Source organism: Nannobrachium achirus, assembly GCF_963921795.1.
Source record: "Nannobrachium achirus genome assembly, chromosome: 6".
In the NCBI taxonomy this organism is placed as follows: Eukaryota; Metazoa; Chordata; class Actinopteri; order Myctophiformes; family Myctophidae; genus Nannobrachium; species Nannobrachium achirus.
Window position 1 is genome coordinate 20,402,603 of NC_137815.1, and position 70,897 is coordinate 20,473,499.

General features: G+C 42.0%; 5 protein-coding genes and 1 pseudogene across 8 annotated transcripts; all 6 read right to left on the minus strand.

Annotated features, from left to right (window-relative positions):
- Positions 1-1,083: 1,083 nt before the first annotated feature.
- On the minus strand, positions 1,084-15,038 carry LOC308287541 (MAP kinase-activated protein kinase 2-like). 2 transcript variants are annotated; one of them, XM_080728756.1, is made up of 10 exons: positions 14,365-15,038; positions 11,383-11,522; positions 9,546-9,610; positions 7,812-7,891; positions 6,457-6,583; positions 5,493-5,568; positions 4,666-4,790; positions 3,475-3,560; positions 3,284-3,361; positions 1,084-1,504 (listed from the first exon to the last, which is right to left on the minus strand). In XM_080728756.1, the coding sequence occupies exons 1-10, from the start codon at positions 14,629-14,631 to the stop codon at positions 1,322-1,324; spliced, it is 1,227 nt and encodes a 408-aa protein (XP_080584882.1). In that variant the 5' UTR covers positions 14,632-15,038; the 3' UTR covers positions 1,084-1,321. The 2 variants fall into 2 exon arrangements, with proteins under 2 accessions (XP_080584882.1, XP_080584881.1); XM_080728755.1 differs by having other exon boundaries at positions 3,284-3,364.
- A 1,675-nt stretch (positions 15,039-16,713) lies between these two features.
- uroc1 (urocanate hydratase 1) lies at positions 16,714-41,788 on the minus strand. 2 transcript variants are annotated; one of them, XM_080728744.1, is made up of 19 exons: positions 41,513-41,787; positions 40,534-40,664; positions 39,938-40,031; positions 38,472-38,531; positions 37,480-37,608; positions 36,662-36,723; positions 36,096-36,162; positions 34,691-34,834; positions 33,503-33,591; positions 31,801-31,863; positions 30,116-30,295; positions 29,384-29,481; positions 29,109-29,181; positions 28,589-28,778; positions 27,493-27,591; positions 26,802-26,901; positions 19,798-19,879; positions 19,521-19,620; positions 16,714-18,752 (listed from the first exon to the last, which is right to left on the minus strand). In XM_080728744.1, the coding sequence occupies exons 1-19, from the start codon at positions 41,636-41,638 to the stop codon at positions 18,612-18,614; spliced, it is 2,028 nt and encodes a 675-aa protein (XP_080584870.1). In that variant the 5' UTR covers positions 41,639-41,787; the 3' UTR covers positions 16,714-18,611. The 2 variants fall into 2 exon arrangements, 1 of the variants encoding a protein (XP_080584870.1); XR_013962140.1 differs by having other exon boundaries at positions 18,730-18,752; positions 19,754-19,879; positions 41,513-41,788.
- A 2,371-nt stretch (positions 41,789-44,159) lies between these two features.
- On the minus strand, positions 44,160-48,185 carry chchd4b (coiled-coil-helix-coiled-coil-helix domain containing 4b). Its single transcript, XM_080728760.1, has 3 exons — positions 48,070-48,185; positions 46,619-46,717; positions 44,160-45,283 (listed from the first exon to the last, which is right to left on the minus strand). The coding sequence occupies exons 1-3, from the start codon at positions 48,089-48,091 to the stop codon at positions 44,892-44,894; spliced, it is 513 nt and encodes a 170-aa protein (XP_080584886.1). The 5' UTR covers positions 48,092-48,185; the 3' UTR covers positions 44,160-44,891.
- Positions 48,186-51,483: 3,298 nt separating this feature from the next.
- On the minus strand, positions 51,484-59,432 carry sec61a1a (SEC61 translocon subunit alpha 1a). The gene is made up of 11 exons (XM_080728750.1): positions 59,292-59,432; positions 58,510-58,577; positions 58,334-58,399; positions 57,006-57,216; positions 56,803-56,912; positions 56,378-56,531; positions 55,980-56,140; positions 54,823-55,020; positions 53,957-54,148; positions 53,287-53,363; positions 51,484-51,682 (listed from the first exon to the last, which is right to left on the minus strand). Exons 1-11 carry the CDS (start codon positions 59,296-59,298, stop codon positions 51,496-51,498), a joined length of 1,431 nt encoding a protein of 476 aa, XP_080584876.1. The 5' UTR covers positions 59,299-59,432; the 3' UTR covers positions 51,484-51,495.
- A 2,928-nt stretch (positions 59,433-62,360) lies between these two features.
- On the minus strand, positions 62,361-64,471 carry LOC308286317 (glycoprotein-N-acetylgalactosamine 3-beta-galactosyltransferase 1-B-like; annotated as a pseudogene). The gene is made up of 2 exons: positions 64,233-64,471; positions 62,361-62,993 (listed from the first exon to the last, which is right to left on the minus strand). The product of its transcript is annotated as a glycoprotein-N-acetylgalactosamine 3-beta-galactosyltransferase 1-B-like (transcript).
- Positions 64,472-66,827: 2,356 nt separating this feature from the next.
- On the minus strand, positions 66,828-67,633 carry LOC308287544 (general transcription factor IIF subunit 2-like; the record flags this gene model as incomplete). Its single annotated transcript, XM_080728759.1, is given in 2 exon segments — positions 66,828-67,178; positions 67,180-67,633. Coding segments are annotated over 2 exon segments (759 nt in total). The 5' UTR covers positions 67,588-67,633.
- Between the last annotated feature and the right edge of the window lie 3,264 nt (positions 67,634-70,897).

Consider the following 70,897-nt stretch of genomic DNA (forward strand, 5'->3'; position numbering starts at 1 on the left):
ACTGGCTGTGCAATAATGTGCTGGTGATGGAAAGAATGAGAATAAAGAGTGAAGAAGGTAACGGGCATGCCAAGGACACACAGAGGGCCAACTATCGCAGCAACCTCTGGTAGTCTCATTGCACTATTTATTTTCTCTTCTCTTAGTCCAGGGGTCTTCAATGTTTTCACCCCTTAGTTGAGAGAGAGATGAAGTGGGGAGTTGGGGACCCCCACAACATTTTCATAGATTCCATATCGTCACTGTCGGGCAGAAACCTCGCGGTGCGAGGCGTTGTGTGCTTGTAGATCAGCTGTTTTCACTAGTTTAGATCGTGATAAATACAAAATGAACGGTTTTTGGAGATGCAAGGTTTTCACCCGACAACGATGATATAGTTTCATCGTTTGACAGCGCAATCATCAGTGTATTCTGTATTCACGTCAATGTGTGTTTTCAGATATTTCACCACTTGAACCGTCAATACTTAATAAACTTGACCTTTCACTCTGTACTTTGGTCTGCTCTTTTCCCCCTCTACAGCAAACCTAGTTATGGACACTAGGGTTCAAGTGCATGCATATAAAAAAGGATATTTTTCTTTCCTATCACACAAAAAATTTGGAGGACCCCCTGTAGTAACTCTGAGGACCCCCTAGAGCAGGGGTTTTCAAAGTGGGTGACGGGGCACCCCGGGGTGCCGCGACGGCAGTCCAGGGGTGCCATGAGATAATTTGATAATATTTGGAATCTATTTTGACACTTGAACAAATATTTAGTATCATTTTAAACTTGAAGTACTACGTTATTTTCAGAAAATGGCTATTATCTCAAAGTTTTCCTCGCAACATAATCACTAAAATATCGTCACTGTCGGGCAGAAACCTCGTATCTCGTAGTTTCAAATGTGTACAGTACATATTTTGGTAAAGCAAAGCCCTGCTTCATCATACAAGACTGTCGCACAAAACTAGTGAAAACAGCCGATCTACAAGCACACAACGCCTCGCATCTCGCGATGCGAGGCGTTGTGTGCTTGTAGATCTGCTGTTTTCACTAGTTTAGTTAATTTTATAGATGATGATATATTTTATAGATGATAAATACAAAACGAACGGTTTTGGAGATACAAGGTTTCCACCCTACAACGACGATATGCTATAAATATAAGGTGCTGGGAGTGAAACTTATAATGTAAGGGTGCCTCGGATTAAAACAAATATTCATGGGGTGCCCTGAGACATAAAAGTTTGGGAACCCCTGCCCTAGAGGTCCCGGACCAACGTTGAAGACCCTTCTCTTAGTCCCAATAATCATTCCCTCGCCCAGGGAACCTAGCGTCTCAGTGACTGTTAGAGACCAGGCCTCCTTCGTCTCCGTCTCCCTCGGACCCGCCCTCGGCCCCCTCGGGCGCAGGCCTCTTGCGGCGCTTGTTGAGCAGCGGGTTGTTGGACGTGTCCAGGTCTTTGATCTTCACCTGGTCGTAGTCCACCCTCATGGTAGCCAGAGCACTGGTCATCTCCTCCTGTTGTCATGAGGTCCAGATTAGGGCTGTCACGATTATGTCATTTTACATGACGATTATTTGTCACTCAAATAAATGCGATTAACGATTTAATTGTGTTTTTGTTTTTGTCGTTGACAATTACATTTCTGTTTGGCTTTCAGGCTTTGAAGTTGCACATGATAGATATGACACATAACCCAAATATATAAAGAAATGACTGACATATTTGACAACTTTACACTTACACAAAGAACATTGATAGTGGAAATATGCTATTTCCACTATTTTTGACTTTTTTTAAAATATAGGAACATTTTTCAACATGGAAACGATTATGACGATTATGAAAAATAATCGCGATTATGTCAAATAGTCACGATTAGACGATTACGTAATAATTGTGACACCCTAGTCCAGATATTTGTCTGTGTTAAGTGCAGTGGTGTAAAGTAACTAAGTACAATTACTCTAGTACTGTAGGCTGTAAGTACTGTAGGCCTGTCTAAGTATTTCCACTTGTCAGTACTTTTACTTCCACCACATCTCAGAGGCAAATATTGTACTTTTACTCCACTAACGTTATTAGAAAACTTTAGTTACTAGTAACTTACTTTGTCCATGAATGTCTCTTTGTCTATCTGTGCTGGTTATTATGTTGTTAAATTACAGTAAAATAACTACAAATGCAAAATTTTACATAAAGGTCACTTTAACAAGATATTATAATTATTTATTACTCAGCTTGTTTGAATGCTTGATTCTGATTGGTCAGTTGCTGGAATCAGCGGTCTGTTATTTCTGGATAACAGACCGCTCCGCTCTATAACAGACCGCTGCCTAATCAAAGACTCAGAGCACCTGCTGCAGTCAAGCTGCGCTGCATGGATTTAGTGCCGTATCCAACATGTCAGCCATGTAAACAACCACACAGCGACATTTAGAACTAAACGTTGATCTCAAGAATGTTTTAAAAAATATTTTAAGCGAGAAATAGACAACGTAGTATCAGAAAATGGATTCTATCTAATCAGTACTTCCTTGTTTTCCAAGGCGACCGTGTCGCGCTGGGAGGACACCCAGCGCAACACTTGTGGAACACTTCCAGCTGTCTGTTTGTTTTTAGTTTTGAGTCAAATTATTAATTTTATTTAGTAGCTGGGTAATAAGCGTGATAAATACTGGCTCCTCGAACTGAACTGATAACTCCCCTCGGCTTGCGCCTCGGGGAGTTATCAGTCCGTCGGAATGTTATATATGGACAACCCCCGCGGAGCCAGTATTTATCCCTTAGATTCTCCACACTTGTATTCTCCCCATTTGACAAAATGGTATATTCCCAGGTTCCGCAGGTCAGCTGCACAGGTGCAATGCATTATTGTTAATTGTGGCACATTTACTAACATGCACCTGCACTTGAACAACCATTCCAGGCTGCCATATCCAGCCCAAGAAACCGTAGAAACCTGTGTAAAAAACTGACAAAAGTCTTTTTTTTTTCAGACATTGTGAAAATAGCCGATCTACATGCTCACATGCTTGTGAGCATGTAGATCTGCTATTTTCACAATAGAACCGTGTTATCCAAAATGTAATGCCTATTTTCCATGAGGACTCCCATCTTTGCCATACCCTAGCTTTTGCTGAACTGGTGTCTCCACTTACTTAACTGCAGTATTGATACTTTTACTGTGTGAGTAGTACTTTTTCAACCACTGGTGTTAAGTGTGGTGTGGTGCGGTACAGCCATCTACTGGTCAACCTCAGAACATGAGTACATCAACAGTTCTCTGGTCTCACCTTCACATCATCCCACAGCTCCTTGTCTTCTGTCAAGACGCGAGAGGTGTGAAGAGGTGTCGGGGGGACCACCATTGACTGCTACAGTTGATAAACACAGATGCATTAAAACGCAGCGAGAGTGAATTACAAATTGCATGAATCAAGGAGACAGTTCTCATAGTCATCAGACTAATAGAGTGTGTACATACACTGATCCAGGGATGGTTCATAAACTGTCCAATGGTCATCCGCTCATTGGGGTCCGTCTTCAGTAACTGGACAATAAGCTGTTTGGCTGCATGCATAAAGCAAGAACAGAAACTCCATTAGAATTTTGTGACCCACCAGAAAATGTATTTTATTTTTATTTTCATCTGTTACCGAGAAAACTCTCCATAGTAGTGTTTCTCAACAAGTGGAGGTATGTACAGAGAGGTTTGGGGGGGCGCTGGAAGCACTATTTTTTAAAGGGTGTCACTGAGGTGCTTTAAATCTGACCTAAAGACTAAAGCTGGTTGCACACTGCACTGCGTTTTTTCGTTGCGTTTTGGAAATCCGAAATCCTTGAAAGCATTTTTCAGGCCAAGGAGAGAGAGAGAAGAGAGAGAGAGAGACCCAGTGGCGACAGTTGAAAATAAATACGAAACGGGCGGCAGTGTGCAAACGTGACATAACGTGAGGTTGATTTTTTTTATTTACTCGCTCCGAAATTCACTCCGATATTCGGCCGGTAAAACGCAGCAGTATGCAACGACCTTAAGAACTGAGAGGATGGTGCATGACGATAGATTGTACAACATTGAAACCCACTATTTGTTAGGAACATTATTCAGCAAAGTTACATTTATTGATAATAAGAAATTGTCACATCATCAGGGCAGGAATTTCATGAAGGCCATGGCCGCTGTTGCCCCTCAATTTGGCCTTGTGCCCCTCAAACCAATGGCATGACCTGAGGCTACAGTGGCCTTAATGCCCCAGCTGACTGTACCACTTTCTCCTCTGTCTCTGTCTTGTCAATATGTAGACAGTAGACACCGGTGTCTCTTTCTTGTTGTGTAGACACCAGTGTCTTTTGTTCTTAACTCCCCCAAGTCCCCATCTTTAAAACAATCCAGTGACTTTGATTGGTGCAGGGCTGAGCATGGATTAGATTGTAAATACCATAATTTATCTATTTCACTGCAGATTAGGTTATCATCCCTAACCCTTAAATTCAACAAATTATTTCAATGGACTCAAATCTTGTTTTATTTGATGGCCTTCCTGCCCTGGCATTTAGCCGTGTGCCTTCCGAAAATGGACAACACCAAAGGCCAAGTGGCCTTGCCCATAAAATGACGAAATTCCAGGCCTGCACACCATTATCAAAAGGATAAAAACGTATGTTGACTTCTGACCTTCCTCGGACACCTCGGCCCACTCTGGGTTGGGAAACTCATACTGGCCCATCCTGATTCTCTGCTTCATGCCTGGAGATATGGCCTGGCCCGTGTTGGAGTAGAACGGCGGAAACCCACACAGCCTAGAGGACAGGACGGGATGATAGGACATGGTTCAGTTCTGTTGTAGTATGTGTTAACCCGTTTAGAACGGGTACACTGTATTGTGTATCATTATTTTATGTTTTAACTATTGAAAAATAGCAGATGTACAAGCTCACAGCGCGGCACCGAGTGCCGCGCTGCGAGCTTGTAGATCTGCTATTTTTGAAAAATCGTGAAAATTTGAATTTTGACCCGATTCTATAAGTGTCTTTTAAATCCTTCTAAGACTTTTTGAAAAACCTATGTTTCTATGTCAGCAATCTGGCCAGCCATCGTCAAAGAAAAGGTCCTTTTCACTTAACTGGAGCTCAGTTAGTCTGTTCTTGAGAGACTACTATGACAGTGGTTCTCGAACCTTTTCATGACCTCCAAAGTGATATGTATTTGGCCACGGACCCCCATCTCAAAATATTTAGTTCCAGGGACCACCCAGAAGCAACATTTGAGTTACAAACGTTGAAAATACATATATTCAAAGATTTGCACACATTTTCACGACTTTTTCAAAAATAGCAGATCTACAAGCTCGCAGCGCTGTGAGCTTGTATATCTGCTATTTTTCACTGGTTAAAGCATTCAATAATTCTAGGCCTAAATTAATCGAAGAGAGTTCAAATGAACAATATGGTGGAAATAAGACAGAATTGGACTGAGCTGTGGAGACACAGTGGGACACTCACAGAATGTACATGATCACACCCAGAGACCACATGTCACATGACTTGTCATATTTCTCTGGCCCAAGCACTTCTGGGGCTGAAGAGACAGAAACATTTAATGTAAACCGCAGTATTAAGGATGCACGACTACATACACACGCACACGCACGCGCACGCGCACACGCACGCACGCACGCACGCACGCACGCACGCACGCACGCACGCACGCACGCACGCACGCACGCACGCACGCACGCACGCACGCACGCACGCACGCACGCACACACACACACACACACACACACACACACACACACACACACACACACACACACACACACACACACACACACACACACAGGTAAATAATACAGAAAAGATGAACATGAGTGGATTTGATTACCACAAACATAGACACATTATTCACCTTATACGCATAACACTTTCCTACACACCAATATCTGTATACAACTCTGAGAGTGGAGTGATACGCAACCATACTCAGAGAGCAAAATCAACCAATTAAACCCCTCTACTGTTAGTGAAATTGACCTGAGTTGTGACCAGTAGCGCTTTGGAGGCCGGACGCGACCGGACGCCGTGTGGTCGAAAAATTCCCACACGGACGCACGGACAGCACCGAACGGTGCACGACCGTGTAAACGCGTGTTTTTCCCACCATTAGATCTGCTGACATCCTTTCTATCTAAATAGCTTCTAGAGGCGCGTGCACGTGACGTCAATAAATGACCGTCCGCCCGGAAAAGAAAATCCCAAAGCACCACTGGTTGTGACTGTACTGATTTTTCCCATCTACGACAAATCCCTTTGTTACCCCCCCCCCCCCCCCCCCTGATGTTACCCCCAGAATATGGATGCTGGGGTTCTAATGGGTAAAAAACTCCATGGGTCTTTGCTGTGCAGGTCACAGGTTACGAAGGGTCCATGCGGAAAGCACTGTATAAGACACACACTAAACATTCACCAACGTAATACGGAGTGTAACATGGAGTTTGGAGTGAGTTGTATAACGTTGTCTCCTTGGCAAAGCCGAAGTCAGTTAGTTTCAGCGTGGCATTGCTCTCCTTGGTTGTGTAGAGTAAATTCTCGGGCTGTAGTGTGAGAGAGAGGGGGGGAGGGGGGGTTAAAGTGGTGTAAAGTAACTAAGGATATTTACTCGAGTACTGTACTTAACCCATTTAGAACGGGTACACATTATTGAGTATCATTATTTTATGCTTTAACTATTGAAAAATAGCAGATGTGAGCTTGTAGATCTGCTATTTTTGAAAAATCGTGAAATTCGAATTTTGACCCGATTCTATCCACGAGTTTGATTTACAAGCTCACAACAGGCTGCATCTGCGACGCGACGTGAGCTTGTATGTCTGCTGTTAAACCGGAAGTGTGGTGCAAACAGGTCCAAATAATCTCCAGTAAACTCCCGCGGAAACAGGTGGATAAGTGTCTTTTGAATCCTTCTAAGATTTTTCAGCAATCTGGCTGGCCATCATCAAAGAAAAGGTCCTTTTCACTTAACTGGAGCTCAGTTAGTCTGTTCTTGAGAGACTACTATGTCAGTGGTTCTCAAACTTTTTCATGTGAAGAACCCCAAAAATGATATGTATTTGGCCACGGACCCCCATCTCAAAATATTTCGTTCCAGGGACCCCCCAGAAGCAAAATTTGAGTTACAAACGTTCGCTTTGAATATACATATATTCTACAAGCTCGCAGCGCAGCCGCGCTTTGAGCTTGTATATCTGCTATTTTTCACTGGTTAAAGCATTCCATAATTCTAGGCCTAAATGGGTTTTAAGGACACTTTTGAGGAATTCTTACTTTACCTAGAGTATTTCCAATCCTCTATATCTCAGAGGAAAATATTGTACTTTACTCCACTACTACAATTATTTGACATGTCTGCAGATTTACATTTCTATCATAAAACATACATTAACCACTTCAGTCCTATATACATTTCGGCCATTTGAAAATAGACGATCTACAAGCTCACAATGAGTCGCGGTGTGATGCATTGTGAGCTAGTATTGAGTTTGCATTAAAAAAAGGGAAAACAAATTTATATACATTTTGAGCTTGTGAAATGTTACATTCTGAACAATGAGTACTTTTACTTTTGGTACTTGAAGTATATTTTTATGCCAATACTTTTGTAATCTTTCTCAAGTAAATTTTGATTACTGGACTTTTACTTAACAGTATTTATTGAGTACTGAGTACTTTTTCCACCACTGGTTATACCGGTAGGTTCAATACCAGTTACTTAGAGATTGAAAGTGTGTTACAGAGTGTGTGTTGTGGTGTTCTGTGTCCTACCTTTACATCTCTATGAGCGATGTCCATGAGGTGAAGGTACTCAATAGCAGTGCCAATGTCCCGCATGATCTCTGAAGCCTCTGTATGTGACATCACAGGACGTTACATAAAATCCATGAACCATTTAATTTAACATTAACATGTAATACTTATTGCGACCGTAGGGAGCAGTTAGTAATAAAACATCCGCCTCATGTCAGTCAGTCAGTCAGTACGTCTCGCTCTCACATGGGTCTGTATTAGCTCTGGTCCATCGCGTCACCTCCCGGTGACGCTCTGACAGACCCGTCGGCAAATGGCTAGACCCCAGTATCTCAGCCCCTCCGAGCGCCCAACTTCAGTCAAAATAAACAAAACTGTTTCACTACTCACCAAACCAAAGGTAGTTTTGCGCTGTTGAAAGTCTATTCTCCGCGGTGGTGAACCCCTCAGCACCCCACCCACTCTGCAAAATACACTATTTTTGGCATGAAATAAAGTGCATCCAAGTCGACCGCCGCTTATTTCCGGGTTGTGAACCATTGTATCTGCGGTGGCCGCTAGGTGGCTCGAGGTGGGTGCGTTTTATTTCATGACAAAAATAATGTATTTTACAGAGTAGGTGGGGTGCTGAGGGGCTCACCACCGCGGAGAATAGACTTTCAACAGCGCAAAACTACCTTTGGTTTGGTGAGTAGTGAAACAGTTTTGTTTATTTTGACTGAAGTTGAGCGCTCGGAGGGGCTGCGATACTGGCGTCTAGCCATTTGCCGATGGGTCTGTCAGAGCGTCACCGGGAGGTGACACGATGGACCAGAGCTAGGTCTGTATGTGAGCGTGTCAGTCTCATGTAGTCCTTAGGGCGTCTTACTAGTTATATATGTCACAGTGTTTTTGAGACCCAGTGAGATGAGACCAGAAGCGCTCGTTTTCTATTGACCATGACGGAGGCGCGCCGTCTCAGGCGACCTTGAGCCACGTGAGACACCACCGAGCGAGCGGTAGCGAGCGAGTCACCGTGTCGAGCATTGCGAAGGTCGCATGAGCCATTAGAATGTGCAAACCAGGGGGACAGAATAGTAAATATTGTTGTGGCGACTGCTTCTGTGACCAACTCAAATGGACTAGCTGCACTAGAGAACGAGCGCTCCTGGTCTTTTAATCTCACTGGGTCTCAAAAACACTTTGTGGTATGGCTGTGTCGCATGGGGAAAATAGCCAACCTATAAGCTCACAGAGCTTGTAAATCGGCTATTTAAGAAAAACGAGAAAAAGGTGACACTTTCAAACATGGCCAAAAATGTAACGTATTTACACGGCAGCCATTTTGCTCTCCCTTTATAGTCCATACTCCCTCTGAGTATGAGGGGACTGCCCATATGTCCGAAGGTTCATTAGTCCGAAGGTTCATTAGTCCGAATTTAGTTAGGGTTACTGAGGTTAAGGTTAGGGTTAGGGTTAGAGTTAGGTATAGTATTCTTTTTTTTTTTTGTCATTCAAATATTTTAATTTTTTATTTTAAACCGTATATAAACAACATCAACAAATATATATAAGTATAAATAAAATACCAATACAAGGTATAGTATTCTTAACAAATTCGGACTAATGAACCTTCGGACTAATGAACCTTCGGACTAATGAACCTTCAGACCAATGCCATGGCACCGAGTATGAAGTAAGAGCAAAATGGTGGCTGTGTCAGTATGGCCTCGTGAATATGTGGTCAGTACAGCAGCCCTGACCCTGACCCACCTCTCTCTGTGAAAGCCTGGTCTCCTCTGGCCTGTATGCGATTGAACAGCTCGCCTCCCTCCATACTGAGACAAGAATAACAAAGAGATCAGAGCCCGGGACGGCCATGGGATTCTTGGCAAGCAACCAGTGCCCTCCATCGCAATTATGGGTTGACCACCAAATAAGGCGCTGAGGTCTCAGTAATTAATTTCCACAGGTCCGGGATTCTGAACCAGTGCAAAGTAACCGCAATAGAGAGAGTGCCGATATCAGTGCGCCGGAACTCATTAGTAAATTAGATAAAGAATGGAATTACTGTCAGGAAATGGCAAGACCTTGGTTTAAAAAATAATGGGCTTCAATATCAGTAATACAATTGAACCCTTGTATCTTGGACGATTTCCGGATGGACTGTGTCAGGACGATTCTTATTTGTTCAACATACTACTCGTGGCAAGTAAAAAAGCTATAACTAAGAACCGGTTACAGGAAAAAAAATCCTACTATAGACCTATATGTTAATATTGTGAAACAATTGCATCTTCTGGAACAAATGACCTACTCTCTGAGACTACAAAAGGAGGTAGGAGAAAGGAAATGGGAGAAATGGCTAAGACTACAGGGCCCTATTATGATCCAGGTCTTATGCCTTATGCCTTAACTTCTTTACCTTTTTTTCACTATTTTGAAAAACATTTTTAAATACTTCAAATGCTGATCTACATCTGCACGTTGTGAACTTGCAGATCAGCTATTTGAAATATTTAAAAAACAAAAACAAAATAGTGGAAAAAAAGCAAAGAAGTTAAGGCATAAGGCATAAGACCTGGATCATAATAGGGCCTAGCGTGGTGCCTCTGATGCTTTATGAAGGTTGATGATATCCTACATGTTATATATTAATCCTGTGTAAACATAACTGTCTGACAACTGTGCTGGGCATCCCATGACCTCTTTTATTTATTTATTTTTTCTGCACCTTATTTTCGTTCTACTTATTGTTTTGTCTTTCTTACACTTCTTCTTGTTTTGTATTGTTGAAAAATATTTGAAAATCTTTGAGAAATAAAGAGTTAAAAAAATGGCAAGACCTCAAATAGGCAGAGCTCAGATAAGCTAATAGTCAGGGAAAGTTAGCAGAATATCTGTCAAATGTGGGAATAAATTCCTTACCAAACAATTTCTTCACCAATGTGTTGGTAAAGGTGTCTAGTAACATATCTAACAAAGATTGAAATTCAACATCCCTAGCAAAATGTTTGACAGCTAGGGTAATTCTGGGTCTCATTCACTTACTATACACTATACTGTAAGGGAAAAAATCACTCCCAAAAATAAGCTTTAATTGGGATGTGAGGGGTCTAACTAGGTGTTTTTAATTATTCTGAATCCATTGCAAACATTTGTTTTGCACGAAAAACATCCCTTGGGCCAATAATGGGCCCATACACCTTGTGAAAAGTGATGACTCATCACTAAACCATAGTTTTTTTGCGTCTGTTTTTGGCCCAATGAATGTTTTTCGTGCAAAACAAATGCTTGCAATGGATTCAGAATAATTAAAAACACCAGTTAGACCCCTAACATGCTACTTAAAGCATATTTTTGGGAGTGATTTTTTTTCCCTTATAGTACAGTGTATAGTAAGTGAATGAGACCCATAATTACCCTAGCTGTCAAACATTTTGCTAGGGATGTTGAATTTCAATCTTTGTTAGATATGTTACTAGACACCTTTACGAACACATTGGTGAAGAAATTGTTTGGTAAGGAATTTATTCCCAGGGTTTTATTAAAATTCCCTGACTATAAGGATGAAGAGTAGAGGAGATAGCATGGTTTCCGTGATCCTCACCACTCCATTATGATAAGCAGACATTTCTTCCCCTGGTGCATGTTCTCATACAGGCTGATGATCTGCACAATGTATGGACCCCCAGACACAAGCCAATGCAGGTCCACTTCCCGTCTGGCCTTTGGGGTGTCGTACAGAATCTGTTCAAGAGAAAATACATCATTAAAAAAGACTGTTGTGATTGTGTGTGTGTGTGTGTGTGTGTGTGTGTGTGTGTGTGTGTGTGTGTGTGTGTGTGTGTGTGTGTGTGTGTGTGTGTGTGTGTGTGATTTCCATGTACCGTTTAGCCTACTCTTATGCCTATTCATGTTAAAATGCCTTCTTGTATGACATATGATACCAAGAAGCCAACAAACTATCTTCCTTGAGGGATTTAAAGAATGAATGCTGTGCTTCATGAATGTATTACAGTAGAGCGTGTGCTGTGCCTTTAAATAGTTTAAATAGTTCTTTCCACCCCAGAGGGTGGAAAGAATACTGTTTCCCAGGACAAACTCATCCCCCAATGTACAACCCTCCTCAACATGCGACAGCAATGCATTCTGGGATTTGGAGTAGGAGACGGTCTAAAGATGGGAGTGTTCATAATGAGCTCATCTCATGCCAAAGATTGCAGGACTAGCACGATGCACATGCTTTCACTCAAAACACAGGATTATAGTTACGTTCATGTTGATCTAACTCTCAAACATTCCAAAGAAAACATGTAGCAAGGGGTGTCCCTTACTGTTTTTGTCTTTACAAAAGAAGTACTCTGCCCATCACCGTTCAGTGACTTCACAAGCTCTGGACTTATAACATGTATATAACCAGAGGAGGGGTCTTCAACGTTTTCAGGCCAAGCACCCCTTAGTTGAGAGAGATGAAGCAGGGACCCCCACACCTTTTCAAAGATTCCACATACAGTAGTTTCATCGTTTGACAGCACAATCATCAGTGTATTTTGGATTCATGTCAATTTGTGTTTTCAGATATTTAACCACTTGAGCCGTCATTACCTAATAAACTTTACCTTTTACTCTGTACTTAGTCTGCTCTTTTTCCCCTCTACACCAAAACTCTTTGCCGAAAATAGCCAATCTACTAGCTCACACGAGGCGTTGTGAGCTTGTAGATCTGCTATGGCTACTGTTCTCAGAATATGGACACTGGGGTTCAAGTTGTTAATATAAAAAGGATTGGAATTTGGAAGATTTGGAGGACCTCCTGTAGTAACTCTGAGGACCCCCTAGGGTCCCGGATCCCCTGTTGAAGACCCCTGGTCTGGGGTTCTTTGTCTACACTGGACAGAGAGAGTCCAGGCACTTCCACTGCATGTCTTAAATTAAGTTTTAAGAAGATCACTGCCAGCGGACAGTCTCTGTTTATATTTCTGCTCTCAGTGATTTGGTTTGCAATTAAGTGATTTCTATTAAACCCAAAATATTGTATTTTTCAGAGCTTTACTCTGCAGTCAACATCATTCCAGCAATTGGCCCAGAAAGAGGATGCACTTGGAACAAAAAGAAAGGGAAGTGTAGGCACTAGGCAGGGGTGTCGCACCAGATTCTGGGTCCTGGGTACAAGGATTCACTGCGGGCCCCCCATGAATGTTCTTCATATAGGCGGAGGGGGTTTAACCCATTTAGACTGGGAAAGCATTATTATTACACATTATTATATATTATTATTTTGTGCTTTAACTATTGAAAAATAGCAGATATACAAGCTCACAGCGCCGCGCTGCAAACTTGTAGATCTGCTATTTTTGAAAAATCGTGAAGATTTGTGCAAGTCTTTGAATATTTCAAATCCTTCTAAGGTTTTTCAAATGTCAGTGGTGCTCAAACTTTTTCATGTGAAGGACCCCCAAAATTATATGTATTTGGCCACAGACCCCCATCTCAGAATATTTAGTTCCAGGGACCCCACAGAAGCAAAATTTGAGTTACAAATGTTCGCTTATATTATTTATTGAACATATATTCAAAGATTTGCACACATTTTCACGACTTCAGATCTACAGGCTCGCAGCACGGCGTGAGCTTGTATATCTGCTATTTTTCAATAGCTAAAGCATAAAATAAGTAAGGCCCCTCCACCTTCCTTGGGCCCTAGTTACTCAGTCCCACTTTCCCCCCCTTGTGACGCCCCTGAGTGTAGGATTTCAATAGTATGTTCTACTACCAATGAAACATGGGCCGCGACCGATGAGGAGAGGAAGGATGAATAATTAATGCATGCTCTCCTCCATCCATCATCTGTAAAAGATATCCTCAACAGCATCATTTATAGATCAGTGCTTTTCAACCCTTTTCATATCAAGGCAAGGTCCGTTATATTCTTTCGGCATTTGAGCCACAGACCACCATTTGATGAGATTTAGCCTCTCAGACCCAAATCTAGTTTGTTGTTGTTGGATAGGATTTTGTCCACAATTCCATGCTGTATATGTAGGCCTATCGATGTTGGTGCCTAGTAGGAGAGATAACAGGCCAACGTTGATCAAAATAACAATTCTTCTACATTCTCTAACTGGGTAACTTTTCTTATAAATTAAGTAATGCAGATGTTTAATAAAGAATGTAACTCTGAGAGAGTAAAATGAAACCAAATGGACCTGTAAGGATCCATTTTGGTTTCATTTTACGCTCTCAAGAGTTAAAGATCTATAAAGGGTCCATAATTTGGTTATACCAACCCTTCATCATTTAGCTGGGGACCACCTGGAAGTTGGAACCCCCTCAAGGACCACTGGTTGAAAACAACTGATTTAGATCAATGGTTCTCAAAGTGGATTCCAGGCAGGGACTCTGTGGGTTCCTTTAGAGGGGTCTAAATTGACCCTTACAAGTCTGTAACTCTGACAGTGTACAAAAGGAACCAAATGAACCCTAACGGGTCCATTTGGTTCCATTTGTCACTGTCAGAGTTATGGGAAGACTTTAAAGTTTAAAGATCAAACTGGGGCGGAAAAACATGCATGGTACACACTGTCCACACCTTCAGAGCACATTTATCTCCTGTCTTCTTGCAATAACATTCCAACACTTTTCCATTGATGCCCAGACCCAGGACTCCGGCGGTTATTTTGTAGTCATCCGTGACAGCGTTTCGTCTGAAGTCCAGTTTGAGATGATGAGGTGCTGGATGCTGGCTGCTGCTGCTGCACAAACTGTTCTCCAAGGCATGATGGGAGCCACTGTCCAGAGCTGTGCCCTGGTGCTCAGGGCTGAGATTTGCAGACTGCTCCCCGTTATTATGATGCATGTCCCCCCCCTCAGATAAGCGCTAGTGGTGCCTCACCGTGCCTGGTCGGCAAAAAAGCAAAGAATAACGGGCCAGTGCCTCAGCCAAATCCAGTGTGATAATTCCAGTGTCATTCCATGATCCGTGCACTTCCCAAGGACTGTTCGTGTTGATCATGAAATTTGCAGTTTACAAATGTACAGTAAAGATTGCTATAGATGTGCACACAAAAGGGCGGAGAGATTGATGTTCCCCTTCGCTTATTTCAGTAATAATCCCAAAGCAGCGGCAGCTGTACTGCTGTATAAACGCAGATCCTCACAAGTTTTCTTCAGACACTGTGTAGCCTCAGCAGGTCGAAAGAGCCAACAGTTGAAAAGAGATCTGACAGCCCACCCTCCGGCAGCCTGGTGCTCCTCACTACACCGTTATGTGCGTCTGCTTTGGCTCACCCAACTCCCCAGTGCCCTGACGTCAGTGCGCAGCGGATCAAATAGAGCCTACGGTATTTAGCGACGTTACTTTCTCTTAAAGGAGACAGACCAGTGCTTGCAGCTGCTTGACCCCTTGACGAAGAGGACACAAAACACTGGAATCGGATGGGATGCAAAGTTGCAAACAGATAAATCCAGGAAAGCTCCTCGGAGCGCACGTCTCCACCAGGGCGGGTTGTCCATCCTGGGGAGTTGGCACAAATGGCTGGGGCCCATATGAGGAGTTTGGTCATGATCCAAGGAATGTAAAATACAGTGGCGTCAGTTCAGAAAAAGCTAAGGTATGGCAACATGACTGGTGTCAGTCATGTTGCCATACCTTAGCAACAGGTATATACATTTATTTTAAGAAGTACATTCTATTTTTTTCCCCTGTTTCTACGGCTTCTTGGGAAGGCAGCCTGGAACGGTTGTTCAAGTGTAGCTAAACTTGGCATGTTAGTAAACGTGCCACAATTAACAATAATGCATTGCACCTTTGCAGCTGACCTGCGGAACCATACCATTTTGTCAAGTTGGGGAGAATACAAGTGTGGAGAATATAATTATGATACCTTGTTAAAGTGACTATTTTGTTAAATTTTGCATTTGTAGTTATTTTAATGTAATTTAACAACATAACCAGCACAGATAGACAAAGAGACATTCATGGATTTATATTGTAAAGTAACTTGTATTCTCCCCCCCTGGACCCAGGGTATGGCAGCTGCATACCCCTGCCATACCCAATTGACGCCCCTGTGTAAAATATATGTTTAGACTATATGACTGTGTGGATCATGAGATCCAAGTTTCCATTGTTAAAGGTGGGCCTGTAAAGCCCTTTGAGACTGTTTAGATCTACAGTAGGCTACACTTACAATTGAGTAAGAACACAGTGGCTTTAGTTCACATATAATTCTGCCTTTTGTGAATGTATTCCCCCCTACAGGTGGGGAATAAATAATCAAGTAATAATATCATCAAACAGCTGTGTGACTGTGACTTGACAAAGTTAAAGGATATTTTGTCCCATTTTGTTCAAATATGAACAGTGAACACAATTGTGTGTGTGATGTTCACACACAAAACCCACCTCCTCAGGATAGCCTATCCCAGCTGAGGTCTGGCAATGATGCCTCCCTAGTCCTTGATTGACTTTTATTTTTTTAATTGTTGTATTTACTTTTGTTTTTATCTTAATAAAGTAGTTTTTTGTTCCTTTCTATGTGAAGCGCTTTGGGTACCTAGAAAGGCGCTATATAAATCCAAGCTATTACTATTATTATTACTTTATCAGTGGGCAAAAAATAAATACTGAGTAGGCCTACAGCCTTAAAAACAACCATGACCAATGTACCTTTGTCAGTGCATCTTGGATAGGGTTATGCATATTTGACAGTGAACATGTTGCTTCTGCTTGTTGTAACGCTTTAATTTAGTTGCAACTAAATGTTTGTCAAACATAGGCCAGGCTACCACTGACTCATATTGGCTCTGTAAGTGATGTAAACCATTGTCCAGGTGCAGTATAGGTGTAACAATATTAGTCTAACCATAATAGGTTATGTCTTTTGGAATTCCTATTCCACTAGAATTAATGTTCTCCATGTGCAGGCAGGGCTATAAACATACGCAAGGTTGTATTTATTGTACAGCTTCCAAATGGAACTGCTTCACATGCAATTTTCACAGTTATACTTGCCACAACAACTGTCAGCACAACAGAACAATCTCTATGCTTTTGTGGCAGCACAGCCTATTTCTTGTAGTCTGTGGCATTCATTTATTTCACGATCATGATCACAATTAAATCATTAACTTCTCCAAAGATCTTACAGGTTTTCATTGAATGGACATGCCTGGACATGGTATAATCTATTAGATTTATGCAATGTATGGTAACCTCCACTTTAATAATGGAAAAGGGCTTGGATCTAGAAGTAGTCAAGATAGGTCTATATTACATTCCAGGTCTAACTTCTGACTGGTCTGACTGCAGTTACACATTTCTACTGTTGTGTTTCTATGTTGCCTAAAGGACAACTTCACCCATTTTCAACCCCTATCTTCATGTAATTGGATATAATGCAGATTATAAGATGCCACCATTTTCTGTCTATTCAATCTGTGTCTCAGAGGAGGGATATGGACAGTTCAGAAACCAGAGTCGGTATAGAGCGAAATTATGGCATCTTATTATGAGCATTAGTGAGGACCAATTATACCAGTAAGACTCCCTAATCGGGAGATAAGCGACCGTAGGTGGCTTATCTCCACAAATAGGGCAGAAATTTGTTTTTCCAAAATCTTCCTGATCCATGTTGATGACATGAGTGTAGACATGCTGTGTAGTGATATTCGTGATTTTAGGGCAAAAACTGTAGGAGCAGTGTCCAAAAATGTGTTTTAAAAATCGGCCTGAAGGTGGCGCTAGAATAGGGCCATGTGAGAAATGAGGGGTGGGGTCCCCGCGTTGCCTTGGCGGACGAATAGGTACCGGCCCCGGCTCTCCCGGACGCTCCTAGCCCGAGTTACGGCATTTTATGTGCGCTGCAGTGGCAGGGGGTCCTCCACTGGGGGCGCCACCACTTTTGCATCCGTTCTGGAGCACCAGGAGTCGGTGGTCCCCGGGAATTCCCCGTGAGCAGCCCTGTTGGGGTCCTTGGAGGTTGTAGTTTGGCAGGCAAGGAGTGTGTGTGTAAAATCTGGCATCGGGTCAACGGGTGCGGAGATATAAGCAGGGAAAAAGTGTGACGTGTGACGTGTGAGCACATTTGGTCATTTTTTACATCTGGGGGTCCCAGGTCCCTGGGGCTCCGGGGGTCCTTGGAGGTTGTAGTTTGGCAGTCAAGGAGTGTGTGTGCAAAATTTGGCATGGATGGGGGCAACGGTTGTGGAGATATGAGCAGGGCAAAAGTGTGACGGACTCACTGACTCACTGACGTACAGACAGCCGGTGGAGGTTTTGGTAGTAAATGCGACCTACGGTCGCAATGAAGAAAAAAAAACTTTCCTCAAGACTTATTTCTTCTCTCTAGCTTTTAATGTAGTTTGAGTCTTCTAACTTTTTTTTTTTATTCTTGCATGTCCTGTGACTATGTTGTTGCACAGGCACGTTCTGTTGAAGCCTTCTATGTACAGCACTTTGATACATTTCCGATTGTTGTAAATGTGCTCCCTATAAATAAAGCTTGATTTGATTTGATATGAAGGTTGAAATGGGGTGAAGTGCTCCTTTAATTCATGCTCCATAACATGATGAAGCATAACGTCACTGTCGGGCAGAAACCATCGTATCTCTGTTTCAAATGTGTACGTTTCTTCGTAAAGTAAAGCCCTGCTTCATCATACAAGACTGTTGCACAAAACTAGTGAAAATAGCCAATCTACGAGCACCCGTTGTGTGCTTGTAGATCGGCTATTTTCACTATTTCAAATAATTCTTTAAATGATAAATGCTAAACGAACGGTTTTGGACAAACAAGGTTTCCACCCGACAACAAGACTGATGCTGTGCGTTGGGGCCTAGCCCTGCAGAGCTCTGTCCAACACGTGTTCATCCTGCACAGGGAAGGGCATGGTGACCCGCAGTCCACTCTGCTCCTCCATGGTCCGCTGGATGGTCTCATAGGCGTTAGTGTTCCCAGACCAGCAGCGACGAGCCACCTGCAGCACATTAGATTAGATAGATTATCAGACCATAGACCGCCATTTGATATCATCTCTGGGCCCCTCAGTCTACAGTGTAAAAACCTCAGTGTTAATATAATGGGTCAATCGTTTTCTATTTATACGCGCTCTAAGTTACAGACATTTACAGTAACTAACCGTCCAACTATCAGTCATGTAGTTGGGGACCCCATGGAACACCCTTCAAGAACCCCATGTTCTGCACGTAGTCCTACGGGCAACTGTCAGCAGGGAGTGTTGGGCGGAAGCAGGGGTCATCGCCATGCTGGCTTGTGGTGGACATTTTGATAAAGATTACATTTTTTCCACGGAATATGAGTGGACCAGAAACACTTCAAGAGCTAGCCCTGAATGACCATAACAGGTCTGTAACTCTGAATGTTCAAATTTGTACACTCTCAAAGAGTTATAGGGGTCCTTGCGAATAAAACATTCGAGAACCACTCATACTAGTTGGACTCCTAATATGTACTCCATAGTGTTCTAGTTAATAAGTGTTTGAAGAAAAACTGGAGACTTGACCTTCAGTAATTGGGTCTTAATATTCAAAATAAAAATTATAATGGTGTCTAAATCTAAAATTTGCCTCGGACAAGACCAAGTCTTTGCCATGGACACATTTGTCACAGAAATGTGTGTGGGGAGGAATCCATTGGCATAATCCTAACCCTAAACCCCCCCAACAAAAGGATCCCATGTCTTTAGGTTGAACTCCGAAAAGTACCCCCTTCCCCCTGCTCTCACCCCATTAGAGACATCCCAGTTGAGCATCAGCCGGGCGCGCTTCGCAGCCTCCTCCGAGCCGTCGAGAAGCAGACCAAAGCCTCCATTCATCACCTCCCCCCTGGTCAGAGATCCAATAGGGAAAGCAAACATGCCGACTTAACCAAACGGACGGAAAAAGAATGAGATCTTATAAAGCCGCAAGCATAAACACATCCCAAATAAAATCGCTGGAGGCAGTTAGAACAGCTGACCTTTTATGAGTGGCTAGTTTATTTGGAGGGCGGGGTCACCTTACCAGCCAACACCTCCGCCGTTGTGCAGGGACACCCACGTGGCACCCCTGAACGCATCGCCAACAAAGTTTTGGACGGCCATGTCTGTAAAAGGGGGAGGCATATGGAGAGATTTCCGTTAGAAGTTAAGGCGCATTTCCACTGCAGGGCCAAGCCAGAACCAGAACCAGAACTTTCCAGAACCAAGAACTTTCAAGAACCTGTGAAGTTCCAGAAGTTCTGCTTTTGTTTCCATATAACCAGACCCAACCGGGAAGCTCCACTGGTAGCCTGATTTGGCTGAGACAAAACAGCTGGTCATTTGAACAGCAGCACATTCGGGAATCTAAAATCTAAAATAACAGCTCAGCTGTAGTAAGAAATACGTCTGGATAAAAACATATATAACAATAGAACGTTCAAACAACCTGCTATTATAACTGTACTGAGCGTTTGCTCGGTACGCTGCCTGTGCTCTAGGGAGAAGCACCTCCTTGCTCCCGTGTGTGTGCGTGTGCGTGCGTGTGTGTCCACAGTGTGTGTACACGACAGCGCGAGCCGCTGTTTCCACCGCGTGGTCCACGTTGAGCTTTGCAATCCCTTTATTTTAGTCCTATTTTCATTGAACGGAGTGAGCGCATATCACACTCGTAAAGATTATTAAATAATTAATGCAATGCGATGCAATGCAAACAGCGTCTCTCTCTCGCACGCGCGCGCACACACACACTGTGTAGTGACACAAGGAAACAGGCATGTCCTGAGCCTTGCCAAGGAAGGTTAGGCAGGAACAGACAACACCCGAAAGTTGGCACACCATGGGACGCCGCCATGACACTTTTGGGTGGCGGAAGTGACGAAGTGCTCATAGACGCTAATGTTATTTTGGGTGTGAGCCTAGATGACGTTGGTGACTGTTCTTGCTGAGACCTTCTTTGAGCCTTGCGAGTCGTGCGAATGAATGTAGAAGTGTAGACTGGCGTCGCGTCCATACTGTTTGTGTGTTTCTGTCTGTCGGACTCGGAATAGGATTTTAAAAATGACGGTGTTGTGTTGTGAGAGATTTGGGATTTCTCCCAGTTCTCCTCTGTGTTGTGTAGTCTCCGCTCGAGCGGCCCGGCTCAACCAATCAAGAGCAGGAGCGCTGCTAGCCCCGCCCATAGGTTCCCAGAACTCAAGTTTAGTTCTACATCAGGAGCAGGACCGAAAAAAGGTTCCAGGAGGTTCCAGGAACCTCGTCTGGAACCGGGCCGTTCGCAATGGAAACAAAACCAGAACCAAAAAAATAGGTTCTGGTTCCTGAAAGTTCTGGTTCCACCTTGCAGTGGAAAAGCGCCTCTAGAAGCCCCCCAATTTTCACAAAATTCATGTTTTATTTTCAATCAATCATTTTATTTTTGCAGCAAAAACAAACTGATTCGGCTACTTCTCGACCTGGGGCCCATGACCCTTGTTTCTCCCACACATTTTGCTAGCTTAAGTTGGCTCAGCGTTGAAGACAGGGTTAAACAACTAGAAATGGGATTGACTTTCAAAATAGTCAACGCAAATCTGCCCTCCATCCCCTCAGTACCCGCATATCTGACCAAACATCTCCAAAAAGTTAGCGACACCCACAGCCACAAGTTAACACCAGAGGGAACACACACAATGATCTGATAACACAAACCCATAAGACAAATATGGGTAAATTCTCCTTCTACCGCACTGCCACCCAGGTGTGGAATTCCTTGACTACCTCCCTTAAAACATGTAGCTCGCTGGCATCCTTCAAAACTGCCCTGAAAACTCACCTTTCAGGAGGCCAGAGAAAGTTATCACTTCTCCCATAGACAGGTGAGAAGTGAGCACCCCCACCCACTTGTTTCCCCTATCCTGTACATAGTTTTTTATAACTGCGATATTATTGTATGTTTTCTTTGCTTGCTATTTATTATGTCATGAATTAAATACAGAGGGCTTCCAAAGTAAAAAAGAACGTAAAAAGTCTTATTGGGATGTTCCTTTTAGGCAGGGTGTTTAACTGTACTTGTACTGTATTACATTTCAATTGTATTGACTATACTTGTACTGTTCTCCATTTTTGTCTAATAAAAATAATCAATCAAAGGTTGTGTGGATACAAAGCCTCAGTATTGCACGTGGTACACAGAAAAGTCCTCATCGTTCATTAAAACATTCGTAACTCTGAGTGTAAAATGTAACCAAAGGGTCCATCATTTGGTTACATTTGTCAGAGTTGAATGAACATTCAGGATTTTACTGTGTATATTAGAATATACCTGACCTGTGGAGCCATTAGGCATTCTTTTCCACATGCAATTTTAGAGTTGATGATTGGCACTTTCATTAATTTCATTTAGTTATTGATGATGTGACATTTGAGGGATATATAAAACAGTATATACCAGTAAGACGCCCTAAGGGCGAGAGGCTTAGGGTGAGGTCGCGCTGAAACAACAGAGACTGGCACAATATGTCCATATATGGGCATTCCCAGATATGGGCTTAATATTGATGACATCAGGGATCTCCATATATAGTCCATGGGCCATACGAGATGTGGATGTCGGTATCTGAAAGGTGGCAAAGGTTACCATGCATTTTTGAAAAGCTCTATATCTGTAGATTATATTTTGGTATGATAACCCTTTCTGAGACACAGCTAAGTTGGTGTTATCAGCCGCTAGAGTTGGTCTCCCATTAACTTTACTATACAGGGGGAAAAAAAGCAAAAAAAATGATCTGCTTTAAAGGGGCCTGTCACCTAAAGGGTTACTGTCACTTTAAGAATCATCTTAAAAAACAAGTTAATATTTTTATGATGTAATTTTGGGGATGCGCAATTATAAGCCAATCAAATTAATTGTCTGTATAGCCTGTCTGTATGACTACTTACTGTACTGGTCAGCTGTTGTTGGGGGGCGAGGGGCAGATTACACTGTGACATGAGCTTCAGACTGTTTCAGACCGTTTTCAGAGAAGCTCATGTAACAGTGTAATCTGCCCCTCAACCCCTTTAGGTCACACTACCCCTTTAAGTAGCATATGAGGGGTCAAACTAGGTTTTTTTTCATGATCCTGAATCCATTGAAAGCATTTGTCTTTAATAAAAAAAACATTCCTTGGGCTAAAACGGCCCCCTCAAAAGTGTGGAAAGTGATGACTCATCACTTTTCAACACTAAACCATAGTCTTGTGGGGCCGTTTTTAGCATGGTAACCTTTGCCACCTTTAGGATACCGACATCTCGTTTGGCCCATGGACTGCTAGAGTGGAAACGGCATCATCGAAAGCCAAGGAGCACAACTGGGCGGCAGCGGTCAGGGGTAGAGTGGCCACTTGGCAACCGGAATCAGTTAGATCAGTTCGATCCCGGGCTCCCAAAGAGTTTGTGTCGAAGAGTCCTTGATCAAGACGCTGAACCCCAGGTTGCTCCCGATGAGCAGGTTGGTGCCTTGCATGGTTTCCTCTGCCATCAGTGTGTGAGTGTGAATGTGTGAATGTAATGCACAATCATTGTAAGGATCATAAAAAAAATCAAACCTCGGTTCGAAGTGAAGCGGTGAATCTTAGTATAGAATTGTCTGGAGAGCCGGTATGACAGCCGGTATAATAGGTTTTTAAAAAATATATAAAAAGTCCCGCTTGCTGGTCTCTTAGTTGTTTGTCAACTGCATCCCTCTATAATTATTTCAGTTTCTGTTATCTTTGTGGCCTACTAAATTTTTCAACTTCTGCTAGATTTTCAATGTATTTACTCTTGTCTGCCTTAATGCTCCTTTTTACCATTCTGTTAGCATCTGTATATTCTTATTGTGCCTTTGCTTTTGCTCTTATGCGGCTATTTGTCATTGCTGCAATAGGTGAGACCTATTGCATGTACAAGACAGATAAAACCTGAAGGCCAAATTATCATGTGAAGCTTGACCAATCCTCAACGTATCCATTCATCTGACCGGGAGGGACACCGCACACATATTCTGGACGTACAGGACAGATAAAGCCTATTCATTCTGAACTGAAATGACCATATATGGACATGGGACACACATTTTGCTTTTTGAAAAAGCCTATTCATTCTGGACTGATATTTTGCACGTACGGGACAGGAAAAACCTGTTCATTCTGGCCTGGAGTGACCATATATGGACATGAGGTGACATACATTGTGTTTTTGAAAAACCCTGTTCATTCTGGACTGAGATCACCATATATGGTAATTAAACGGACATTCTGTTTTTGAAAAAGCCTGTTCATTCTGGACTAAAATGACCATATATGGGCGTGATACACACAAAGCCACTCATAGGAAGCGGTTTTCACCGCTTCAAAAAGAAGGGAAAAAAATGAATGATTACTATAGCAATTTCTTTTGGGTTGGTTCTTGTCTTGGCTTATGTTGACTGGTCTGGTGTGGAGACCTGCTTTTGGCGGACAGGGACAAATGTGTTTTTGGACGTTATGGACAGCTAGTGTCTTACAGAGCTTAGTCTGTCTGTATGCCTTTCTGTCTGTGGCCAAATATGGAGATGAGGGATGTTATACTAATGGCATCTGGTTTAGTGATTAATTCAACAGCAGTGTTTCTCCCTGTCTACATGTAGGGTTGAGAGTTCAAATCTCACACGATATTCTGTCTTCTTCATCTGCATATTCTCCTGGAAGTCATGGCCCTTTTCTTCATCATCATCATCATCATCATCATCATCATCATCATCAACTCATAACCATATTCTATGCTTAGACACTGTTGCTACTTCTTTTTTTTTCTTCTTTGTTTTTTTTGTTTTTTTGTGTGTTTTTTTTGTGCACGCGTGTGTGTGTGTGTGTGTGGGGGGGGGGGGGGGTTTATTTCTTTGCTGTTGGTAGTCATGGTTGCCAGTTCCCACCTGATGTCATGTGGGAGTTCAGACTCATCCAGACCATGCTGAGTGACTGCTAGCTTGCATAACGTCTTCAGGCTGGGATTTAAGTCTAGGATGTACAGGTCACCGGAAATGAGGTTGTTGTGGTATCCTCCATGGATGATAATACAATCTCCCACCATGCAACAGCACATCCCATGCATCCTACAGGGGTCTTTCCCCTTGGGCTCAACCCTCTTCCAGGAACAGGTCTCTGGACTGAATTTCCACAGATCATTGAAGTACTTGTAGTAATGGTTTGTGTAGTTTGTGAAGTTTGTGTTCAGGCCACCAAATATGTACAGATCTCCATTGTAGGCTAAGGCTGAATGACATGAACGTTCTTCTGGGAGGAGGTGTCCAGAAGGCATGCTCAGCCAGCAGTTGGTCTCTGTGTCAAACACTCTGGTGTTGTTGCAGTAGGCACCACTAGAGCCCCCACATACAAACATCTTTGTCCCCATGATGGTGGCAGAGTGACCGTATGAAGCAGGTGGTGGAATTCCTCTGGTGTTAATTGAAGTCCAGACCATTATGGTGGTGTCCAACTTGTACATGTCATTAGCCAGGAAAGTCAGCTGGGTGCGTCCTCCATACACATACATGATCTTCTCCAGGACACAGGCCGAGTGCCAAATCCTTGCATCTGGAATAGACCCAGAGACATTGGGTGTGAACCAGCTGTGGGTGTTGACATCAAAGGCATAAAGCACATTGCAGTAAGGCTGCCCTCCCCAGATGTAGGCAATCTCTTCTACCAGCACAACTGTGTTGCCGGAACGCCAGGAGGGAAGCTCAATGGGACTTTGTCCTCCTCCATTTGTCACTGGGGGCAACTTCCTCCAACGCAAAGACACTGTGTTGAAGATGTGGACTTCAATCTGATCTCCCTTGTTCAGGTGGCTGTTGACTCCTCCAAATGAGTACAGCTCGTGTCCGACTATCACAGCAGCATGGTAGGGACTCTTAGGTCCTCCTTTCAGATGTATGGTCCAGTGAATCATTTCATGCAGCAGCACCACTGTGAATCTGTTCAACTAATATACAATAGAGCTTGTTAGAAGGAAGTTCAATACGTTCCCAGAAGTTCCTGAATGGTTTTGTGTTTGAAAATAACAATAACAGCATTTAAAAGGACAGTTATATATATGGCGCGATGACATCATTATATGACATATTAGCTAATGACGTTATTCAATCTGAATGGCCATTTTAGCTAAATCTATAATCAGAATGTTGTCAATACTATGACACCAGTGCTATGGGGTGGCCAACACATCGCCTCAGGCCGCTTGATCGCTAAACGTTTTGGCTTTGTTTGACCTGGCTAGAATTGGCGAAGTGAAGCTTGCATCGACCGCTATTCTTTCCTATAAATACGCACAGCCCGAGTGGTTCCTCCATTTGTCTTGGCTCTTCAACCCCCGATGTGGTTTAAGTGCTGTTTTAGTGGCAGCAGCAGCCAGCTGGTGTACAGGCAGGGGCTGCAAGTACTGCAGGAGACCATTACCATCCAACAAACCTTCCCAGAGACACATCACCATATAGTCCATGGGCCATAGGAGATGTCGGTATCCGAAAGGTGGCAAAGGTTACCATGCATTTTTGAAAAGCTCTATATCTGTAGATTATATTTTGGTATGATAACCTAATGATAACCCTTTCTGAGACACAGCTAAATTGGTGTTATCAGCCGCTAGAGTTGGTGTCCCATTAACTTTACTATACAGGAAAAATAAAAGCAAAAAATTAATCTGCTTTAATCGGATACCGACATCTCGTATGGCCCATGGACTAATATGGGTATAAAAGGGACACGGATGAAATTAATTTGCAAGTGTGACTTGCGTCGCGACAACCACACTGGTTATCACGAGACTGACACAATATGTCCATATATGGGCATCGCCAGATATGGGCTTAATATTGATGACAACAGGGATATTTGGCCATATATGGAGCGTGACATGATCTGCAGGTTGTCATACTAAATGTGACCTACGGTCACAAGTAAAATACTAAGAGTTCATTTAACTCCGAAGAGTGCACAAACTGTAGCCTATAACGGACTCTTATTTGGTTCCATTTGTACACTATTGTGAGTTAAATTATTACAGTACCTGCACAAAAGGCGGATCCATCGTACACATTGGAGGTCTCTCTGAATGGACTGTCCGTTCCACTGACATCATGATGGTCCCGGCTGATAACCACAGGAGCCTGAACACAGCAGCTTTGTTACTTACATTTTAACCCATTTAGGCCTAGAATTATTTAGTGCTTTAACTATTGAAAAAATAGCAGATATACAAGCTCACAGCGCGGCACCGAGTGCCGCGCTGCAAGCTTGTAGATCTGCTATTTTTTGTCTTTGAATCTTTGAATATATCTTTTTAAAAGCAAACATTTGTAACTCAAATATTTGCTTCTGGGGGGGGTCCCTGGAACAACATATTTTGAGATGGGGAGTCCGGGGCCAAATACATGTAATTTTGGGGGGGTCCTCGACGTGAAAAAGGTTTGAGAACCACCGATTTAGAAGAAGGATTAAGAAGACATTTATAGAATCGGTTCACAAATATTTCAAAGACAAACGTTCACAAATTTTCAAAAATAGCAGATCTACAAGCTCGCAGCGCGGCACTCGGTGCCGCGCTGCAAGCTTGTATATCTGCTATTTTTCAATAGTTAAAGCATAAAATCGTGGTTAAAGTGGTTCAAATCTAAAGTGACACAGATTTGTGTTCAGGCCTAAATGAATATGTTTTTAAAACCTGCAAGCGTTTATATAAATATGAAAGACTGTCTTACTGAAACTCTGCCGTCAGCTATAGCCTGGTTAATAGCCAGGGCGATGCACACCCTGCCCTTTTGGTCTGAATAAAGGATTCTTGCTTGGGATCCGACCACCTAAACATAAAGAACAAAGTGGAAAAAGAACAAAATATGACATTAAGGGACACGTCTGTGTAAACATATCTATCACATCAGGGGTCTTCATTCAACAGGGTGTCCGGGACCCAAAGGGGTTCCACAGAGTTACTACAGGGGGGGGCTGCCAGATCTCTGTGTGATATGACATTTTGAAAACCACTTCAACCCTAGAATCCCTATTCTGAATCTGAGGGTAACATTAGTCGTTAGGCGTTGTGTACTTGTAGATCGGTTAATTTCTGCAAAGAGGTTTGGTGTAAAGGGAAAAAAGAGCAGATCAAGTACATCTATGAACTCAATGAAAAGGTTTTCTGCAACACAGTTTTATACAATATGGAGTGGGGGTCCATGCTACCTCTCTCTCTCTCTCTCTCTCTGCTAAGAGGTCCTTACTCCTTGGCCAGAAAAACATTGAAGACCCCTGTCTTACAATGAACTGCCGAGACACTCACTAACTGTTAAATAAATTATTAATAAGTTAAATAAATATGGATATATAAATCCATAACCAGACAGAGACAAGCCAAAGGACTATCAATAAATTGCTGTATTTGAAGAGAGTCAGACAAGGAGACAAACAGCTGAGCATACCATCCTGGTGGCAGCTTGATAATTCTCTCTCTTCCAAGATGGAAGTTAACATACAGTATATAAAGAATACAGTTATGACAGTTAGGTTGTGGGACTCATTGATTCGTTCCCAGATCATAACAAGAAGACAGACACGTAGAGTGTTGGTAATTTTCCACTAGTGACATACAGTATAACCAAAACCATGATTTCGTAGTCAGGGCAACCAAAGTTACTATGACCTGTAATCCATTAGCCTGAACCTACAGTATGCGACCAAAATATGGTCTCCTATACTGTAAGTTCAGTTCATAATATATAACTTTATATGGTCCATATGAGCCTCATACAAAATTTACACAAATCATACAATTATGTATCATAATTCATATCTATCACTAACCATCTGGTGTTTCCCGGCCTCTCTGATCCAGCGGATGTTGTCGTTGTACTGCTGTCGGACACGCTCCGTCACATTGGCACTGATCTCCTCCAGGACGGTGGCGGCAATCTCGTCGGTTGTGGCCAGGTCTTGTGGATCGCCAGAGGTGCAGACCCAGCGGAAAGGCCCAAAGCCCAGAGAGAAGATGTCCCTGTCGGAGAAGTCAGCGTAAGAGAGGAGGGAACACAGACAATTCTATTAGAGGAAAGAAACATCTTGATATTGTTTGGAACATATCTCATAAATGAAAAGATGTTTTCCAAGACGTACCGGTACCTACTTGGGGCTAAAATTTCTAGTTCAACCTTACTTTCCATGTAAAAGTTATCGTAACTAGATTCTAGTTCAACCTTACTTTCCATGTAAAAGTTATCGTAACTTTATTCTAGTTCAACCTTACTTTCCATGTAAAAGTTATCGTAACTAGATTCTAGTTCAACCTTACTTTCCATGAAATCATAAAAGACATACTGTATCTCACCCCATAATGTCCTGAACATAAGATGGGTAACGGAACTCTGTTGCTCCACCACCATCCTTTCCTACATCGGCTCCTGAAGAAAGAAAAAAGGTAAATGCAAACAACTTGCAAGCATATTGATAAACCTGTTCCTTCTATCATTAGTGTGTGTGTGTGTGTGTGTGTGTGTGTGTGTGTGACGGTGTGTGTGTGTGTGTGTGTGTGTGTGTGTGTGTGTGTGTGTGTGTGTGTGTGTGTGTGTGTGCGTGCGCACTCGCATGCGTGTGTGTACCCACCAGCTCTCTCAGCCTCCAACAGGAAGGCATTGCCATAGTCCCAGAAGAACATGCCTGCATCTGACAGCTTGTTGATGGCTATGACATGTCTGCAGAGGCTGTGAGTTTTGCAAAACAACAAATTATTCATCTGAATATGTCCCCCCCCCCCCCCATCTCTGACAGAGACTGTAAGATACGTAAATGTGTCATCTGCCACTGGCACATTCTTTCTGGTCATGTCAAAAACTTTTGGAAAAGTTTGTTCGAATGCTTTTCTAAAGCTTTTGAGAAGAACTGGGAACCAAGTCCTCAGGTAGCTATTCTTGGAGTAACAAGTGTTCTAAACGGAATAAATAAGTTCGAATCTCAAGCCATTTCTCTGGGCACGGTTGTAGCAAAGAAAATGATTCTCCTGAACTGGAAGCAAGACTATGTACCAACGTATGAGATTTGGATAAGAGAGTTGATGAATGTGATGCATTTGGAAAAGCTCAGGTCTTCAAGCAATAACAGAATGCATATATTTACTCAAATCCCTGTGGAACTCTGTGATAGAGTTTGTCATGAGAAATGAACAACTGTATAACTGTATAAATGACATGTACATTCCTATTGCTGCTGTATGTATGTAATCGTCGCATTGTCGAAGTTAAATATTTTGTATCTGAACCTGCTTGACCACGATGAGTGATATGAGATACTGTATATGAAACAAAAATTAAAGAAAAATAAAAGTGTCATCTTTTGGACCTCTCGTGGACCACAGAGCGGAAGCGGTTGGGGTCGGTGCTCATGAGCTGGTTGGCCTGGCGGAGGCTGAGCTGGGCTGGGTAGTAGCCTCCACTGAACGGGTTGTGAAGGGAGGTCTGGTCTGAGCCCAGGTCCACCAGGAGATCACCCGTCCTCTCGTATTCCAGTGCCAGTCTCTCCCTGGCAGGGATGCATGAGGGTGGGAAAGCAGACCAGGGTGAGGTAATGTCAATGATTATACAACTGGTAGTTCTGACGAAGCAATCTAATTGGTTGAAATAGTTCTCTACTAATGAGCACTACCACACGAGTCTCATCAAAGATATTAGCTGTGCTGATCGCTAAAGAGCTGAAGCGCTCCCGCTCCCAAACTATATGCTAGGCAGCCTATAGGCTAGCAATTTTTATGTGAAGTTCAGAGACATAGTAGCTAAATGTGGCATTAAAAGATTACACATTTCTATTGAATATCTTTATTACAATAAAATGAAGTTGACGTGTTTTTTTTAAAGGGAAACAGTTGTATAATCACAATATTACACAAGAGGGTGTTGGTTATGTGATTATTGGACCTTCTGCGCTGCCTGCGCCAACGCAGGCGGTCCAATAATCGCGACAACCAACACCCTCTCGTGTAATATTGCTTAAATATCATGGCTGTGGTTTGGTATGTCCTAAACTGTTATTTTTCAGGAAACTGATAAAAGAACCATTGTTCCTATGTTATTATTTAGTCACAAGCTCTCTGTAATACCTTTCATTGGTTCAATACTTATAAAACCACTGTCACGTTCGAAAACTGCAAAAATAGCCAATATACAAGCTCACAGCGCTTCGCATCGCAATGTGTTGCAAGCTCGGCTATCGGCTATTTTAGCTACTTTTGCGCTGTGATACTGTAGTACGAAGATATTTTAATGAAGTTAAAATATGGAGATACAAGGTTTCTCCATGTTTGTCACTGCCCAACAGCAACAATAAGACTATCTTATGGTTCCTGCCTCCTAAAGCCCTTATCAAAGTCTGCGGTGAAGAACCAATTTTAGGTGTAAAGCTATCCACCTAAAGTGAGAAAACAAGTGGAGGCCATCATAGTCAGTCACAGTGAAGTCCTATCACTGTGACTGACTAGATTGGTCTAGATCGACCAATCAGTGAACGGGGTGATGGGCCGATCTGTCTGAAAGTAAAAACAGAGAGATGTGTCGGGGTTCGTGGTGGATAGCTCTTCACCGCGAGTAATGACGTAATGTTGTAGTTTTATGAGTTTTATGACTTATATATCAAACCTCGGTTCGAAGTGAAAAACCACACAAATATGATGTTTATAGGCACTTCTGATAGCACGTGAAACCAAGTGAGGTGGTCAAGCTGTCCATGAATAATGGAAGTATGTTCCTCTCCATGTTGACTGTAGCGAAGGGTCCAATATGTATATATAATATATTTGTATTCATTCTGAGTGGATGAATGGTTTTATCTGGAGGGCCAAATTGTCATGTGAAGCTTGACCAGTCCTCACATCGGGACGCACGAGACGGACAAAGCCACTTCTTGGAAGCGGTTTTCATCGCTTCAAAAAGACTACACCGCGGTGGATAGCTCATCACCACGGTGCCTACTATGATAGGGGCTTTATGAGGCACAGACCTGAAGCAGGATGTGTGTATTCACCTCTCACTCACCATAGATCTACCACGTTGCCGTGGTAACCCAGACTAAGTGGAGTCTTGGAGCTCCTGGCCTCCCTGGAAGACACAAAATCATTCTTTGGTCCAGTTGACTCATCAGTTGACTCATGCTTTTTGCTGCCGCTTTGCTAGGGAGCAAGAGGTATTTATCACAGTCACAAAGCTAAGATGAGCAGACACTGATTCACAGGTCAATCTGACGTCACGCAGGCTTGTAAAACAGTTAACATTCGGTAGCTGTGACTTCCAAAAATGTAGGTTGTATAACTAAGAACATGACACCGATATATCTGAACACTCTTATAACTAACCAATGTCTTAATTCATGAATACGTAGGATAGGCATTCACAAGCTTTCAGCTTCAGTCTATTCATTTTGATCACCTGTAACAATGATTATGTGGATGTACGACATGTATAAATGTATGAGTTGATCAAATAAACTAAACTCTAAAAAAACTATATATAAACAAAAAATCAAACCTCGGTTCGAAGTGAAGCGGTGAACCTTTATTCTATGTGTTCTAGAGCTTAAGAATTCAGGATTCTGAAAGAATGAATGATTTTATCTGGAGGGCCGAATTGTCATGTGAAGCTTGACCAATCCTCAAAGTATGGTCTCATTGGACATTTTTAATCATCCAATCATCAGACTGGGACGGACACTACACACATATTCTGGACGTACGGGACAGATAAAACCTGTTCATTCTGGACTGAAATGACCATATATGGACATGGGGGGACACACATTTACGGACAGATAAAACCTGTTCATTCTGGACTGAAATGACCAAATATGGACATGGGGGACACACATTTACGGACAGATAAAACCTGTTCATTCTGGACTGAAATGACCATATATGGACATGGGGGACACACATTTACGGACAGATAAAACCTGTTCATTCTGGACTGAAATGACCATATATGGACATGGGGGACACACAAAGCCGCTCCTTGGAAGCTGCTTTCACCGCTTCAAAAATATATAGATAGATCCTGCAAGTCTAAAGTGGACTGAAAGTTGGAAATCGTTCACTAAGTAGTCTGCCAATTAACCTGCGGTTAAAATATGTATTCTTATTGAGAAAAACATTTAAAGGGGTTTTGAACCTTAGAGACAGAATAGGTTCAATCCTCAGAAAAGGTTGAGAACTCGAGCTGCAATGCTAGTAAAATAGCAAAATGCTTGAATCAGAATAATAATTATTCTAAATCATCATCATAATAACATTTATTTAAACTCAGGAGTACAATTTGAGGGCAGGCCCTCATTTAAGTGAGGCCAAGATACAACACAATAATCAACAGAAATATACATATTTCTGTACAAATTACATACAGCAATATTAAAATAATTATAATTAGGGGACAGAATACTTAAAACTAAAGAATAGTCAAGGAACTAAAAACAGATATTAAACAAAAGCCATTCAGGCCTGGGAACACATTTAGTGTATGGGAGGGGCTTACAGTACATGTACAGTATGTAGCAACATATTTGTTTTTGTAGGCTAATTTCTGATTTAGGCCTAACTATAGGTTAGGCCTAAATGGGTTAAAGCAGTTAGAACAAAAGTGTTAGAAACCATTGTCCTGAATTGACCTAAGGACGGCAGCGATCTGATTTTGAAGGACTTCTGTTCATGAAATCATGTTCATGTAAATTAATAAGCAGTTCTTGTCTTACCGGATGCTCTTGATGCAGTCGTCCAGGTTGCTGGTGACCTCCATCAACCAGCCCTGCTCATGCCTCTTCCTTAGAGGAGCCTCGTCCACCTACACAGTAGGGCATTCACGAATAGTGATTTTTAGTATTCGAATTATTCGATCTAAAAGTATTCGAATAGTCGAATATTCGACAGGACTGGCCAAACTGTCAAATATTAAGTAAGCAAGAGGCGAACATTGTGAAAATAGCAGATCTACATGCTCACAACGCCTCGCGTTGCAAGGCGTAAAAACAGAGAGATGTGTCGGGACTCGCGGTGGAAAGCTCTTCACCGCGAGGAATGACGTAACGTTGTAGGTTTATGACTCAAAAAGACTACACCGCGGAGGATAGCTCTTCACCGCGGTACCGACTCTGATAGGGGCTTTACACCCCTACCGCGTATATATGTCCGAAACTGTTACTTTTCAGGAAATTGAACAAATGGATGTGTTTCAATGGATCCACTGTCGTTATTATTTAGTCACAAGCTCTTGTTAATTGAACGATTGTTTGTTTGATTGATTGAATACTTTACTAGCGGCATTGACAAATGTTATGCCAAAAGGTTAACACAAAAATCCCCAGACTTGCACACATTTTCACGATTTTTCCAAAAACAGCAGATCTACAAGCTCGCAGCGTGGCACCGAGTGCTGCGCTGTGAGCTTGTAGATCTGCTATTTTTGAAGCGGTGAAAGCCGCTTCCAAGGAGTGGCTTTGTCTGTCCCGTACATGTTTTTTTTAGGATTTCCATAGATTCTCAAGGAGTGGCTTTGTCTGTCCCGTACATGTCCTGTGCATGCAGAATTGAGGATTGGTCAAGCTTCACATGATAATTTGGCCCTCCAGACAAAATCATTCATTCATTCAGAATTCATAAAAATATAGAACTGAAGCACATAGAAAGTATAGATCTAGAACACAGAAAGTATAGATCTAGAACACAGATTTCATAGCTCTAGAACACATAGAATAAAAATTCACCGCTTCACTTGGAGCCGAGGTTTGATTTTTCAATAGTTAAAGCACAAAATATAATAATGCGTTCCCAGTCTAAATGGGTTAACCCCCCCACTCCCCCTATGAAGAACATTCATTGGGGGCCCACAGTGAATCCTTGTACCCAGGGCCCCAGAATTTGGTGCGACACCCCTGAGAACACACCTCTGCTATGACTCCTATACAGCCAGCGATGACAGCAGCTTTGGCCTGAGCTCCGCTCATTCCTCCCAGACCAGAGGTCACGAACACACGACCCCTCAAGTCCCCTGTACCCAGGTACCTCCTCCCTGCATTCAGCACCGTCAGCTGTGGGGAGATAATTCATAATATACATCAGTGGTTCTCAACCTTTTCAGGCAGCGACCCCCCAAAATAATCATATTTTAACTTACTGTTGAGTGAGAAAACGTTGTTGCACGTTGCAAGTTAATCATCTGGGGACCCCCCAAAATAATGTGGGGACCGACCCACAGGTTGAGAACCACTGATATACATGAACACAAATGCAAAAAGAAATCGCAAGACTAAAGAGTGTGTGGGAAAAGTAATCATTTTGCGAGAAGTGGGTTGAAAATCTATCATAAGCCCCATGGAAAGTGTCGTGGAAATTGCACTGCTCGTTAAATGTCTTCAGTGAAATGTATCTATTATTAGATTACTACACAAATCCCTCTTGGCCATGGTTTAATTAAACCCTATATAGACTACTTAGTAAAGTTGACAGTAAAGTTGAGTTCGCTCTGAACTTCCCTCTCTACACCAAACGCGATCTTATAAATCGGCTATTTTCAGCAAATGTCCTCCCCAGAATAGGGACGCTATGGTTCATGTGGTTACTTTTTTCAAGCAAGGGAGTGCCTGTCTCTTGACACATGGGAGTGCCTCAGTCTCTCAAAGGGTTGGTGATGTTATACCAATTTATTTAGGGCATTTCATCCATGCGTAAGACTCTATTGTTCTTTTTTTAATTGTTAATGACCTGGCTGGCTGCAATAGCTCAACAGAAAAGAATGCACATAAGATAAAGAGTCCATTCACCAGACCAGTGGTCCTCAACCTGTGGGTTCAGGACCCCCAGGGGGTCCCCAAATTATTTTGGGGGGTCCCCAGATGATTAACTTAATGTGCAACATTGTTTTCTCACTCAACAGTAAACAACACCAACACAAAGTTTAAGTGTATAGACTCTAGAGGGTATATACAGTATATGCACATTTCTAAAGTGACAATTTAAGGACCTTTTAATACCTCTAAAATGACAAATTAAACACATTGTCAAATATTGACTGCTAATATATACTGCTATTTTCACAATAGAACCATGTTATAAAAATGTAATGCCTCAACTCTTATTGCTCGTCAGGGTGGGGGGGGTCCCCAGTTCAAATATGATTATTTGGGGGCGGCCTGAAAAGGTTGAAAACCACTGGACTAGACAAGGGATTTCTGTCTGCAAAAAAGCAACACATTGAACATTCCAGCAAAGCCAGGTGCATGACTGTGACCTTTCATAAAATGAAATAAATTCTGGTGCATGCCGTGCAGTTTTATCATAGTTTTTACAAACCACAGTGCCATGAACAATGCCTTGAGGGCCAATGTAGCAGTAACTTCCAGCAGTCATCTGACCATACCTAGGAAGGGACAAAAAAAGAGTATATCGGTAATATCCAATCCAGAATTGCCACATAATAAAGTCATGGCGCATAACAATATTTCCCTGAAGTTCTGAACTGCCTTCACTGAATCTGTGTGTGCAAATCCATGCTTCATTTGATAGAAGTATCTTCTGAAGTTCTGTTGTATTCTATTGCTAGTCTGGCCAATTCAAATACTCATATCTTGAAATTATAACTGCTTTTTTTTTCTTTTAGAGATCACTTGACTAGCGTTTTGACGACTTTTTCATTCACGTCGCGGCCATCGCTACGCCTCCCCCTTATGTATTTATTTATTTGCGGATCTGCACTGAAATACACAGAAATATCCCCCATGGAATCCTCAAGACTGAAATCAGTCCCCAGGACTGAGAACTTCAACCCCTGCCCTCTCTCCTATTTTGCACTGAAATGGGTACCAAATAGTGGAAAAGGTTAATGACTTGCAAACAATTCAATGCTATTCAAAACTTACATTGATACACCAAGCGCAAACATCTTTTCATACTGGCCTCTGGAGGAGTAATTTGGAATAACCTGTTGACAAGGGAAAACATATTACATACGTACAGTGGTGGGAAAATGTACTCACATATTTTACTAAGTAAAAGTATCAATAGGCATACTGCAATATAGAAATACTCTGTTAGGGTGCCCTCACACCAAAATACCTAGAGTGGAATCCGCCAATGCATTTCAATGAGAATGGAGCGTTTTTTGCAGAAATCCTCTACTGGCATGAAACCGCTCCATTCTCATTGAAATGCATTGGTGGATTCCACTCTTTTGGTGTGAGGGCACCCTTATAAGTAAAAGTCCGGAATTCAAAATGTACTTGAGTAAAAGTATGGAAGTGTTGGCATCAAAATGTACTTAAAGTACAAAAAGTAAAAGTACAAACTGTTTGAAAATAGCCATGATATGATAGGGCTAAAGGGGTTTACCGTATGTATGTTTTTTTTTTACATCATAATTTATAACTTTAAAGTAACTAGTAACTAAGCATACGTATAATACAAAACGCATTAAGTGGGTTCCAGACGATACGCGGTCCCTGTGAGCGTGCTCGTTTGTGCATGCGCCCGCGGGCGGTGAGAGATGGATTGGGTTCATCTTTGTGAAATACCGTGCAGCGTTTACTCGCTGAGCGAGTGTGTTTGTGTCTCACCGCGGCGCGGCCACCGCTGATCCTAGCGGCAGCCCCCACGGCAACCGCGCCTCGTTTGAAGGGTGATTAAATTGTAAGGTATGTTCATTAAGATAATCTGGTGGTTCCATTGTGTTTGCAGTTACCATGCCGTTGGTGATGATAGCCCGCGGTGAAGAGGGCAGGCTGGGGAACAGGCCCATGGGATGTCCACTGTACATGACCAGAGTCTGCTCCTCGGTCATCTCACTCAGGTAGTGCATCACAAGCCGGAACTGCAACCCATTCACGCAGGCACACGCGCACGCGCACACACACGCGCACACACACGCACACACACACACACACACACACACACACACACACACACACACACACACACACACACACACACACACACACACACACACACACACACACACACGCAATACATTTAAGATGGTCTGTTTTATCTCCATGCTATGAATTGCAAAGACCATATTATGTGAAACTCAAGGCCCGGGGGCCAAATCAGGCCCGCGAATGAATTATCTTTGGCCCGCGGGATGATATTTAATTACTATTAGAACTGGCCCTCTGGTATATTGCACGCACCACCATAATACTACAAGTTCCACAATGCACTGTGAGTGCATTGGTAAGTATCACAATCCCGTGTCTTCACAATTCATCAGCAGCGGAAGCATATCGCCTGTGGTCAACATTCAGCTACCCCTCTCCCCAAAAATGGCTAAACGAATGGTGAAAACAAGGGTTTTCAAGCCAGGTGGGAGACAGAGTACATGTTCACGGATGTAGGGCATAGAAATTAATGCAACTGATTTTGATTTACTTTCTCATTTGACTATTTTCAGTTTCTAATGCAGGCAGTTTAATTTAACTTTAATCTAACTTTTTTGCCGTTCAATTAACATTGAACCAGTCCGGCCCTCGACTTGTACCAATTTCTTTTTTTTGGCCCACTGTGTGTTTGAGTTTGACATCCCTGGCATAGACGTTCTCTACCAAGGGACCACCATGGCAATTTTGTTTTTGTAATGGCATTATGGAACCAAGTCTGGATTGTCTATCCTTTCGAATCTGTGTGTCACTCAAACTCTGAACCATGCACAGCAGCACATCACTGAGGAGGACTCACCTGGCCCCAGTTGCTGAACACCTGTCCATTCCCTCCATAGGTGACGAGCTCCTGAGGAAACTGTGAGGTGAAGATAAAGAGGTTGTTAAAGCTGTTACGTATATAGATCAGTGGTTTTCAACCTTTTCCACATCAAGGTACCTCCCTTAAAACACGTAGCTCGCTGGCATCCTTCAAAACTCCCCTGAAAACTCAGGAGGGAGGTAGTTATCACTTCTCCCATAGACAGGCGAGAAGTGAGCACCCCCCCCCCCCCCTTTACAGTACCTTAGCACCACCCCCTTGTTTCCCCTATCCTGTAGGACCTACATATAGTGTTTTTATAACTGCGATATTATTTAATGTTTTCTTTGCTTGCTATTTGTTATGTCCATGAATTAAATACCAAGGACTTCCAACGTAAAACAAAGACTGTAAAAGGTCTTATTTGGGATGTTCCTTTTAGGCAGGGTGTACTTGTACTGTACTACATTTCTGTATTGACTGTACTTGTTCAATAATCAATCAATCAATCAAAAACAAAAAAGGTCCATAATCTATTCAGCATTTGAGCCACGGACCAACATTTGATGACAATTAGCCTCTCAGACCCAAAACTTTATCGTTGGATAAGATTTTGTCCACAAATCCATGCTGTATTGATGTTGGTACCATATATATATTGTGGCATGGCATATAGGCAAACGTTGATCAAAATAATAATTCTTCTACATTCTCTAATTGTGTAGACTAATAATGCAGACGTCTAACAATAATGCAACTAATAATGTGTGAGAGTATAAAATAAAAACCCTTATGGGTCCATTAAAGATCTTCAAGGGTCCATTTGGTTGCCAACTCTCCATTTAGTTGGGGACCACCTGGAACCCCCTCATGGACCACTGGCTGAGAACCACTGATATATAGATGGGGACTGATACTGACATTTACTTACAGGGTTCCCACACATCTTTACCAATTCATTTCCAAAACCTTTCCAGAATATTTAACCCGATTTCCAGGACTATATAACAATAATTCAGCTCAATAACGAGTCGCTTACTCCTATGCGCAATGCCCAAAGACAGGTAGTGTATGGCAGTGGTTCTCAACCTTTTCTGGCCGTGAGCCACGAAATAATCATATTTGAACTGGGGACCCGGGCACCCTGACGAGAGTTGAGGAATTTTGTATAACACGGTGAAAGTTGCGAGGCCTTGTGAGCATGTAGATCGGCTATTTTCACAATTTCTGCCTCTAATATTTGACAATTTGGCCAGTGTTTAATTTGTCATTTCAGAGGCATTAACAAAATCAATAACCAAAGACAATGCATAGCTATTTTTCCAGGACCTTCCAGGACCCTTGATCAATTCCAAAACTTTTCCAGTACTGGAAAAATATTTTTCTAATTTCAAAATATTTCCAGGAATTTCATGACCGTGGGAACCCTGTACTTAGTAAGCGAACACTGATTTGATGCTCACCTGGGCAACAGCTGGGTCCAGGTTGTTCATTATCATGAGCATGATGGAGGCTGCTTGAGGCGTGCGACACGGATACTGATCTATTGGGTAAGCTCTAAAGACACAAGAAGAAACATATTGTAGCCTCTCATAAAGCAAGGAAAGGAAAGGGAACAACATTATGGATGGTTTCGTGTAAAAATGAGGTCGTTAACCATTTATTTCGCTATAAAAGGTGGGTCTGTAACATTTTGTTGGTGCATTAAAGTTTAATGTACACCAGAAGGCACCGGTGAACCATAATGATTGACTAATAATGACTTGCTCCATGTCAGTGAATGAACTATTACTATCTTGGCTCAGAAACTTGCAGATTGGATGCATAAATGTTTTTCTCAAATACTTTCTGGGCATTAAAATGGGCCATTAGGTCAGGGTTATAAATAATGGCTACATTAAATTTCTGCAGCGCAACAAAAGTGCTTCTGTGTCCCATGCATGCTTCTAGCTTGACAATTGAAGTTCTGTTCAAGGATCAGTCTGACAGATACAGAAGTGGTTACGCGGACACAGACTAAAGCCACTTTAGGATATGTGGAGGGGTCAAGGTGCGTCACCTCATGCGCATGGCCGGGCAGAAGCGGTACATGTAGATGTGTCCATATTGCCGCAGCTCTTGAGCAAACTCAGCCGCTAGTGTTGCATGGTGGGATGAAGGGAAGTAACGCAGGGCATTCCTTAGCGCCAGCTAGAGGGAAGAGAAGTGGGGATTAACGGTGCAGATCAAAACAACAAACATACATTTCGTCACTGTCGGGCAGAAACCTTGTATCTCCACGTTTCAAATTTGTACGTTTTTTCGTAAAGTAAATCCCCGCTTCATCCTACAAGGCGGTCGCACATATGTAGTGAAAACAGCAGATCTACAAGCACACAACGCCTCGCACCGCGAGGCGTTGTGTGCTTGTAGATCAGCTGTTTTCACTAGTTACGTAATCTTTTTTATGATAAATACAAAACGAACGGTTTTGGACATACAAGGTTTCCATCCGACAACGACGATTTGAATTGCATGAGGCACCTGATTCATTTATTTTATACCCCTTTCAATTCTGTTCTTCTTCCTAATCTCACTGCTGAGCACTACTTGTATCTCGCTTAATTATTGACTGTTGGCCTTTGCTCCGAGTTTGGGCAAACAAGGGATAATCTATTTTTTGAGCTCTCGTAAGACAGTAGAAACGACCCCATAGTCAGGACAAAGAGCCAAGCATGACATGCAGTAAGGTCAATCTTGCTTCCACACACGACTGACATCCATCAAAATCAATTAATATTAAAACTTCCTCTTGATCTGCATCCATCTCTCACCAACTATATATGCTGACATCTTCCAGACACAGGTCCCACAACTCATTCTGTGTCACTTTTGATCATTTTGCTGATTGTGGAAGCAGTTATAACATCTTTTCTTCATCTTTTTTACCCTTTTTTCTTGTCTGTTGTGTGTTTAGAATAAAATAAACTCAATGAAATGAACTCAACTCAACTAAACAAATGATAAATGGTGCTTGTGTGTGATTGGGATGTACTCACCCTCTCCTCCACTGCAGTGAGGTTTGGCGTCCGGACAGGCGCGTGAGGCATGCTGGGATCTCTGCCACGGTTAGGAGGCAAAGGATCCAGGGGCAAACCACTGCATATCTCCTTTAACGTGGACATTCTGGTTCAGTACGTGCGCTTACGAACTTGTTCCTACAGTAGATCTGGATAAGAACAAGGATGACAGCGGTGGTGAGCAGGCGTCTTGAAGCTTCACCGCAGGCGAACGATCGTCTCTTAGAAAGAACGATCTCTCCGTGGGGGACGGTTTCCTGTGATGTTCGGAGGCCGGAGGTCACCCTGTTCCAGATGACTTCATTGGCTCTTTGACTTTCGTTGCCCTCCACAATCCACCAATGGCAAGCCACAGGTATTGGCTAAAAAAAAGAGTGTTTGGTAGTTATTGATTCCAGAGGCAACTTGATGCAACGTACGCCATAGACAAACATTGTCACAAACCCCTGACCTCTCGAGGCTTAGCCATGAGGCTCGGTTAAACAAAAACGCATTCCATGAACCTTTGAACAGACTGATGTTACTGTACATAAACATCTCACAACCACACGCATGCTGAATTTAAAACGTCAAAAACGGAGAGAGAAAAGATGAACACTTTCATACAAAGCAACTGCAGTTAAGGGCAGCTTTGTATTACATTCTGATATTTCAACGGTACTGATATTAGTACCGTTGTATAGACCTGTTACAGTCATGACAGCATACAATAATTATTTCAAAGTTAGCCAAGATTATGCTTCCACAGATATTTTATTGTAAATATTTCTGACACTTCAGTTTCAGATGATTCAGTCAATCTTTTTCTTGCAAGCAAATGATGCACACTTTAATCCACAGTAATGAGGAGCTGCTGTTGAACAACGTCAATGACATAAAACAGTCCAGTTGAGGTTAACCTTCCGAGCCTGTGGACGTAAACAAGCATTCGATGTGTCAGTGATGAGTTGACAAGGGGAATTTGTGGAAACTTGGTCCCAATCCTTTCTCAACGGAGTTGAACATAAATGACCACAGCTAAAGTAATGCAAGTAACAAAAACAAAATAACATTTTTGAACATTTTCACATAATCTTGGGGTTGTAATGGAAAAGGCCACGGAAAGGAGCACGGTTAACACACAGGAAATAGTAAAATAATTTAGGTTACTATAATAATATATCTCACACATACACATACAGTATATATGCAATGTTATTATACATATTTGTATGTACTCTGAGGTATCCATATAGTCTTGTGTTCCCGACAACTCTTGACAAGTCATTCATGATCTGTTAACAAAGCAGGCAACACATGACGGGTAAAACACACACGCTATACTGTAAGTGCTAGGTTGGGCATAGAACCATTTTGAGCAGTCTCAGGTCTGGACAGCACACGTCTTTACTAATCTTTATTAACTAAAGCCAATTTTCCATTACCATGGCCCACCCCTCGCACTCTTCCACTACAAGGAATTGTGTAGAGTGGTGTCAAAGTGGTACTAAAAAGTATCCACTCCAGGGTCAGTCCGAGCTCGGCTAGCGGAGCCATGGCAGTGACGTATATCCCTGCTGCTGCTCATTGGTCAGAGAGTCCTTTCTTGTCTGGCAATACAACTTGAGACAGATTTTAGTTTGTGAGTCGCAGCAGCAAATTAACTATAAATAATTCGTTTTTATATTTGTATTTTTTGTATCCGTGTTCGAAAAGAGGTCGATTAGGCATACATTTAGAATTTTGTTTGCCAGCCCTGCAGTTGAGATTCCTTGAAGCACCAAGAACATAACCAACTAATACAGTGGACAAATTCATCACCGCGAGTCACCATAAACAACAGCCAGCCACCCCGTTATTTTATATAGATATTTTGGATCTTCCCAGTGAGATGTCTCCCGTGTGTAACTGCTGGTGTAGAATGGGGGAAAAGATTCTCTGCCGTGTTTGTGTTTGCTCCGGCATTGTACAGATATACAGAACCAAATGGACCCAGTAGTACAGATATAGGCTACAGAACCAAATGGACCCAGTACAGATATAGGCTACAGAACCAAATGGACCCAGCTGTTCCTTAAACACACAAATAATAATAGCAGTGCTGTAGAGGGCAAAACTCAAGTTTTGTAAACAACAATTGTTTTTGTCTAGTACAGGGGTGGGCAACTTTGATGATGGCGAGGGCCACTATTTTCACCTTCACTTCAGGGGGCCAGATTGCATATTGCTATGTCCTACTTTGTCATTCTAAGTATCCCATACAAAATAAGCAAAAATAGCAGATCTACAAGCTCAAAACGCATCACAGCGCGATGCGTTTTGAGCTTGTAGATCGGCTATTTTTGCCTCTTTTGAATTGGAATCCTGAATAATGTTTTATTTTTTAATTGGAACCCTGAAATGTAACATTTTGATTCAATTTCAAACGCATTTAGTTATATACTCATGTTAACTTCATGAACCTAAATACAAATCCATTGGACATAAAAAAAAACATTTTAATACTACTTAAAGCAGGTCATGTTTGGAATAGTAACAGCTGAAATCAATAATATATCAGTATTCCGTTATTAACCTGCGGGCCGCATTAAGTGAAGGTGGCCCCCGGGCCGCCAGTTGCCCATGTATGGTCTAGTATATGGACTCAGGTTCAGCAACTTTTATTGCATTTTTGCTCAGTAACAGGCCAGCAAGACTACATACTAGCTCAGCTAGCCTCTACATGCTAGCTTGCTTCCTCAGAGTAGTTTGGCCAAGTTTGGTCAAGTTATTATTTGACTATATTCACCTGACATTAATCGTCGCTATTGTTGTAAAGACCCGATGAAGAACTGTGTGGCGTCTAAAACGTTGTCCACCACTTAAATAATTAGAATGAGTTCGCGTATCCCACAGTGTTTACAGAGAGATACCCATGAAGGGATGTCACTTTCCTCTGGGAAGGGAGGCGAGGGGGATACTTTACTGTAATGGAAAAGCTAGTTATTTTGGTGCGGTGCCATGCAGTCGCGTAATCGAAAATGAGCTCAATAGTACCTTAGAATTTTTGATTGGTCAACGGGTCATCTGCACAGGGGGTCAAAGTTAAAGAAGTTTGAACTTTGGCCAGCACACGCGTGGAGCTAAGAGCCGTCCAAGGTAGCATCGAGACTCTCTGTGTACGCTCATCATATGTTGCCTGCTTTAATTAAGCCTGGGATGCCGTTTGAGTGAAAGTACTTCCGTGATAGATTAGAAAAGCATCTGTACTACACAAGAGTACCCAGGGACCAGGGTTGGGAAATGGGAATCACTGAACAATCTTAACCATACAGTATATATAAATTAATTGCTCTTTATGCCAACTCTCGTGGATCTCAATTATGATTGATAGGCGTTATTAACTTTCCCCCGAGCTTTCTGAGACGGGCGCTGTTGGCTCAGCGTGGGCTGATGGAGGGGCAGGAGGACTAGAGTCTTGTACAGGGTTAGGGGAAGGGTCAGGGGTTGCAGTCTCTCCGGGGACAGAGTCCGGCGTGGGTTGCTCGTTTTCGGCAGAACCCTCCTGTGGCGTCTCCTCCTTCTCGTCGTCCTGAGGGTAGAGCTCGGGGTAGCGCTGAAGGCAATCCTGCATGACCTTGAACTGCTCCAGGCAGTTGGAGCCCTTCACCTCCTCCTTGCTGTAGTGGAAGCAGGAGAAGGCGTCCTTGAACTCGGTCCCACAGGGACCACTCGCCATCCCGCCCAAGCACGGGCAGTTCCAGTTGATCTCGCCACTGGGGAGAATCAGACCTAAGAGAGAGATGGATAGTTTCACTTTCATAAGAGGTTTAATGATTACTCTAGACCAGGGGTCTTCAACATTTTCAGACCAAGGACCCCTTAGTCGAGAGAGAGATGAAGCAGGGACCCCCACAACCCATAGACACCATATAGTTTCATCGTTTGATGGCACAATCATCAGTGTATTTTGGATTCATGTCAATTTGTGTTTTTAGATATTTAACCACTTGAGCCGTCATTACCTAATAAAACTTGACATTTTACTCTGTAATTAGTCTGCTCTTTTTCCCCTCTCTGCCGAAAATAGCCGATCTACAACGCCTCGCAGCGCGAGGCGTTGTGAGCTTGTAGATCTGCTAAAGCTTGTAGATCTGGCTAAAGTTCTCAGAATATGGACACTAGGGTTCAAGTGGTTAATATAAAAAAGGAGAAAAAAAGGTTTCTATCACTCAAAGATTTGGAGGACCCCCTGTTGTAACTCTGGGGACCCCCTAGGGGTCCCGGACCCCCTGTTGAAGACCCCTGCTCTAGATCACAGCTAAGTTCAGAGACTATGCTACTGATTAATAGTGTGCTGGCATCTGCATATTAGGACAATTATCAGCCCTATTTTCATAAGTTTTCAAATATTTCCCCCAAAAAATTGATGATGGATGTTGTGATGTCAGATGTGAGCTTGTAGATTTGCTATTAGCAGGGGATTCAAAATATGAAACATCTCTACCTATATATTCTATAATGATGATGACATGCCCAAAAAGAGATACCAGGGTTAAAATGGTAAATGACTGATTAATACATTTCAAATCAGATCTGGGAAATTAGTGCACCTGATTCCTGGAACCTCTTGCAACAAGATTTTAAGCTAAATACCCTAGCCTCTATTGGCCATTTTAGGAGTTTACTTAATAACCATACATTAAATGTATACCATTTTAACTGATTGTTGTCAACATTATTGTTTTCTTTTCTCTCTTATGTTATTTATTGAGTTTTAAGTGTGTAATCTCTGCATCATTGTAGGGATAATTGATCATCTGAACTGATCATCACAGATCACACATCATCACTAGTCACTACATGATGAGCGTCTACTCTGGGAATTAATTCTGAGATGTTTAGGGGAGCTTTACCATTTAAACGCATAGTAAATATGATCTAAATAGTTGTCATGTTTTTATCTGCGGCAGAACAACAACTTCCATGTTAAACCGTTAAAACCGGGAAACCACCAGTGTGTAACCACTTTTCACAATCATTGGTCGAAACGTTAATCTTACAATAAAGCCTTGACAGGGAGCTTTTTGCAGACTTGTATATTTGTAATAATGTGGAGCTTCCCACCTCGCTCTTCATAAGGGTCGTTGGGATCCTCCTCCACCAGCTCAGCATTGCTCGGAGCTTCATGGTCCTCCTTGGTGACAAAGATGATTCGGTCCTTACCTGTTAAGAATAGTAATGTTGTTTAAGTAACAATATGTCAATTTGTCTGTCAAATGGCTGCCACCCTGGATACATTTGGCATCGCAATGAATGGCGAACACACTCCGAGTTGGGAAAATGAAAATATGTGATGCACTGCACTTCGGCCTTTCTTCTTGTGTTGACATTTATAGATAGATGTTCAAAGGTACAGCAAACATGTTTCAGCTGTCTGCACAACTCTTTCAGACTCAGAGCACCAATATTTCAGTAGTAATAGTACTAGTAAGACGCCTCAGCGTGACATGCGCCAATTGGCCATCTGGCCAGTGATGTATACCGGACCAGTTACCCATAGGCTATATGGAGACCCCTGGTACCCATATATGGAGATCCATGTATGGATATGGAGATATGCTGTGAGAGCCCAAACATTCTCAGTTATTCGTTATGTGAAAGTCCTATGATGTCTATGACATCTGACATCATACCCTTTGATGCCCATACATGGAGATCCCTGTCTGTAGAACCAGCCGTTAGTGTGGTATGTGGCCGATGTGGGCTCCTTATGGGCATTCCCATATGAAGTCCTGTTAGATATGGGCTTAATATTGATGACATGATGACATCAGGGAACTCCATATAATATGGGCAAAAAAAGGGATTCTGTTAGTGTGACATCACAGTTAAGCCAGAGCGTGATGTCAGAGCTTAATGTGCAATATTAAAACCATCATACAGTAACAGAGGTTTTAATATTGCACTACACATATACTAGCATATGTGTGTAGGCTATACAAGGCATCTGCACATTCCTAAAGAATACCTCTAAAACCTCTATTGTTATTGACCATTACAGCGTAATCAACAAAGTTGAACAAACTATTACTATAATAAACATGGTCAAACATTGTCAAATATTAGCTAAGAAACAGGCAAATAATTGTAAAAAAAAAAAAAATAGCCGAACAAAATGCTTGCTTAGTTGCTTTAATAGAATCTATGATAGTCTTCTTGAATCAAGACTATTATATAATTTTAGCCAGACTAGGCCAGATGTAGCTCTGGTCCATCGCGTCTCCTAGGACCAGAGCTAGGCCAGATGTAGCCTTTGATCAAGACGGTCAAGGGTAGGACAGATGCAGCCCAGAAGTCACACTCTCCCAGGGGCAGGTTGTCTCAAAAAGTCAATCTCTTATTGATCTGTTCTTTACCTTCAAAGGGTCTTACTCGTGTACTTTTATTATGATATATAAATGCTGTAATTGTAATTATTTTTCATCCAGTCTGAATTAAGTAACGTTAGCAGCAACCCTACATAACTGCCATGTCAAGACACCGTTATAATAGCTCCATATAAACAGCATGGTTACCTTCCTCCCTGACCGAGGGCATTGCTTTCACGCCGTGACGGGTTTATTCCACCCTTTAATATCACTGTAATCGGTCACAGCCCGCGGGTCCAGTCTGGTAACGTCCAAGGTCGTTATTTCAACATTAAACTTATATTATACAGTTTGTTTCACAACTATATCCTTGGAAGAGCTCATCCAACCCACGATCACTGCTCATTCAACAATCGACGCAGGGGTTAATAATACGTGCGTGATGGCGTCATCACGCAACATGGACCCTTTAGGAGCCCCTTTCAGGTCCTGATTAGAAATGTCCTAAAAAAGTGCAGTGTTATTTTCAGTGACGAGAAGTTCTGAAAACAACACGTTAACTAAATAGGCGAGTCCATGGTAATAGTATTCTACTGCATAATGCGCGGGGAGTGGGGACACTTTGCAAAAATGGAAATATATGACAATAATAATTATTTTATTCGACACCCTGTTCCATCCTTGTACCCAAATGACCAGATGTGGTGCAATGGCGCCACCTCCTGGTTATAAACGGTACTGGAACTGAGGATGACCTACCCCAGTGTTTCTCAAACTTTCAAATGTCAAGGCCCTGACAGTGTACCTAACGGGTTCATTTGGTTCCATTTGTACACTGTCAGAGTTACAGACCCCCCTCAAAAAAAAAAGAAAGAAAAAGAAACCCAGAGTCCCTGGAATCCACTTTGAGAAACACTGACTCCTACCCCATCCTATTCAGCAATGCACAGTTAACACAGGAGGTCAATGTATTCCTTGAATTCATGGAGATTTTTGAGTTATTGTTGCCAGTGCAGTCAGCTGCAAACAGGCCTGGAATTTCATAGTTTTTTCATCGTTTTTTGTTGTCCATTGTTTGAGGGCACAACGACCAAATACCCAGGGCAGGAAGGCCATCAAATAAAACAAGATTTTGGTCCATTGGTCAAATAATTAATTGAATTTAAGGGTTAAGATTTAAAATGTAACGTGTAGACTATCTGCTTTGAAATAAATAAATTGGTATTTACAATCTGATCCATGCTCAGCCCTTCACCAATCAAAGATACTGGGTTGGTTTAAAGATGGGGACTCAACAAAAGACACTGGTCTACATGGCAAGAAAGAGACACTGGTGTCTACATATTGACAAGACAGACAGAGGAGAAAGTGGTACAGTCAGCTGGGGCATTGAGGTTTTTTTTTATTGAGAAAGTTTATCTGGAATACATTTGTTCAGAACCGCAATTCTTTTTACATTTAATCAAAAGACATTATCTTACAATAACAGAATTCAAAGTGATTCAATGCATAAGCTATTTACAGAAAACCAAAAGTCTCAAGAAAAAGTGACCAACGCAAGTGTGTTCAATGAACACAAATATCTTTTAAAGAATTAAACAAAATTAACCTCTCAATCTTACGTGGGTAACAATAATGAACACATGGCATAACTGTAAAATCGCCGTTCCCAAGGTATGCCATGTAAATCAACTGTGAGGACAGCATACTGTACACATTCACAAAATAAAAGTAAACTATTTTAACGTGAACCACATTGTGAGTCCTGCACCCCCCACTTAAAGGAGTAGTTCACCCCCAAAATGATTTTTTTTCAATTGATTACTAATACTCACGCAATGGAGACTTAAGTTCAATAATATTTTTTTGTACATGTTTTATTCTAAGACAAAAATGATTATAGTGAATTTACCCCCATTGATTCCAGATGGGGACCCAAATGCATTCGGGTCCCCATCCGGAATCAATGGAGGTTCATTTATTGTAATATATCTTTTGTCTTAGGATTGTCTTAGAATGCAACAAAAAACAAAAAATATTATTCAACTCAAGTCTTCATGGCGTGAGTAATCAATAGAAAGAAGGTCATTTTGGTGGCGAACTACTCCTTTAAAGACCCTGTTGAGGCAACAGGTTTAAATCAATGTCAAATGCAGTCAAAAGAAAATATATTACTGACAGCAATTTTTTGGTTCATATATTCTTAGTTGGGAGGTCCAAGGTCCGATCCAATTTAAGAAATAAAAGGTATGGTAAGCATGAACAGATTCCTAGACACCAGTTAGACGGTGAATATCATTTATGTTTACAAGGAGAACATCCAGTCCTCTTATGCAGTGGTTACCAATCGTTTTAGCTCAAGACCCAAAAGAGAAATTCAGGGTTCCCACACATTTTTACCAATGAATTTCCAAAACCTTTCCAGAATATTTAACCCAATTTCCAAGACTATATTATAACAATAATTCCGCTCAATAACAAGTCGCTTACTCCTATACGCAATGCCTAAAGACAGGTAGTGTATGCCAGTGGATCTCAACCTTTTCAGGCCGTGACCTCAGAAAACTGGGGACCCCGGCACCCTGACGTGCACTAAGTTGAGGAATTTTGTCTAACACAGTTCTATTGTGAAAATAGCCGATCTACATTGTGAGCATGTAGATCTGCTATTTTCACAATTTCTGCCTCTAATATTTGACAATTTGGCCAATGTTTAATTTGTCATTTCAGAGGTATTAACAAAATCAATAACCAAAGACAATGCATAGCTATTTTTTCCAGGACCTTCCAGGACTTTTGATCAATTCTAAAACTTTTCCAGTACTGGAAAAATATTTTTCTAATTTCAAAATATTTCCAGGAATTTCATGACCGTGGGAACCCTGGAAATTAGACGTTTGCCTGGGATCCAAACTAGTGAAAACAGCAGATCTACAAGTTCACAACGGGTCACTTTGCGCAGTGTTCTGAGCTGTATGTAGAATGGCTATTTTCACTACTTCTTAAACATTTGTTTTCTAATTTACGGAATTTCTTCTTTTATTTCTTAATGAAATTACAGAGAAAAAAAAATCATTGAATTTTGAATAATTCATGAAAAATGTGTTTTTTGAAATAATTATAAACTAAATGTAGGAAACAGAAAACAAAAAGGGACCCTTACAAATGTGTCCACGACCCACTGTTTGGGAAACAGTCCTCTTATGCATACTGTTATACGGAAGATGTCCAGCAGGAGGTGCCATTGTCCAAGTCAAGTACGCCTGCATCCTGAGGAGCTCTCTTCTCCTCCCCAATCATTTCACACAACTTTCGAGGGAGTCTTCGGTGTCCTCAGTCAATCTCAAGTCAGTAGAAAAACCCATGACATATAAACAGGAGTTTGTCTATTTGTTTGGAAAAATAAAAAGGAGGGAGGGAGCTACATGGGACCCATTTCAGCTGCCATTCCTGAGGGACATGGAAGGAGAAACTCAGAAGAATCATCCCATAGCTGGACAGCAGACCACCGTGCAGGTGATTCAAATGGATGAAAAACGATATCTGGGGTGGGTGGGACTTGGTTGGTGCTTGTCTGTGGTATACAAAGGTGGTGGTGGTGGTAGGGGGGGGGGGGACAGACAGTTGGCTTTCCTAGAAGAGCAGAGCTCCCATACTTCCCACTTCACTCTGTTCCTTGACAAAGATCTCAAAGTACTGGTAGATGATGGTGACGGCCAACAGGATACCCGTGCCAGAACCGATGGCTCCGAGGAAGTCCGCCATCACCGACAGACCACCGATACACAGGCCACCGAAGGCAGCGGCAGTAGGAATGTACCTGGAGAACACAACAGAACAGATATAATCCATTTAGAACGGGTACCGTACACATTATTGTGTATCATCATTTTATGCTTTAACTATCGGTGCTGCGCTGTGAGCTTGTATATCTGCTATTTTTGTAAAATCGTGAAAATTAGAATTTTGACCCCATTCTATACGTGTCTTTTGAATCCTTCTAAGATTCAGCAATCTTTCTAGCCATCGTCAAAGAAAAGTTCCTTTTCACTTAACTGGAGCTCAGTTAGTCTGTTCTTGACTACTATGTCAGAGACTACTATGTCAGTGGTTCTCAAACCTTTTCATGTGAGGGACCCCCAAGATGATATGTATTTGGCCACGGACCCCCATCTCAAATTTTTTAGTTCCAGGGAGTAGGGACCACCCAGAAGCAAAATTTGAGTTACAAACGTTCACTTTAAAAATGCATATATTCAAAGATTTGCACACATTTTCACGACTTAAAAAAAAAATAGCAGATCTACAAGCTCGCAGCGTGGCACTCGGTGCCGCGCTGTGAGCTTGTATATCTGCTATTTTTCACTGGTTAAAATAATTCTAGGCCTAAATGGGTAGTAAATACTTTTAAAATGCATTTTAGATCACATCCCCAGGCACATTGAGCAATACGTTGAAAGTATATGCCCCCAACAATTGCAGAATTCCGTTTCTTTGTATTAGACAATCTAGCATTTCAGCTTTATTTCTTAAAGCGAGAGAGACAAAGAGAGGGCATGACATGCAGAAAAGAGCCTCGAGTCAAGTGAATCCTGGGTCAGATGCAGAAACGAATATAGCTTTGTTTATGTGTCATGTACCAGGTGACCTACTGGGGCGTCCAGATGCAACCTGCTCTATAATTATCCAATCACGCAACTAATGTACCATTATTGTAAATGGGACAAATAGCCTGGAAAGTTCTGTATGAGACCCTATGCCAAAGCATACCATGTTATGCCATCGTAATTCTTAACTGTGTCTCATTGTTTTCCAAAATACTACACAGCCCTGGATTAACTTGCCAGCTGTTTAGTCTGAGGCGAGAGATGTTTTAAGAATTATGAAAAAATACACTGGATAAGATAAGGACTGGGAGGCAACCTGTTCTCTCAAGCTCATTGCTGAGCATAGTCGACAGTAGGGCATTAACCAAATATTAGAATATTTGAATATTCGAATATCAAAGTCACTATTCGACGTTGTTCACCGAAGTTGAATATTTTTTTTTGTTTTTTTCTCTCTCTTTAAAAAATATATAATCTATAAAGCTTGGCTAGATAGGAAGTCATAAGAATGAGTTGTCAATGGTTCTCAAACCTTTTTAGGCCGTGACCCCCAAAATAAACATATTTGAACTGGGGACCCCCACCCTGACAAGAATTTGGAATTGTAGGTATTACATTTAATGTGACTCGGTTCTGCAGATAAATATTGTGGAAAATAGCAGATCTACATGCTGTGAGCATGTAGATCGGCTATTTTCACACTGTTCGCCTCTTGCTTTCTTAATATTTGATAGTTTGGCCAGTCCTGTCCAGTACTGACACTTGCTCATACCATAATCATGTGCTGCATAACCGAGGCCTGCAATATAACACATACCTGTTGAGTTCATGGACCATGGAGGTCTCTCTGTGACCCCTCATCACCATCTGCTGTTCCTTCAGCTGTTTCGCCACCTGGAAGATTTAATAAAATAAAATAAAAAAACAACGCTAGAATACAAGATTCTTTGATGATGAGCACAGAATCTGTGTGTAATAGGGCATTCACCAAATATTCAAATATTCGAATATCAAAGTCACTATTCGACGTTGTTCACCGAAGTCGAATATTCGCTTTTTTTTATTGTTTTCTAAAATATATCGTTTAGCCAAAGGAAGTCATAAGAATGAGTTGTCAATGCCCCTGGTGGATGAATTTGTTAATGCTCTATACCAGGGCTTCTCAAACCTTTTTAGGCCGTGACCCCCAAAATAAACATATTTGAACTGGGGACCCCCACCCTGACAAGCACTTGGAATTGTAGGTATTACATTTAATGTGACTCTGTTCCACAGATAAATATTGTGAAAATAGCAGATCTACATGCTCACAACGGGCGTTGTGAGCATGTAGATCAGCTATTTTCACAATGTTCGCCTCTTGCTTTCTACAAAATATTTGATAGTTTGGCCAGTCCTGTCGAATATTCGAATAATTCGAATACTAAAAATCACTATTCGTGAATGCCCTAGTAGTGTGTAAAGGGTTTCGTTTCAATAAGACTCACATCTTTAGCAGAGGAGCCAGACACTTCGATCCAGGTCTTGGAGAAAAAGGCACAGGAACCCAGCATGAAAACTATGTAGATGCAGGCGTGGACCGGGTCATCCATGAGCGACCCAAAAGACTCTGGAGGGGAGAGGTAGTAGCATAGCCCACCGACAGGGTAGGCACGAGCTGGACCCCCGGACGTTGCATCCTGCAAAAACACCCCAGAAAAACAGTCTTAGCTATACAAGTCTATGAACGATCGTGCCATCTCTATTGAGAATTGAATGGATCTCGAAACAGTACTACCTTATTTTTAGTCGATGTGATAAACCGCTTGACGCAAAGTTTTGTAACAAACAAGGCACAACACTGAGTCTGGACAAGGGATGTCTTTTGTTGTGGAACAAATCAATGTTACAAATGTAAAACATATTAGCCTTTATTAGTTCTGGCAAAGAAAAATGAAGTTGTAGTCCTTTCATTTGTTGTTACAAAAAGGAAACATAAGGAAGGCCAGACAATAAAATGTGGGTGGTCAGTACATGCTTAGTCCCTAAAACAAATCAAGAGCCATCCATTATAATGAGGTTATAAACAATTAAACAACTCTGGCTAACGGCAATAAAATAGCAGAGGGAAAGTGCACTGCTTGGTTGTCTGCAATTAGGCTTATCCGGAAGGTTCTCTTTGCCTCTGTTCCATCAAAGAGAGACAAGGCACTCTTCCTTATAAATAAATGTAAAAGGATTTGTTATGTGGGCATATTCATGAAGGGGAGTTAAAGATTCTGACTGGCACACACAGACTAATAGCCTACTAAAAATGGTTCTTGAAAAGGTCTGAAGTGTTTAATCGTCTGCTTTGCCTTTGCTATATACTTACAGACCACGTCCCCAGCAGGTTGACCAAGAAATTGCCGCTGAACCGCGTGGAGAGCATCTGGGAGATGACGTAGAGGTTGGACACCAGGGCAGACTGCAGGATGATGGGAATGTTGGAGGTGTAGAAGAGCTTGATGGGATACGTGTTGTACTGACCACGGTACCGTGCAGACTTGATGGGCAGATCCACCCTGAAGCCCTGTGGAAAAGGAAGAATGACGTTAATTCTAGGGCTGTCACAATTATTACATAATCGTCTAATCGTGATTATTTGACATTATCGCAATTATTTTGTCATAATCGTCATAATCGTGAATGTTGAAAAATGTCCGAAATAGTGGAAATAGCAGATCTACAAGCTCACAACGCGTCTCATTGCGGCGCGTTGTGAGCTTGTAGATCGGCTATTTCCACTATCAAAGTTATTTTTTAAGTAGTAAGTAGTATGTCAGTAATTTCTTTGTATATTTAGGTTATGTGTCATATCTGCCATGTGCAACTTCAAAGCCTAAAAGCCAAACAGAAATGTAATTATCAACGACAAAAACACAATTAAATCGTTAATCGCCAATTATTTGAGTGACAATTAATCGTCATGTAAAATGTCATATTGTGACAGCCCTAGTTAATTCCGTTAATAACCAGTGGTGTAAAGTAACACAGTACATTTACTCAAGTACTGTACTTAAGTACAATTTTGAGGTACTTTTACTTCTACTCCATTTCATCTCAGAGGCAAATGTTGTACTTTTACTCCACTACAATCATTTGAAAACTTTAGTTACTTTGCAGACTTTGATTATTATTACAACACATACATTAATCATTTAATGTTATCACTAATCACTAAACCTATACATTTCTGCCATTTGAAAATAGACGATCTACAAGCTCACAATGTGTTGCGATGCCACGCATTGTGAGCTTGCAGATCGGCTATTTTCAAAGGATTTGAAAAGTTCATAATGAATACTTTCTACTTTTGGTACTTTAAATACATTTTGATGCCAATACTTTTTTGTACTTTTACTCAAGTACATTTAGAATTCCAAACCTGTACTTTGAGTTCGTTTCCAATTTCCACCACTGTTAATAAGCCATTGATGGCGGCACACACCGAGGGCTCTTCTCTTATTACCAACTTCTCCAGGCACTCACCTGGAAGTATATGACCACAGCGAAGACAAACACTGTGGCAATGAGGTTCAAGAGGTTGGGCAGGTTCTGCCTGTAGAAGGCCTCTCTCAGAGCACGCACTTTGTCCGATCGTGTTGCCAGCAAGTGGAAGAGAGCAATGATGGCTCCCTCAAACTCAGTGCCTAGAAGTCAGTCAAATAAAAAAAGTCAAGACGCATGCTTGGAGGTAGCAGATGAGCAGTGCAGTGTGCTTAAACAACAAATATGCCTTAGCTATGAGCCTGGTTTGGATGTTTTTTTTAAGTTATATTCTCTTATTGGAGAAAGTGACTTCCAGTTATCAGTGCACATAATAGCGGTGGCCATGTCAAAGTTTGCTACAACAACTATGACCACCAGACCACTTTATATTCCCTTACCTCGGCCAGTGTTGACAGTGGTGGGACTGAAGGCTTTCCATACAATGGTCTCACAGATATTGGTAGCGATGAACAGGGAAATACCAGAACCAAGACCATAGCCCTTTTGAAGCAGCTCGTCCAGAAGCAGGACAATCAGCCCAGCCACAAACAGCTGGAAAACACAACATAATGTAGATGAGTTACATTCACATATTCGGTGAGAGGCAATAAACTGTGATATCAGTCTATTATTACATATACTGTATATTTGTCATAATTATAAAAAGAGGTCCCTCAATAAGTAATTTTTCTCTCAAAGCAAGTCCCTTGCTGACCCAAATAACTGACCCAGTCTCTGACTTTGCTAATCACACCCTCTGGGTTAAGTCAGAGAACATAAATGTCATCATGATGAGGGAAAGAAAACGATCTGAGATTCTTACCTGAATGATGATGATGAGACAGATGCCAGCTCCCATCTCCGAGGGGTCCCCATACATGCCTGTCATCACATATACGATGGCCTGGCCAATGGTAATGATCATACCAAATACTAAAAAATAAAACAAAATCAGTGGTTGGTTAGACATCTTGGTTCATGTCACTTACACATTGACAAATTACAACCAAATGACAATGGACATACATTTCTGTGCTCCATTGAAGAGGGCTCTGTCCTTGGGCGTGTCCCCAACTTCTATGATCTTAGCCCCAGCGAGCAGCTGCATGATGAGGCCTGACGTGACAATGGGCGAGATACCCAACTCCATCAGAGTACCTCTGTTGGAGGCCAGGATTACTCTCATCCAGTAGAAAGGATCTGCGGAATCTGAGGACATGATGCCAAACAGTGGGATCTATAGGGAGAAAGAAAGGTTTTTCACAAAATACGGTAAGTGAGGTGTGTGATTTTTAATGCAACAAATGCTCCAGTGAATTGGTGCCACGAAACAACTAAGAACACTTAAAAGTGAAAATGGGCATCCAAGTCCATAATTGTAACATTTTTTATTTTTGATGATGCGAAAATGTAGCTTATCCCCGCCGGGCATTCATCGTTGTCCGAAGTTGGTTACTGAGGACAACCACGAATGCCCAGGCCATATATTCATATTTAGTCACAAAGTTGGAGAAAATTTGCCTGGCTTGGCCAGACTATAATATAATGCAGCTAACTAACTGCAGTAGTATAGTATCGCATCCCCACCTTGTTTTAACATGGGTGGATTGTTTAGCTGTGCTAGGCTAGGAGAAAATGGCATTTGAAAAGTCACTCATGGTGGCAGTTAAGCACACAGTATGTATTATAGCAGTGGTTCTCAAACTTGGGGTCGGGACCCCAAGCAGGGTCCCCAGACGATTAGCTTAATGTCATGTTTTTCTCACTCAACGGTAAACAAACCAACACACAGTATAAGTGTATACAGGGTATCTGCACATTTATAAAGTGACAATTTAAGGACTTTCAAGACCGTTTTAATACCAAACTGTCAAATATTAAGTAAGCAAGAGGCGAACATGAAAATAGCCGATCTACATGTGTCGATCGGCTACTTTCACAATATTCATCTGTGAAACCGAGTCACATTAAACGTAACACCTACAATTCCAAGTGCTTATCAGGGTGGGGTCCCCAGTTCAAATATGTTTATTTTGGGGGTCACAGCCTAAAAAGGTTTGGGAACCCCAGTATTATAGCTTGTGCTGCTGATTAGTACTGATTAGTATTGTGCCACATAAGCCCTCAGGTATCACTCCCCTGTCTTTTCTTTTTTATCAATGCTCCCTCCCCCATTGACTAGGTTTGGGGTTGTTTTCCTAATTTGTATTGTAAACAACATTTTAGCCATTTACTGAACAGCTCAAATGTAAATGTATAGTCGTTACACGCCGAGTTAACTGGAACAGATATTGTAGATGACTACTAAACAAGGACATTTTTGCATTAATAACTCATCGATCAATAACATTTACCTGGCAGCACACAAGGAAGATGAAGAGTGTGATGGCTGTCCATAGCACCTTCTCTCTGAACTGGATCTGTTAATCAATCACATTATTACACATTTATTACAGATAATGACAATACAGCCATTTGGAATTCATAGTACGTTTAAAATATATGTTTAAGGAAATAAATGTGAACTAACCTTTCTTTCGGGTTTCTGTATCTCAGGCAACACCGCACAGAATGGCTTTATCACCTCCAAGAATTTAACTGAAAGCAAATGATGGACATTAGAACAGTGTTTCTCAAACTTTCAATGTTCAAGGTCTCCCCTTAACTCTAACAGTGTACAAAATGGAACCAAATGAACCCGTTAGAGTTACAGACTTGTCTGGGTCAATTTAGACCCCCCTAAAGAAACCCACAGTGTCACTGGAATCCACTTTGAGAAACACTTGATTAGAAGATGCTCCATAGACGGTGGGACGTGGCATTGATTGACTGGCCGACTCAAGTCAAGTTATAACAGCAGAAACATACACGAGAAAGGGCATAATAGTGTTTAACATTTATGTTTATATCGTATTTCGACATAGCTGTTTAATCCAAGGCAAAGAGGGCACTGTGACTGTTACTGTAAACACTGGCTTGTTATGCGTCGTCATCACTGTGCTGCTGCCCTTTATCTTTGAATGAGTTGCTACAAATAGCCACTTGGCTAGCCTAAGAAGCCAACAGTCATCTAACTGGATCACACAGTAAATGAAACATCCAGACATTCACCCACTGTTTTTGACTCGTTTTAGCTGGTAACTCACACACACACTAGCTAAAAATCGTGAACTAGGCGGACGTTCACGCCAAGCAACGTTGCTAGCTAGCTGGTTAAGTTAGTTATACCCGGCCCTAACTCAAAACAGTGTTTTAGAATTAAACCAGCAACGTTCAGAACATTATATTCACAGTCATTGTTGTAATACTTACTCCCCATGGTGTCTCAGACGTAAACCGTCGTGGTTCCTTTGCTGGAAAGAACTGATTTGTGCCACTACCCCGGCGAAAGAACACTTCAGCACTACTGTTGCCGCCCCAGTGCCACACACCACCTCTACACTACTGTCTGTCACAGTCACACTGTGTCTGTCTGACTGGCTGGGCTGCTGAGGGGAGCAGACTAACAACATCCCATAGGTCAGCAGGACGGCTGGGCGTGATGTGTATTGAGCTTTTTTGAGCGGTGGTCACACCGTCTCCATAGCGTGGCCGTGTGTGTATGCGTGCGTGTCTGTCTGTCTGTCTGTCTGTCTGTCTGTCTGTCTGTGTGTCTGTAGCCTCTGGTGTATGTAGCCTGAGTACCCTGGGTGACCAGAGAGGTGCTGTTGAGTCTAGCCTGCCCTGAGCATCAATTGCAATAGCAGTGGTGGCCTGAGTGAGCAAGTATGGCTCACACTCTCACACACACACACACACACACACACACACATGCACAGTGTTACCAGATGGGAAATGTTGAATTATCGTACCGGAGGCTCAGAATTATCGTATTTGATATGAAACTATCGTACACGGCCAAAAAAAGAGAAATCACTCGCGTAAAAACGTAATTTCACCAAAAAATGCGTCTTTAGTGTAAGAAACGACCTCGTTTTAGACTCCTGCGTGACAAAAACGCATCAGATTTGTTGTGTGGAGGCAGGCAACTTCTTGGAGCTTACACAAATAAAAGCCTGAAACTGGTCTGGAAAGATGCAACCAGTGTTTTTAATGCCTCCAAGTACAGATCTAGGGTCAGATTGACTGATTTCCTGGCTTATTTTGAGAAGCCAAACCAGATCCCAGATCAGCAGCCAGGGAAAATAGTGAATTCACGCTCTTTTTGATGATATGCCGAAATTATCGTACATTTGGGCATTTTTGGAATTATTGATCGTACATCGTACAGAGGGTCAAATTATCGTACAAATACGATAATTATCGTACGTCTGGCAACACTGCACATGCACCACCCCCCCCCCCCCCCCCCCCGCCCGCCCAACACACACACACACACACACACACACACACACACACACACACACACACACACACACACACACACCTGGGTGAGCAACACACACACACACACACACACACACACACACACACACACACACACACACACACACACACCACCGCTCACTTAAACTTGGGTTTGATTTTTTTACACAGTCTACTATGGCAAGGGGTCTTCAACGTCTTCGATGTGTTCAGGCCAAGGACCCCGTCCCCTTAGCTGAGATAAAGTAGGGACCCCCAATTGTGTAGCAGTTTTTCACGGATCTCATAGATGGATGGATTCATAGACTTGTTTGTCAGCACTGTCATCAGCCTATGTTGGATTTGTGTAAATGTGTTTTTTTTAAAGACATTAACCACTTAACCTCTACACCAAAACCTATTTTATATTGTTGTTTTTCTTTTGTTTTTTTCCTGACTATAATATATGAGATACTTCAATGGTTTCCTGGGTAATAAGCCAAGAGCTTTTCTAGGATCTCCTTTTAGTTGACCTTGTACCAGTGAACTGTACCGTCATGAAACTATGCAAACTTCTAATAAAGTCTTTAATCAATCAATTTGCCAAAAATAGCCGATCTACAAGCTCGCAACGCCTCTCAGCGCGAGGCGTTGAGAGCTTGTAGATCGGCTATTTTTGGCTAAAGTTCTCCTCAGATTCAAAATAGGGATCATGCGGCGAGGGTTCAAGTTGTTCATTTAAAATAATGATCCAATCACACAACGATGTTGGCGGCCCCCCCTGCAGTAACTCCTAGCTCCTAGGTTTCCTAGCAACCGGCTGGTTGTTAGGCAACTTTATAGCCAATCACAACGCAACCACCCCTTCGCGCTATGGGATCTACATTGTGGGAAAGGAGGGAGGAGCTCTTTAGAGACACGTCGCCTCAACGCAGACTAGATGACGTTGCTTACCACCATAAGGATTTCCCCTAGCTGTTCAGTCTAGAATAGATTATGTCATATTTTAGCTATGATTGTTTATTCATTATATAACATTTATCCCACACCGATCTGTTTATTGTACACATATTGTTTTTTTATATACTTTATTGTGTCAAAACATGCACATCATAACATTCTTCAGAACTTTTAACATGTTATGTCCTTTTTTTTGTTTTTAAGGACATTTTGACGCATCTTTATGTATTTTTTCCCCCACCACCACATAGAGCAAAGAAAAAATCCACACAAAAACTGTAAACAGAAACATTACAAAAAAGAAACTGAAAAAGAAAAAAAGAGGAGACTTTGTTATGTAATTGTTGTCATTTCATTAAAACAGAGAAAAAACTGCTATTGTTTAAATTAATATTTATATCTAGAATATGTTTATTGTACACATATTGTTAGGTACAGTCTATGCATATTTTTTTTGTTTAGTTTTTTGTTACTGTACATAATTTGTATTTCTGATTTCTGACAGTTTTATTATGTTTTACATAGTATTGCTATATTTTGTCATTTAATGTTTCAATTGAGTAGGCTATATAGGACCCCAATGGCTAGTAATTTCTTGGGTATATCCTCTTAGCAGACCGTGTATTGTATTGAACTGGCTACTTTCCTGTGCTTTTTTATGCTAACTGCTAATTCATTATTCAACCAATCAATCAAATTTACATCCTTCCATGTTCATTGACACTTTATGTATATATTCTTCTTTCTCTTTTTTTTGTGTACCTTGCTCTTTTACTGTGTACAGACTGTACACATTTTTTCTTTTCATACTTCTCTGTTACTTTGTAAATAACCTTAAACTGCTGTGCTGCCTCCGGGCGACTGATTTTCCCCCTTGGGATAATAAAGGTATCTATCTATCTATTGTCCGTGAGACGCTGACAGATTTCTTCTGAGCTCAAATTAATAGAGGACCAGTTTACACTCTCAGGGGGGGGGGGTGCATTGAATTGGCCTGACGCCCTGACACATCTTGTCATTATATGCCCCATGTCCCAGTATCTATACATGATAAAGTTCTTCTAAATAGGTACAGTATTATTTGTACAACATAGTAATAGGTGTGTAATTTGTGAAAATTCTCTCAATGCTCTTGGGGAATGTGGCTGTGAGGTGCTGCTCTGGGACAAAGGGATGGAAGGTCTCCCTGTGAATAGTCTCTAGAGTCACCTGCTTTCACCCCTACTTTCTCCATGCACTGCCCCATGGCCAAGTCTTCCACAGAGGTAGTGTGAGTGCACACCTTGTTTTTGAATCCCTCGACAAATCTCCTCAGAGCCTCTTTACTCAGTACATAACCCGCACCACCGCTCATGTAGCCCTGCTTGGTGTGGGGCTCGAATCTTTGACCAAAGTAGATGGGCTCGTCTGGCTTGCGGTTGGAAAGAACCCAGCGCAGGTTGTCCAAGATCACGTAGGTGTCATCGTCTGCCTTGAGAAACCAATCTGCCTCGTGGGCGTGATGCTCGTATGCTCGTATGCCTAGTGATAGGCCCGGATTGTCTTCCAGTAGAGCTGGTCGCGCCCCTCCTTGGTGCCCCAAGCCCACAGTAGGGAAGTCAGAGTCGTCGGACAGAGCTCATGAACACTCCAAGTTGCTGGGCCCGGTCATTACCCAGCAAAGAATGCACACCTTTTTGTACAACTCGTCTGCCATGCGGCTATCTTCACCTGGCAAGAGAATGACTGAATTCAAATGTATTGTGTGGCAATGCCATTGCTGCATATATACAGTTACACACATACAGTAGTTAGTAACACATACGTTTAGTACAGTGGTTCCCAAACGTTTTAGCTTGAGACCCAAAAGAGAAATTAGAAATTTGCCAGGACCCACGAGATCAACAAACTCACAACGCGTTGCAGAGTTGTGAGCTTGTAGATCAGCTATTTTCACTAGTTCTTAAAAAAATCTTCATATTTATGGAATTTATTTGATTTTCTTTATGTATTAATGAAATAACTAAGAAAAATCATTGCAATATTTTAATTTATCTTTTTCAGGAATGTTTTTTGAAAGTGTTTTGGAACCAGTGCTCTGTTTCTATCTAGATAACTCGTACAAACCAAAGCATGAGAGATACCAACTAGTTTCCATGTTTAATTATTGTGTTTTGCTCAGACGCCCACACTTTGCAAAGCCTGCGCAGCAGGTTAGAGCTGCCTCTGCCTGTAACTGTATTTAACTATTTGAGATCATTAATACATTTTAAATATGCATAATTTATATTACTAATTCACCCAATACAGTAGTACTTGTTTTCTTTCTGCACAGTACACTGTTCTTGCGTTTGCACTTAACTGTGACTGATCATCCTTTTATGTATAATTATACATTATACATTATACATGATTTTATGTTTTGAATGCCTTTGTTTATCATTGCGCTTCTTATCTTATCTTATCTATCATATCTTAGCAAATAGACATACTAATACAATGTTTCCCTGTGAGCTTGATAGATGGAGAGATTGGTTGCACAATATCCTGCACAATAATCTGTGTGTAATGGTGAGAAGACAAGAGAGTTGATTTCATAGTTATATCATTTAAAACCTAAAACAAGGATTTAGGTGCTTTATGTGCTTTATGCTTTAATTGTAGAGTGCGCAGCCCTACACGTGAAATTAGGATTAGGGCACTAGGCTACACTGTGCTACAATACATCAGTGACACAGATATCCCTGATATCATTACAGTGATATTACTGTCAACTTCAAAAGGATCATAATTCTGGTCATTTAAACCAATCATTTGACCAGGATATGCTCTGACTGCCTCTGATCTAAGATGTTCTAAGATGAGGCAGTTTGTGCAACTTTGTTCTGCAGTGCAATCAGGTGGGTTATAGTGACACAGTGCTGCGTGCCATTATATGCTCAAGCATAAGTTATGAAGTTATGGAACAACTGTTATTATCTGTGTACCTGTGAGGGTGGTTCAGGTTGAACAGTGCAGATCTCTCTCTCCTTTTTCCAGTTCTTCCAGTCTTCCTCCAGTTCATGTTGACTGAGTGCAACGTCCAGGCCACTGGACAGATGTGCAGAAAAGCTCCTCTGGAACCACACCTGCTGCAGGAACACGTAGAATGTGATGGTCCCCACCAGGAAAGCCACGTAGAAGGAGAACTTGGATGCCAAGGCCTTCATGCTGTGGATAAAAGACCATTTCTTTAGCAGTGAATCATCCCAGAAGGAAAGGATTTTCCTGCAGGGATGCAACAGTGTTTTACTACACTCCACACCAATAATGATGCTTTATTTTAGTGTTTAGCCAGGGGTTGACACTAAGGTTTCATTGGCACTTGCCCGTCGGGCAAGTACAGGTCATGTTCTACTGTACTTGCCCAAAGGTCATGCCCACTTGCCCGAACTCGGCCATTATAAAATGATAGGTAAAATAAATTGAATTACTGATCAATTTAACACATAACTTTTTTTTTTACTTTCTGGGGCTGTGTGATAAAAAATGGGTATGGGTTCACACTTGTTATTTTATATTTTTAAGTGTAGCAACGGTGAAAACAGCACATTATAGGTAAACAGTGTTCTTATTTTACATTCCACAGACCAGAAGTCCACGTTCAGGTGTTTAGACAGATATCTGGTGTTGTGTTTATAGACAGTTGTTGCGTTCCCTCTCCAATGAGCACTTGCCCGGTCGGGCAACCTGAAAGTAAACTTCACCTGAGTTTTATTTACCTGCCAGGGGCAGGTGGGCAAACCTTAGTGTCAATGCCTGGTTTAGCATTAGGTATTTATGTAAAAAGGATATTTTGCTTTCATGTGTTCATTTAGCAGGTGCTCTTCAATGGATGAAAACATCCGGCCTATGATCTAGAATCATGCCCTGACAGGCTGACATATCTTGTCATTATACGCTCCATGTCCCAGTATCTGTACATAATAAAGTCCTTCTCAATAGGTACAGAATTCTCTCAATGTTACGGAGGAGCTGAGCTCATCTTTGTCAGAAACATGGCTCATCATTTGGCTTTAGAGGTCAAGTCAAGGCAAGTTTATTTATATAGTACGTTTAAAAACAATACAGTTGAAGTGCTTCCCAAGAGACAATAGCAAGTAGCAATATACCGTAGTCCATTACAAAGCAATAGGTTTAGATGCCAGCACTATGCATGTAGGAAAATGTTTTGCATAAATGTGAATAATGCTAGTGACATTCTAACCATTCCAAGTGGGCCTGTATTACATTTCTGCAGATACCTCTTCTAAACTCATAAGATGCTGAGCTGTAACACAAACCCTGGTGTAATGTGGTTTTCATAAATGCAATCAATAAATACATTGAATTAAAATAGCAACAATTCCACATCTGCAAGACTACAAAGCAAATAAAACAAACTGTTTCCTTACTCTTCAGGAATGTACTACAGTCTACTGTGTCAGCCAGTCAACAGTGCACCTCTGTTCCATTCAGAGTGTGTGAAACACTTTCCCACTTACAACTCTATTTACAAAACGCAGCTCACAGGAACCACAATCTATAAAGCTTTTATATTACATGTGTTAGGTAATTAGCCACATTTGCATTGTGCAAAAAATATCAAAATCCCAGAGACTGTTCATCTCTGGTTAAAAAGGCTTCTCTGTTTACATAACTATAACCTCGCATCGCCAAGGCTTCAGATTTCTGTTTACTGTTCAGGGCTCATCTCCAGTATGTATGGAATCCGCCTGCTGTATCCGGTCATTTCAACGATAACAACACAAACGCACTCACAGAACATTTCCATATCCTCTCTACACCGGATCTGCAGACTGCAAAGTGAATGTTGTTGTACTGTACACATAGGGTTCTACACAAGAAAATAAATCACAGCAGGCCTACATGTTCAATGGTTAGTTCACATTTTTTACTTCAGTAAAAGTACAAATACTGCAAAGCAGAAGCACTCTGTCACAAGTAAAAACCCGGAATTCTAAATTTACTTGAGTAAAAGTACAAAAGTATTTTTGGGCCAATAGTAGCCTATACTTTCACACACAGTTAACGGTCGACAACAACATGGATTTTAAACACAAGCGCATGCACGCACGCACCTGACAGCCTGCACGACGCGCGCGCACGTACACAAACAGAGGACGTCGCCGGGTAACCATGGTACGGCGGCGCGAGTCTTTTTTTTCAGTATGTAAACAATTTTATTCAAAACATTTATTCATTGAAAACAATTACATTCTAAGTTTAACAACACAATAAGAAGGTTGCTGCTAGGATGCCTTATGCAGAGACCACTGATACTAATGAAAATACATTTCACATCCTGTTCATCAGCTGAGTCAAGAGTGCAGCAACATAATATACAGAACGTCATACAGAACCTCATAAAAAATGTATTAACAAGAAATATAAACAAATCTTGTGTTAAAACATCTTGATGGAATTGCCATCCGTAAAGGTTCAAGCAAACACAATATACAGACCCTCATAAAACATGGAAGAAAAAGACTCCAAAATATGAACAAATAGGTGTTGAAGACAAAGCTATTCATCCATCTTCTCATCGCCTTGGTAATGTCTGTACTCTGGCCTGAGTTCCCATGTGTATTTGTGAGTTCCCTTCACATTGTAGATGCCTATGTCATGCAGGATTTCCTTCAAGTAATTCACAGGCTGCTTGGTGATGTCCACCAGGTCTTTGATGTTGTAGTATTGGTGCTTTTCAAAGGCAGAGAACAACATGTCCAACACTTGCTGCTTGTCAGCTCTGGCCCGCTTGCCCTCCTCCTTCTTCTTCTTGTCATATTCACGATTGTAAGCATGGTTAGCTACAGGTTTGTAGTTGTTGGTGACAGCTTTGTCCAACTGCTGAGACAACCTGACAGGCTTGGCCAGACTCTTCAATTTGTATCCTCTTCAACTTCATGTAGCTTTCACTGACAGCTGGTCTGCATTCTGCTCTCTGCACCACCACTCCCTCCAAAGCTATTTTATCTGAGGAGGTCTCAGTGAAGACAGCCAATGTCTGACCTCCCACTGTCTGCATGGTGAACGGATGCTCACGAGGTGCAGACTGAGACACAGTGCTGCCTCCGGAGCAGTCGATCACCGTCAGCTCTTCATTCAAAGTGAAAGACACCTCTGCTTTTCCCTGGTTCTTGCCAATTCTTATTTTCCCCACCTCGCCTCTCCCAGGCGCCTTTGCCCATTGTTGAGCTAAATATTTGGGCACCTTTACGAGCCATACACCAGTGTTCTGTTTAGCACCAGTTAAATCGACGTCTCCTTTCTCTCTATCAGACATGTTTTAAAGTTAATAATAAATGATAAATGAGATTCTACAGGACAGAGAGGCTACAACAGCACAGAGCACAGCAGCGTCTAGCTGAATGTAGCTGAATGTCGGCGCGAGACTTATGCGCGAGACATTTTAAACAAAACGCGAGGGGCGTGTCAATAAAATGACACGTCACCGCGTGTGACGTGGCACACTGCTTCGCCATTGGTCACGAGAGCAGCGCACGGCGGCGCTCATTGGCTGCCACCGCGTGTGAAGCTGAGCGCCAACCCATTTTTCTAGTCTATGACACAAACAGGGGACGTCGCCGGGTAACCATGGTGACGTGGTGTACCGTACACTGTACGGCGGCGCGAGACATTTTAAACAAAACGCGAGGGGCGTGTCATTAAACTGCGTGTGACGTGGCACCGTAAACAAATAAAGCTGAGCGCCAACAGGTGCCAACTTCATTGTGCATCTTCACCTGCAACAGATTAGTTAGGCCTATATCTCCATCAGACATCAACTGATCAACATCTCTCACAGAACACCTTTTAACTCCTTTTACTGTGTACAGCTTAGTATCTCTCCATCTAAATCTCTTTATTTCTATCTTTTAAACGGTCTTCTTTCCTGCACACACACTAACCAACGTGGCAACAATGTTTTTTGACGACAGTTTGACCAGCCTGCACTGGCAGCACAACGTGGGCAGCCTCAGTGCTGAGCCTCCAGACAGGGTTGACAATTACAAGCCCGTTGCTGCTGCTGCTCGCCCTCCAAGCAGCAGCCTCCACCAGGGCAGCACTGGCTCTCCATCCAGCCCTCTGGGTGGGGACACAGTGGCTGCAGACCCAGGGAGCCCTGCTAGATCCCACAGCACTGGGTACCACCACCATGTTCCCTCCATTCCACTGGTGAAGAAGCTAGAGCACCAGACTGGCTCCACCCTCAGACCTCCATACTCATATGCCAGGCTCATCTACATGGCCATTCAGGCCAAACAGACCCAAGTCACGCTCAGCTGTATCTACGGGTGGATCGAGGAGAATTTCCCCTACTACCAGCAGGCGGAGAAGAACAGCTGGCACTGCTCGGTTCGTCGAACCTTGAGCACATCCAAGTGCTTCCTGAGGGAGCGCAAGGACAGGCCCATGAAAGGAGGCTACTGGCAGCTCAACCCCGAGTACGCCCACACGTTTGTTGGACACAACACTGTCCGGCAAGGACAAAGGAGCAGCACCAGAAAGCGCAAACGCCTGGCTACTGTAAGTCATGGACATGGTGCCAGCAGCAGCAGCAACAAGGTGGCACGGATGGAGCCCCAACAACCCCCCCTGCTGGTGACGGAGGAGGTTCATCACCACACAGACACAGTCCTGCTGCAGGAGGATGACTTCCACCTGGCCTCCTTCGTGTTTGACACTGACAGCGACCTCGGGGAGAACTGCAGCAGCTTGGAGGAGCTGGTCCTCCGTTACTGTGACAAGGAGGAGTCTACCTCCACCTCTACCTGTACGACCTTGACTCCGGTGGTGCTGGAGCCTCAGGGGAACCTACCGGTACCAGTACCAGTACCAGTACCAGAAGCAGAAGCAGGAAGCCAGAAGAAGCAGGCCTCCTACACTGAGCTGTGTGGTGTGACTGTGGGCAGCATCAGTACAGGACACCTCCACACGTCTCAGCACCACCAGGACCAGCAGGCTTCTTCCTCCACCCTGTTCCCACAGCAGCAGCCAGACGAGCTGGGGGCGGGGCTGAGTTTACACCCTTGGGGGGGAATCAAGGAGCTGGAGGAGCAGGCAGGTTTCTTCATGAAGATGCTAATGTCTGAGGATTCCTATGAGGATGGGTTTTGGGATCTTTTATGAGGGAATCATTGCAAAAGACTGACTGGCCTCCATGGACATAATAATGCTCCATTATATGATTTATAGACGGTACATCAATGCTGCAATGGAGGGACTGAAAACATTCAATTTGAGTGACCTTGAACCGAGATTTATTTCAGGTCTTTTAAATCTTGTACCTTGTAACTTTTATTCACTACTGTAACCTTGCTTCCGATAGCATAGTAAGGAAGAAAGGTTACAATACGCAATAGAAGGCAAACAAGATTAATGTCCTTGTGATGTAATAGACAAAAAAAATGATTTTAACAATAAGTTCATACAGTTTATGTATTTTACAATCATTGTGTACTTACTTAATTTAATAATTGTTTGTATTTTAAAATATATTATATTTTTTACAATGTGATTTTTGAACTCAGATGTTTCTTTGTACATGAAAAATAAATCTTAAAATGTCATTGTGTGTTCATTCTCTTTGATCTTTGTGTGTCTCATTACAGTGTTGCAGATATTCTGAATATTGGTTTCAAATTCACTGGTTTGAGTCTTAATGTGTTCACTCTATTCTGTGAACCTTTTACTATTATGATTATTAATATTAAGTGATTTATCAGGTACTGGGCTATAATCAAAATCTATCAAATTTAAAATGAATCAAAATGCAAAATTTGCTAATTACTTTATTTGTTAAAAGAAAGAACATAGACGCTCATCCCAATATTGTTTAATCACACAATACAACAATGACATACCCAGAACAGGGACACCTGGGTTCAAGTGATTAAATAAAAATATATAAAATGTCAACAGAACTATTGCCCCAAGCCTACGGTTGGTTTGTATTTGTCTTGTACTTAATTGTTTTTAATAACCACTAATACCAGTGTATTCCAGTGTCTTTGTGTAACTTTCAACCAGTGTGTTGTGGTTATTATTATACTGTACAGTTATGTGGGACAGTGGCTTGACCTTTGAATAAGCCTTTGTAGAGTAGAAGAACTTGACCTTTGAATCAACCTTTGTAGACGACTATAGAGGAACTTGTGAGTAGATGTTGAGTGGAAGTAAAGATCATTATCAGTGACATTTGAAGAAGTTTGTGCTTCTACTCCAAAACTACAGAAGATGATCAGCTCATTAAGATTCACACGTCCCTTATTATATGAAATTCTGGATGAGTGGTAATGCACAATTCCCACAGCTTACAGCAAGGAAAAATTTAGTTCTTTCTTACCTATCTGTGCCCCTGAACACCATTACATAACCAACAATAGACAGAAAAAGACTCAAAACCAGGTTTAGGTCATGCCAACTGTAATCCCAGATAAACTGTACTGAAAACTCGAGTGAATCCAAGTTATGTTACGACCTGGCTCTTAGGCCATAACAAAAAGGAGGAAGGCACACGGTTCAGTTAAAAGTGTATCTAAAGATACGTTTATTTACATAACATGAATAACCTAAAGTGCAACAATAATCAT

What these genes read in the sequence shown, in the direction of transcription:
- LOC308287541 (XM_080728755.1), bottom strand. Translation starts at nt 14,631, where the DNA reads ATGCATCATAATAACGGGGAGCAGTCTGCAAATCTCAGCCCTGAGCAC. An exon ending in GAGATAAATGTGCTCTGAAG is followed by an intron (nt 11,523 to 14,364) that starts GTGTGGACAGTG and finishes TCTCTTGAACAG; the next exon opens with ATTCTGTACGACACCCCAAA. An exon ending in GGCCGAGGTGTCCGAGGAAG is followed by an intron (nt 3,561 to 4,665) that starts GTCAGAAGTCAA and finishes TTATGCATGCAG; the next exon opens with CCAAACAGCTTATTGTCCAG.
- uroc1 (XM_080728744.1), bottom strand. Translation starts at nt 41,638, where the DNA reads ATGTCCACGTTAAAGGAGATATGCAGTGGTTTGCCCCTGGATCCTTTG. An exon ending in GTTGGAGGCTGAGAGAGCTG is followed by an intron (nt 29,182 to 29,383) that starts GTGGGTACACAC and finishes TTCTTTCTTCAG; the next exon opens with GAGCCGATGTAGGAAAGGAT. An exon ending in AGGCCGGGAAACACCAGATG is followed by an intron (nt 27,592 to 28,588) that starts GTTAGTGATAGA and finishes CTTTATGTTTAG; the next exon opens with GTGGTCGGATCCCAAGCAAG.
- chchd4b (XM_080728760.1), bottom strand. Translation starts at nt 48,091, where the DNA reads ATGCCCTCGGTCAGGGAGGAAG. An exon ending in GCCCTCGGTCAGGGAGGAAG is followed by an intron (nt 46,718 to 48,069) that starts GTAACCATGCTG and finishes TATTCTTAACAG; the next exon opens with GTAAGGACCGAATCATCTTT. An exon ending in CGACCCTTATGAAGAGCGAG is followed by an intron (nt 45,284 to 46,618) that starts GTGGGAAGCTCC and finishes TCTCTCTCTTAG; the next exon opens with GTCTGATTCTCCCCAGTGGC.
- sec61a1a (XM_080728750.1), bottom strand. An exon ending in CACTGTCAACACTGGCCGAG is followed by an intron (nt 56,141 to 56,377) that starts GTAAGGGAATAT and finishes ACTGACTTCTAG; the next exon opens with GCACTGAGTTTGAGGGAGCC. An exon ending in CTGTGGTCATATACTTCCAG is followed by an intron (nt 55,021 to 55,979) that starts GTGAGTGCCTGG and finishes CCTTTTCCACAG; the next exon opens with GGCTTCAGGGTGGATCTGCC.